Source organism: Salmo salar, unplaced genomic scaffold (genome assembly GCF_905237065.1).
Source record: "Salmo salar unplaced genomic scaffold, Ssal_v3.1, whole genome shotgun sequence".
Classification (NCBI taxonomy): domain Eukaryota; kingdom Metazoa; phylum Chordata; class Actinopteri; order Salmoniformes; family Salmonidae; genus Salmo; species Salmo salar.
In genome coordinates, this window is record NW_025547958.1 from 472,352 (window position 1) to 533,299 (window position 60,948).

Here is a 60,948-nt window from a genome sequence, read left to right on the forward strand (position 1 = left end):
ACAACAGGTTAAAACCTCTCTGGGATCGTTCGGGACGCTAGCGTCCCACCTCGCCAACAGCCAGTGAAATTGCAGGGCGCCAAATTCAAACAACAGAAATCTCATAATTAAAATTCCTCAAACATACAAGAATTATACACCATTTTAAAGATAAACTTCTTGTTAATCCAGCCACAGTGTCCGATTTCAAAAAGGCTTTATGGCGAAAGCACACCATGCGATTATGTTCGGTCAGCGCCTAGTCACAGAAAACCATAAAGCCATTTTCCAACCAAGGAGAGGTGTCACAAAAGTCAGAAATAGTGTTAAAATGAATCACTTACCTTTGATGATCTTCATCTGATGGCACTTCCAGGTCTCCATGTTAGACAATAAATGTTTTTTTTGTTCGATAAAGTTCATCTTCATGTCCAAATACCTATTTTTTGTTCGCTCGTTTAGTCCAGTAATCCAAATGCACAAAGCACGGGCACAAAGTCCAGACGAAAAGTCAAAAAAAGTTCCATTAAAGTTCGTAGAAACATGTCAAACAATGTTTCTAATCATTCTTTAGGATGTTTTTATCATAAATTTTCAATAATATTCCAATTCCGTTGTCATTAGAAAGGAAAGAGAACGGCCGTCGCGGTCACGGCCACGTGCGAGACTAAACTAAAGGCTTTCAGCCTGACCACTTGTTGAAACAGCTCTTATCCTCTCCTTTCATAATAGAAGCCTGAAACAACTTCTAAAGACTGTTAACATCTACTGGAAGCCTTAGGAAGTGCAATCTGACCCCATAGACACAGGATATTGGATAGGCAATCACTTAAAAAAAACTACAAACCTCAGATTTCCCACTTCCTGGTTGGATTTTTCTCCGTTTTTTGCCTGCCATATGAGTTCTGTTATACTCACAGACATTTTTTTAACAGTTTTGGAAACTTTAGAGTGTTTTCTATCCAAATCTACTTTATTATTGCATATTAATTATATGCATATTCTAGCTTCTGGTCCTGAGTAACAGGCAGTTTACTCTGGGCATGCTTTTCATCCAAACTTCCCAAACGTCCCAATGCTGCTCCCTATCCCAATGAAGTTAAGCCCTCCCGACCAATTCCCACATTCTTTGCGTTGGGAATATTGTCTCAATGTCCAACCTTTTGATGTTGCAGTACTGCAAAATCTCTCTCTGTTGTAATGAAGGGATTTTTAACTTCATTTTCTGCAGAGTGGGAGAGAGAGTTCCTGCAAGGTATTTACGACCGTCATAAAACTGGCCAACTTCACCCCTCTTCCCCTCTGCAGGAGAGAGAGGGCGCTGTAGAGCTGACACACTGTAACCTGATCCTTCGGTCTGACACGCTCGGGGTGGCCGTAACTTCTCAAGAGAGAGCTTATCCTGCTGATTATGTGAAAGTTCAGCTGAAACTGTTTGGGGTTGTCCTGTAACATTACTGTTCCTGACTTATACAGATTGACATTGGTTGACTCAGAGTCCTTGTTGTCTAATATCCTGACTTTCCACCCATCGCTAACACCCCCTCTTAACAGAGGGCTAGTGTGTTAATATAGCATTGCGCCATGCCAGGGGATGGTCTGCGTGGAAGATTAACTTGCCTATGTTCCCATTTTTATAATAGTCAGAAAAAAGTGTTTTGATTTACATAAGGAACTTGTTCTTGTACTCTTATCTTCTCATTATTTACATCCATTACTGTATTGTAATGATCTCTGCACAGAGGGAGGGAGCTTCAAAGGCCTCTGCATTTGGGTGGATATTTTTGGGCTCAAGGGCCTTGACACCTCTCACTTCACACCTTTTCTATATCTATTTATCTATCTATCTATCTCTGTCTTTCTCTCTCTTTCTCTCTATTTCTCTCTCTCTCTCTGTATCTATCTATCTAGGTTATATTGTGGAGGGTAGTATCCTGCCTGTCTGTCTGTCTGTCTGTCTGTCTGTCTGTCTGTCTGTCTGTCTGTCTGTCTGTCTGTCTGTCTGTCTGTCTGTCTGTCTGTCTGTCTGTCTGTCTGTCTGTCTGTCTGTCTGTCTGTCTGTCTGTCTGTCTGTCTGTCTGTCTGTCTGTCTGTCTGTCTGTCTCTCTCTCTCTTTTCTCCCTCTCTCTCTCTGTCTCTCTGTCTCTCTCTCTCTCTCTTCTCTCTCTGTCTCTCTCTCTCTCTCTTCTCTCTCTGTCTCTCTTCTCTCTCGAACCACTTCTCTGTCACCCCCCTCATTCTGTCACACACATCTTTCACACCTCTCAGTCCTACTCAGCAGAGAGGAAGTATAGACGGGTAGAGAGGAGAGGTGGGTGGGGGGATGGACAGGCTACAAGTCACTAGAGTTTAGATACAGTTAGTGATCGACACGTTGAGATGGAACGCACCTGTCTTCTACTCTGTGAGTTTAATATTATCTAAATGGTTTAAAATGTATATGGTTTAATATCTATATAGTTTATATATATGTACATTTTAGTCATTTAGCAGACGCTCTTATCCAGAGCGACTTACATTAGTGAATGCATTTATTTTTTTTTTTCCTGTACTGGTCCCCCGTGGGAAGCGAACCCACAACCCTGGCATTGAAAACACCAAGCTCTACCAACTGAGCCACACGGGACCATTGTATTGTGTAATAGCTATATACAGTAGTTAAAAATTTGTATGGTTTAAAAATATATAGTTTAATATCGATATGGTTTAATATCTGTATAGTTTAATACCTATATAGTTTAATATCTATATGGTTTAAAATCTATACAGTTTAATATCTATATGGTTTAATATATGCATGGTTTAACATTTTTGTTGTTTAATATCTATATAGTTTAATATCTATATAGTTTAATATATGTATGGTTTAATATCTATATGGTTTAATATATATGTTGTTTAATATCTATATGATTTAATATCTATATAGTTTAATATATATGTTGTTTAATATCTATATAGTTTAATATCTATATAGTTTAATATCTCCTCTAAAAAGGGGGTTCTACTATACATATAGAATTGTTTTAGATTAAGCTATTTAATTTTTTCATTTTGTATTTCAGGACCCCTGTCTTTTAAAAAATATCTTTATATTTCATTAAAAAAATATTTCATAAAGTATTTAATTTGGCCTGTACTACTACTACTACTACTACTACTACACCTGTGCATTGAATAACACATTCAGAAATGGCAAAAAAGATGGATGGATCATGAGGAATACGATTTTGAAGAGTTTCTCCTATATCTACGAGATATTAGAAAGTTCAGGAAATATATATTTTAGTTTTTTGGACACATATTTAACCCCTTATTTGTTTTGGCACAAAACTACCTCCATACTTCCATTCATTTGTATGGGTTACCATGGGTTACCTTCAGACGAGTGCCGTCACACTTGTGGGGTTCGTAGAGCACCGTCGTGTTTCTGAGTCTCCCCTTTCCATAGTGGGGTCATATTAGTTTGTAGCTGAGTCTCCTCTTTCCATAGCGGGGTCATATTAGTTTGTAGCTGAGTCTCCTCTTTCCATAGTGGGGTCATATTAGTTTGTAGCTGAGAGTCTCCTCTTTCCATAGTGGGGTCATATTAGTTTGTAGCTGAGTCTCCTCTTTCCATAGTGGGGTCATATTAGTTTGTATCTGAGAGTCTCCTCTTTCCATAGTGGGGTCATATTAGTTTGTATCTGAGAGTCTCCCCTTTCCATAGCGGGGTCATATTAGTTTGTAGCTGAGTCTCCTCTTTCCATAGTGGGGTCATATTAGTTTGTAGCTGAGAGTCTCCCCTTTCCATAGTGGGGTCATATTAGTTTGTATCTGAGAGTCTCCTCTTTCCATAGTGGGGTCATATTAGTTTGTAGCTGAGAGTCTCCTCTTTCCATAGTGGGGTCATATTAGTTTGTAGCTGAGTCTCCTCTTTCCATAGTGGGGTCATATTAGTTTGTAGCTGAGTCTCCTCTTTCCATAGTGGGGTCATATTAGTTTGTAGCTGAGTCTCCTCTTTCCATAGTGGGGTCATATTAGTTTGTAGCTGAGAGTCTCCTCTTTCCATAGTGGGGTCATATTAGTTTGTAGCTGAGTCTCCTCTTTCCATAGTGGGGTCATATTAGTTTGTAGCTGAGAGTCTCCCCTTTCCATAGTGGGGTCATATTAGTTTGTAGCTGAGAGTCTCCCCTTTCCATAGTGGGGTCATATTAGTTTGTAGCTGAGAGTCTCCTCTTTCCATAGTGGGGTCTATTAGTTTGTAGCCCAAACGGTTCAACAGAAGTTGGCACATCAGCTGTACTGACTTCAGATGAGTCCTTGAGACTTGTGGGGGTCGTGGAGTCTCCCCTTTCCGTAGAGCAAAAGGCACTTTCCACCGCAGATGCAGAACGCCAACATAGACATGCTGTGGATTGAGACGGAGTGATAGTTCTCTCTGTGTGTTTCAGTGCTGTTGAGTACACTGGTATACTCTACCCTCGGACAAAGTGGAGGTGAGTACATTTCTCTATATTCATCACCTGTTCTATAATAGTAACATTTCTCTTTATTTCTTAATTAATTAATTATAGCTACGAAATTGAGGACATTGTAATTAATATGATGAATGAACTAACAGTTATTCGCTCTAGATAAGAGTGTCTGCTAAATAACTAAAATGTCAAATGTATAAATATGTGTCTGTGTTGTGTGTTTCCGTGGCTTGTGGTTTGGCAGGCCGGATGGTTTACTGCTTTGGCTTTCTGCAGTCTCTAGCTCTGTATGCCATTACTGGCTGGCTGGATGGTTTACTGTGACCCTGCAGTCTCTAGCTCTGTATGCCACTACTGGCTGGCTGGATGGTTTTCTGTGACCCTGCAGTCTCTAGCTCTGTATGCCATTACTGGATGGCTGGATGGTTTACTGTGACCCTGCAGTCTCTAGCTCTGTATGCCACTACTGGATGGCTGGATGGTTTACTGTGACCCTGCAGTCTCTAGCTCTGTATCCCACTACTGGCTGGATGGTTTTCTGTGACCCTGCAGTCTCTATCTCTGTATCCCACTACTGGCTGGATGGTTTACTGTGACCCTGCAGTCTCTAGCTCTGTATCCCACTACTGGCTGGATGGTTTACTGTGACCCTGCAGTCTCTAGCTCTGTATCCCACTACTGGCTGGATGGATGGTTTACTGTGACCCTGCAGTCTCTATCTCTGTATCCCACTACTGGCTGGATGGTTTACTGTGACCCTGCAGTCTCTATCTCTGTATCCCACTACTGGCTGGATGGTTTACTGTGACCCTGCAGTCTCTATCTCTGTATCCCACTGCTGGCTGGCCGGATGGTTTTCTGTGACCCTGCAGTCTCTATCTCTGTATCCCACTACTGGCTGGATGGTTTACTGTGATCCTGCAGTCTCTAGCTCTGTATCCCACTACTGGCTGGCTGGATGGTTTACTGTGACCCTGCAGTCTCTAGCTCTGTATCCCACTACTGGCTGGATGGTTTACTGTGACCCTGCAGTCTCTAGCTCTGTATCCCACTACTGGCTGGATGGTTTACTGTGACCCTGCAGTCTCTATCTCTGTATCCCACTACTGGCTGGATGGTTTACTGTGACCCTGCAGTCTCTATCTCTGTATCCCACTGCTGGCTGGCCGGATGGTTTTCTGTGACCCTGCAGTCTCTATCTCTGTATCCCACTACTGGCTGGATGGTTTTCTGTGACCCTGCAGTCTCTATCTCTGTATCCCACTGCTGGCTGGCTGGATGGTTTTCTGTGACCCTGCAGTCTCTATCTCTGTATCCCACTACTGGCTGGATGGTTTTCTGTGACCCTGCAGTCTCTAGCTCTGTATCCCACTACTGGCTGGTAGGATGGTTTAGGAGCGGCGGCTCTTTAACTTTAACTTTCTTTGCTTTGGTTCCGTCCAGCCCCTTTCCCCCAAAATTACCGTGTGAAGGAATAAATTCCCTGTAAACGGTGCTAATCTCTGCCTCTGTCATCCTTACCCACACCTACAATGCCATACCCCTTTAACTCCACCGGAAGTTGAGATGTAGCCGGGTGTTGCGTTCCCTCTTCCAAGAGGCGTGCGTAACAGTATTACAGGATGCAAATTTTGGTTTGAAAAAGCTAGCCTTTGCTTTTCTAACTGACTGTGTATATTGGTTCCTAACTTCCATGAAAAGTTGCATATCGCGGGGTCTATTCGATGCTAATGCAGTACGCCACAGGATGTTTTTGTTGTGGTCAAGGGCAGTCAAGTCGAGTGAACCAAGGGCTATATCTGTTCTTAGTTCTACATTTTGTGAATGGGTAATGCTTATTTAAGATGGTGAGGTGATGGTGATTGCTGAAATCCTGGTTGAAGACAGCAGAGGTGTATTTAGAGGGCAAGTTGGTAAGGATGATATCTATGAGGGTGCCCATGTTTACGGATTTAGGGTTGTACCTGGTAGGTTCCTTGACCTAGTGGCATCATCAGTTAATTTACTGTATTCATCAGTTATATTACTGTATTCATCACTACTGTTCTATTTTCACCCAGTGGCATCATCAGTTATATTACTGTATTTATCACTGCTGCTCTATTTTCACCCATTGACATCATCAGTTATATTACTGTATTCATCAGTTATATCACTGTATTCATCAGTTATATTACTGTATTCATCAGTTATTTTACTGTATTCATCAGTTATATTAATGTATTCATCAGTTATATTACTGTATTCATCAGTTATATTACTGTATTCATCAGTTATATTACTGTACTCATCACTGCTGCTCTATTTTCACCCAGTGGCATCATCAGTTATATTACTGTATTCATCAGTTATATTACTGTGTTCATCAGTTATATTACTGTATTCATCAGTTATATTACTGTATTCATCACTACTGTTCTATTTTCACCCAGTGGCATTATCAGTTATATTACCTTATTCATAGACACCATGTAACAGACACAAGCTAGTTGGTTCTCTTTAATGTCACCTTCCTGAGGTCTAGTCAACTGCTTCTGATTGATTGATTAATTGATTGTTTTGATTGACTGATTTATTGATTGATGAAGATTTGAATTGGCTACACAAAGCTTTAGCTCAGCTGGCTAACACAGTATTTTGCTGTGCAGGAGACCTGGGCTTGAACCCAGTGTCTCATATTGAATCTGGTGTAGACTGGTAGAACATATCAAAGGCATACGCATTTGGTTGGCTACCTGCAGATTAGCTAACTAACTCAGATGTGATACAGACTCTCGAATATAGTATAGCTGTCAGACTGACCCTCTCTATTGTCGTGTCTTTAGCTTATCATTAAAAGTGAAGACTGTTATTTTATCAAATCAATTCTCTGTAATTATAATTACATGATTAAACTAATCATGTAAATGTAATTAACTAGGAAGTTGGGGTGCCACGGAAAATCTTCAGATTACAAAGTTATAATTTTTCAAATATAACTTTTGGATATTTTAATATCTGATCAAATAGTCTTCTATTAATGAATTATTCTTTACCTCACGTCAGTCTCATTTCAAACGTCGTAGAATTGTTGGTTATCTGCACGAACCCAGCCTAAACTATGAAACATCCATACACCAATTGGCTTAATCATTTATTTACTAACTAACTAAATTATCACAGAAATGCACCAACAAACAAACAGTAGATATTGGTTACTAACAATGATAGGGAAGATCCCCTAGTGGGCTAAACCGATATGACGGCTTGGTATACAAAGAAAAGGGAGCGGGAAAGACAAAATGGCTTCACTACACACAGTGGATAATTATATTCATTGAAATGCTAATCCTTTGCACTTGAACGCTCACTCATTCGGGAATAATTACGATCAATATATTGACGCCCATATGTTGTTGTCTTCTCTGTTGAAATCACCGGTCCGTCTGCTGGAGAGTCAGTTCATCAGAGTCTCTGGTTACTTCCCCAGAAGTCACAATGACTTTCATGATGGTGGCTTTATCAGCAGCTCCTGATAATATCTGTTATAATGGATACGTCAGGCATCCATTGTTCTTAAAATAGGTCATTGGTCATGAATCTGCAGGTAGCTAACCAACCAGGTTCAATGTTAGCTAGCTAACATTAGGCCATAGCTAGCCCAGTAAATGGCTCTGAGATATCTTATTAATAAGATCATACACGTAATGTTAGCTAGCGAGCCAGCCAGCTAATGTTAGCTAGTTAACAGTACACATTATTAACTTGAAATGAAACCATTTTCTGTAAAAATTTGAAACGTGAAATATGTGAAAATGTAGCTAGCAAGACTATCTTACATACATCATTCATGTCGGATGCCATGGTTGCCCTTAGTTTGAAGATGTAATCCAGACAGGTGTTTTCTCCATCTCCTTAACTATCATTTCACTGATTTCAAAACTCAGTCCTTCAGAAAGTGGAGAGAAACACTTGTCCAGTTTTACTACACAATAATTTTTTTTATAAAGTCACGTTGGACAGGATTACATACTGACCAGCTCAAATAGACAAAGCGTGCTATATGGCAGACCAATCCCTCAGCATGTCAAGCCCACTCATTATCTCAGCCAATCATTGATAGCAAGAAAGTTGCTCCCTTTTTTATGTGGCTTAACCAACTAGGCTTGTAATTTACAATTTTTTCATATTTACAGATGGCAAGTTTGTTATTATGTCACATGAAAGTTTTCAAGTTCCAAAAAATAGTTATTTAGATTTTTTTTAAAGTTTATGTTCAAACGGCTCTCCAGTGAAGTAGTGACCCGCGACATACGTCTAGTTTCCTGAAACGGGTCACAAATAGTTAAGTACAAAATGGAAAATAAATATCATGAACATGGGTTGTATATATATATAATGGTGTTTATTCTTCACTGGTTTCCTTGTGGCAACAGGTCACAAATCTTGCTGCTGTGATTATGTTATTTCACCCAATAGATATGGGAGTTGATCAAAATGTGATTTGTTTTCGAATTCTTTGTGGATCTGTGTAATCTGAGGGAAATATGTGTCTCGAATATGGTCATACATTTGGCAGGAGGTTAGGAAGTGCAGCTCAGTTTCCATCTCATTTTGTGCCTATGGCGGCCTCTCTCAATAGGAAGGCTATGCTCACTGAGTCTGTACATAGTCAAAGCTTTCCTTCATTTGGGGTCAGTCACAGTGGTCAGGTATTCTGCCACTGTGTACTATCTGTTTAGTCCCAGATAGCATTCCAATGTTATTCTTTCCAGTGTGTCAAAATAGTTATCTTTTTGCTTTCATAATTTAGTTGGGTCAAAATGTGTTGCTGGCCTGGGGCTCTGTGGGGTCTGTTTGTGTTTGTGAACAGAGCTCAGGCCTGAAGAAACATTCTGCTCTGCATGTTTTTGCAGAAATCTACATGCATGGTCTCAATTGGGTGTTTGTCCCATTTTGTAAAATTCTTGGTTGGTGAGAGGATCCCAGACCTCACAACCATAGAGGGCTTCGATAAATCTTCTTAAGGCTAGCGGGACCGAAGTCGACAACATCCAGTGAAATTGGAGGGCACGCAATTCAAATAAATAATCGTAATATTAAACTTTCATGAAAATACAAGTGTCTTTAATCATTCAAAAGCTTAAAATCTTGTTAATCGAACTGCGTTGTCCGATTTACAATAGGCTTTACAGCAAAAGCATAGCATGCAATTTTCTGAGGACAGTGCCCCACATCAACATATTTCTCAACCAGCACAGGCGTCACAAAATCACAAATAGCGATAAAATAAATCACTTACTTTTGAAGATCTTCCTCTGTTTGCAATCCCAAGGGTCCCAGCTAGTTTTGTTAGATTAAATCCTTCTTTATATCCCAAAAAGTCTGTTTAGTTGGTTCAATCAATTTCAGTAATCCACTCGTTCAACATGCAGACATTGGAATCCAAAAAAGCTACTTGTAAACTTCGTCCAAACAAGTCAAACGACGTTTCTATTTAATCCTCAGGTACTCTAAAATGTAAATAAACTATAATATTTCATACGGAAAGTAGTATGTTCAATAGGAAAGGAAAAATAGTAAGCGAGCCAAAAGACTGATATTCTTCCTTGACTCTCCTCACCAAAACTCCAAATACTTCTTTGTTTTTCAAGAAACAAGCCTGAAACCTTGAATTAAGACTGTTAATTAACATCTAGTGCCATAGGAATTGCAATCTGGGAGCCGTATTTACATATAGCCAATAGGTTTACATTGGAAGAGCCTGGGACCTCAAGAAAAAATGGTTGGATTTTCTTTGGATTTTCACCTGCCATATTAATTCTGTTATACTTACAGATATTATTTAAACCGTTTTAGAAACTTCAAAGTGTAGTCCAAACCATTTATATGCATATCTTAGCTTCTGGGCCTGAGTAACAGGTAGTTTACTTTGGGCACATCAGTCAAGTGGAAATTCTGAAAAAAGGACCCTAGCCTGAAGAAGTTCGATAAATGATTGAAGTATTTTGAGCCAGATCCTAATTGGGATGTCAAGTTGTATGTTTTTTGACGGCATAGAAGCCCCTTCTTGCCTTGTCTCTCAGTTCATTCACAGCTTTGCGGAAGTTACTTGTGGTGTTGATGTTTAGGCCGAGGTTTTTTGTGTGCTCTAGGGCAACAGTTTCATGATAGAATTTGTATTTGTTGTCTTGGCTACTGGACATTTCTTGGAACGGCATTATTTTTGTCTTACTGAGATTCACTGTCAGGACACAAATCTGTGCAAATCTGTGCAAATCTGTGCAAAAGATCTAGGTGCTGCTGTAGGTCCAGAACAGGGGACAGAAGCACCAGATAATCTGCAAACAGAAGACATTTTATTTCCCAGTCCAGTAGGGTGCTGCAGACTGTTCTAGTGGCCTCAACAATTAATTTATATTTATATGTTGAAGAGGGTGGGGCTCAAGCTGCATCCCTGTCACACCCCCCAGGCCTGAAGAAACAAATCGTGTATTTATTGCCAATTTAAACTGCTCACTTGTTGTTTGTGTACATTGATTTTATAATGTCATACGCTTTCACCCCAACACCACTTTCCATCAATATGTGAGTCAAAAGCTTAGAAAAAGTAGAACCATACAGGGTTTTTCGGTTTTTCCCCGTAGGGGAAACCTTTTTGGTGCTGGGTAGAAACCTTTATGTAGCCTTGAACCCTCTTTGAAGGATTCTACCAAGAACCATTTTATCTTTGGAGGGTGGTTCCTAGAACCCTTTATGAAGGGTGCTACAGAGAACCCTTTATCTTTGGAGGGTTCTTCTTAGAACCTTCTATGAACAGTTCCACAAGCCTTATTAGCCAAATAGGCTGATTGGCTCAAACAAAGCTGGTTGAGAGAATGCCAAGAGTCTGCAAAGCTGTCATCAAGGCAAAGGGTGGCTATTTGAAGAATCCCTAATATAAAATCTATTTTGATTTAACACTTTTTGGGTTATTACATGATTCCATATATCTTATTTCATAGTTTTGATGTCTTCACTATTATTCTACAATATAGAAAATAATTGAAATAAAGAAAAACCCTTGAATGAGTAGGTGTATCCAAACCTTTGACTGGTACTGTATGTGTATATATCCTAGATATAGGACAGACACTTCAAAACCTTATGTATTTTTTGACTGTGTTTTTTTTCTCCATTTATGAATGTGTTATTCAATGTGTTTCTATGGGCTAAAGTAGCAAAGGCCAAATTCAATATTTTATCCCCAAAAATGTTGATATATATTTTGATACCTAAAGGGGTCTTAGAATACAAAATCAAATTGCTAAATTATCCATGGTATGACCATCTTAAAACAATTCCATTCCCCCCCTTAAGGACCCTTGGTCGAACACTATCCCTCCTCAAAGAACCCTTTTGGAACCCTTTTTTCTAAGAGTGTAGATTATGATTTTGATGTGACCTGATAAGGGTGACAGTGGGCTGACTGTGAATGTTCTGAGAGACTCTGGGTTGAGGTCAGTGATAAAGTTGTCTACAGTACTACTACCAAGGGATGAGCTGTAGGTGCACCTACCATAAGAGTCCCCTTGAAGCCTACCATTGACTGTACAGACCCAGCGTGCGACAGGAGTTGTGACCCGTTTTTGTTGGTTATGTTGTCGTAGTTGTGCCTAGGGGGGCATATGGGGGAGGGGAATGCTGTCACCTCCAGGTAGGTGTTTGTCCCCCTGTGTGCTGAGGGTGTCAGGTTCTTGTCCAGTTCTGGGGTTTAGGTCGCCACAGACTAGTACATGTCCCTGGGCCTGGAAATGGTCGATCTCCCCCTCTAGGATGGAGAAGCTATCATTATTAAAGAAAAGGTAATATGGAAAGGTCAGGAGGTGTAGGAGGTAAAGCCTTCAACAAACACAATTGTACATCTAAGTGCTGGTGATAGCATTATAAGTTCAGGGGTGTGTCAGAAATATTTGGGGATTCTAGTGGGGGGATATAGCACACACACGGATGTTTTTTCTCTGTTGAGGTCATTACTTTTTGAATTTCTGGCCAAATGTAAAATGTTCCTGTTTTGATAAATTTTTGAGATTGAGTTAAGTCTGATCTACAGCAAATTAGCATACCACCTGAGTCCTTCCCTGTTTCACACCTGGTAGTTTGGTGGATGGGACTACCAGCTCTCTCTAACCTACAGTAGAGGGCAACCAGTGGGTCCATCTCCTCTATACCTTATTCTTGTAGAATAATAATGTCTGCATTACTGATTTATGTGGTGAAGTCTGGGTTCTATTTAAAAGGCAGAGGACCTCAGACCTTGTATTTTCCAGGATGAGGGGGGACATAGGCAGTGGTGTAAAGTACTTAAGTAGTTTGTTTTGGGGGTATCTGTACTTTACTTTACTATTTATAATTATAACTTTTTTTATTTTTTATAACTTTTACTTTTACTTCACTAAATTCCTAAAGAAAATATTGTACTTTTTACTCCATACTTTTTCCCTCACAACCAGAAGTACTTGTTACATTTTGAATGCTTAGCTGGACAGGAAATGGTCAAATTCAAGCACTTATCAAGAAGACACATGGTCATCCCTACTGCCTCTGGTCTGGTGGACTCACTAAATAAAATGTATCTTTTGTAAATTATGTCTGAGTGTTGGAGTTCCTACTGCCCCTGGCTATCCATACATTTAAAAACAAGACAATAGTGCTGTCTGGTTTGCTTAATATAAGGAATTTTTAATTATTTCAACTTTTACTTTTAATACTTAAGTATATTTTAGCAATTACATTTACTTTTGATACTTAAGTATACAGTCGTGGACAAAAGTTTTGAGAATGACACAAATATTAATTTCCACAAAGTTTGCTGCTTCAGTGTCTTTAGATATTTTTGTCAGATGTTACTATGGAATCCTGAAGTATAATTACAAGCATTTCATAAAGTGTCAACGGCTTTTTCTTGACAATTACATGAAGTTGATGCAATGAGTCAATATTTGCAATGTTGACCCTTCTTTTTCAAGACCTCTGCAATCTGCCCTGGCATGCTGTCAATTAACTTCTGGGCCACATCCTGACTGATGGCAGCCCATTCTTGCATAATCAATGCTTGGAGTTTGTCAGAATTTGTGGGTTTTTGTTCGTCCACCCTCTTGAGGGTGGACCACAAGTTCTCAATGGGATTAGGGTCTGGGCGCCCTGAAGCCTTCTTCACAACAATTGAACCGCTCTCCTTGAAGTTCTTGATGATCTGATAAATGGTTGATTTAGGTGCAATCTTACTGGCAGCAGTATCCTTGCCTGTGAAGCCCTTTTTGTGCAAAGCAATGAGGACGGCACGTGTTTCCTTGCAGGTAACCATGGTTGACAGAGGAAGAACAATGATTCCAAGCACCACCCTCCTTTTGAAGCTTCCAGTCTGTTATTCGAACTCAATCAGCATGACAGAGTGATCTCCAACCTTGTCCTCGTCAACACTCACACCCGTGTTAACGAGAGAATCACTGACGTTGTCATGTCCTGACCCTGGTAAGGGGTCATTTTTCCTTAATAGAGTGGTCAGGGCATGACAGGTGGTTGTTTTGGGTGGTTTTGGGTTTTCTGTTTCTATGTGGGTTTTTCTAGATTTCTATTTCTATGTTTTGTTTTCTATGTTTTGGCCGGGTATGGTTTCCAATTAGAGGCAGGGTGTCTATCCTTGTCTCTGATTGGAAGCCATACTTAGGCAGCCTGTTTTTCATGTGTGGGTGTGGGTAGTTGTTTTCCGTTTTGTATAGTGTCCTGACGGAACTGTTTGGCTGTCATTTAGTTGTTTTTTTGATTAAGTGTTTCATTAATAAATTAATATGAGCTGCGCCTTGGTCCCCTTTATACGACCCCTGTGACACTCAGCTTCCCTCAGCCCATCCCACCTATCTCTGCTGGCCACCCACTTCGGATTTCTACCCACCATATATCTTTTAACTATACTGTGATGTTTAACATACAATTTCAATCTATCTAATTGAATAGAATCTACAAATTGGGAGTTGAAGATAAATACTTTTACTAAGAGTATTAGTATATTAGTAATTGACTGACCCGGTCTCTCCAGATCTCCTAACAGTACTATTTCTAGGGTCAATTTTAGATCAATGCTATGCATTTTCAGCCATTCTGAACCTGAGAGCAGAAACAGGCTACCTTTTTAAACATTTATTTCACCTTTATTTAACCAGGTAGGCCAGTTGAGAACAGGTTCTCATTTACAACTGCGACCTGGCCAAGATAAAGCAAAGCAGTGAGAGAAAAACAACAACCCAGAGTTACACATGGGATAAACAAACAGTCAAAAACACAATAGAAAAATCTGTATACAGTGTGTGCAAATGAAGTAAGGTATTACCTGAGGGCAATACCAAGATAAATGGTATATTGATTCCGTATCCTCACAACAAAATCTGCAGAGCTTCGATGATTGAATGCCCCAAATATTCAACATTTCGTTGGTGGCAAGAATTCTATATAATAATTTTTGCTGAAAATCACAGTCTTGAGTCTTGCGTCATTTTATATATCAACTCATACACCCTGTACCATGGAATCGGTACATCAAAAATCTCTTCCGAACTATTTTGCAATCTGTATGGCACAGCTGTCAACATCCTGGTCCTCAAATGATACTTTCCTATTTAGGCTGTTTTTATTCCTCCGCCAGTTTTGATCCTTTATATTGGGCAGACAGACCAGTTCCCTACCTCCTCCCGCTGCCACCCGCCTCCTCCATTTTTGGGGTAATGCTGTAATCTATTGGTTGTAATTGAACAGACATTCCCGTACAATTCTGATAACTCCATGAAGGACATAACTCCAACATTCCAATTTACAATATCATTTAAAAACAAAATACCCTTTTCAAAAATCATTCCCATAAATAAAGGTATTCTACCAACCAGCACATTTGAGTTCAGCCATAATATATGTTGTAATATTTGTTTATCTTTTCAGGGGCATGAAATTGAAAATGTAGCTCTCCAATGCTTGTTTGAAAAAGAAAGATAAATTTTTCCAAGTATCATTTTCAATTAATCAAAAATGAGACATGGCAATCTGCACAAAGGCAAAAAGGCAGTTAAGCTTTTAGAGAGAGGTTTAGTGCTTTTATATTTAATAATCTCAACCCACTCAATTCATATTCATTATATAGATAGGCACGCTTTATCGTGTCTGGTTTAGCATCCCAGATGAAGTGAATCATTTTTTGCTCATATGATTTGAAAAACAAATCATCAGCAGTAGGCAGCGCCATAAATAAGTGAGTAAACTGAGATATGACTAAAGAGTTAATCAGGGCAAAGTAAGTGAGTAAACTGAGACATGACTAAAGAGTCAATCAGGGCAATTGTTCCATGAATAGACATTTACCTCTCTCTTGCAGGATCTTGTCTATTTTTACAAGTTTTCTATTGAAATTCATTGTGGAGAGGATGAGACGGAAAAGAGAACATCTGCTTAAAATATTTAGCTTCCTCTTTTGAAGTATAATTAGGAGAATCAGAGATGACTCCATCTTCAGAAATTAGTTTCAGGAAGGCTTTGGTGCATTTTTCTCCATTTTCCATTCAGTTTGCTTTATTTTTGTAATATATTACATTAGATTACTCTTGAATAAGTTCCTCCAGTTCTTTAGGTTTTTCCTCTAAATTATTTTGTATTTTTTTGTATTTTGTATCTCTGTAGTATCGTTTTTATTGCTATTGTGACGTTGTATTAGTTAATGTGACGACTGTTGCTCATCGAATGATTAAAGGTTTCTAATTGCGTGATTAAATGAATCAAGCAATTATTAACTCATTAACCTGGAGCACCATGGGAAAAATAGTTTTATTGAGTTTCCATTTCCCAATTTAACTTAAAGAATATCAGAATATCGATTTTACAACAGTCGCTAATTAATCAATTTCCTCTAGTCTCATTTCTGAACGTGGCATAATCCAGGAATCTGCACGGACCCGGGTCCCACCAATGAGTTCGTACCACACCAATCTTAGTTGATTATTTATTTACTAGAAAGCTAAAATGATGATAAAAGATACACATACACAAAACACAGTCTAGGCTATTGATTAGGACTTAGTATAACGGGCCAACACACTATGGCGCGTGTTACCCAAAATGGGGATTTAAAAGAGAGAGAAAAAGAGAAAGTACACGAGAGAAATATACATTTGGGTGCATTTGTCAGCTATGCTTATTTTAACCCCTAGCCTTGCCCCGAACTGCCGCTCTTATGGGTCAGAATATAATGATGTAATTACGTGTTGGAGGTCTCAGATGGGAAGCTCCGTCCTCACGATGTCAGTGTCCTTTTGGCTTAGTTGTCTGATTCCTCGCCCTTGCTCTGGAAGGGGTCTTCTGAGGACAGACAGCTCTGTAGCTCAGAGCTCACAGCGTAGAATGAAACAGTGTAGATACCACGATTCAATGGAGAGTGGAGGTTAGGTGGTCCGGCTTGAATTCACCCGCTTAGACACAGCTACTCATCGTAGCATGGGTAGAAAAAAGATTTCTTTGTCTTCAACCTTGTGTTGCATTTTGGGTTCGTTGACTTTTTAGACCTTGGCTGCAGCTCGGGTCACTTAGTCTAATATGTTCATTCTTAACTCACATGTCTTATACCCTCGGGTCAGAAGTGGGCGTAACCACCTTTAGGGCAATTCTCTGGGCGTACGAAGTTAAGAGGCCGGAGGTCTAGATTTTACTCAAATCCAATTTTAGACAATTAACTTCACATTTCATCTTTACCAAAACATTCTCTTTGATTTGGACATTTTCCACACAACGTACAATGTATAAACATCAAGCATATACTGGGAAAACTCTTACGTTATTACGAAAACATTGTAACTTTATCTATTAACCTTTAATAACAAAACAAAAGTGACATACATTTTCATATTCCATCTATCGTCATGACCACCATTGTGGCTGATGGAAACCATTGTTCCTTTGATGAAAGAGAGAAAGAGACGACTAGCTTGATTAAGTTCATGTACATCTCACTAGGTCAGGGTTTTTTAGAGTCCAAACATCCACTATTTCTAATGTGTCCATAATATTTGTGATTTCCTTAAGGGCACGGTGATGATAGTTTGTAGAGTGATTTCCTTTACAGTCCATTGAGGTACTTAACACTGTTATAGTCTCCCACCACAATGATTTGATTATTTCTTGCCTGTAAGTTCAATAAATTGGTATAAATATTTTTGAAGAAGAACGGATCATCCTGATATGGACCATATAGATTAATGAGCCAAGTCTCTTTTTCATATTCAAAAGGATCCACCTTCCTTGTGAATCCTTCCTGACTATTTGCACATTCAGATCGACATTTTTGTTAATTAATATCATCACAACTTTTGAGTTCCTTCGTCCATGACAGAAAATTATTTCACTACCCCATTCCTTTTTCCACGCAAACTTCATCTAAGGGTGTAGAACGAGTTTCCTGTAAACAACTTCATCTAAGGATGTAGAACGATTTTCCTGTAAACAACTTCATCTAGGGATGTAGAACGAGTTTCCTGTAAAAAGTATATGTTATATTCCTTTTCTTTAGTCATGTAAAAACTGATCTTCTTTTCTTATAATCAGATAAAACGTTCCAATTATATCTGGCTATACTTACTTATTTCACTCTTACTATAACTAGATATATATTCTCAGTCTAAATGTACCGTAATTAGAGCTTGTAAAGTTCCTGCCATGGTATTATGACTGTCAAAAATAGAGATTTTAAATGTCTGATGTTTAGAATTCAAGAAACAGGTTCTAGCAGTATTTGTTTTATTCCCTTGGCTGTTTGCCTGTGAGCCAATGAAACAGATGATAGAACATTCAGTATATTATATGTGTGTAGTAGATCTTAGTAGGTTGAGGTGTGTGATATTGGATGTGATTTAGTGACAGTGACTATGATGTTTGAGTGTCTATGAGTGTAACATGAAGTGAGTATAGCCTTCATATTCAGGATGATAACTGTAATCCATATCATATCACCATCATAGATGCATCATAATTACATTAAACATAATTTTCATAGAAAAACACATTCCATCATTTCCATAGTAATTGCCGTTTCACATGATTATGAAAGAGACCTGGTCTTACTATAGAGACGGCTTCACTGCAGAGCTTCACTACATTCCAAGATGGCGTAGCAGTCAGACGTCTTTGTCTTGTCTCATCCCATGTATATATCTTTTTATATCTTTTTCTTCGCATTCTTTTTAATAGTTTTCCTAAACCTCAACTTCAAAATACTCTCCTGCAACCCGCCTCACCCAATGTGGTGTGGATCTGTTTTTTTCTAAAGTATTTCTCTTTACCTCCGAACTGGAATCCCGCAACTGAAGCTAGCTAGCTAACTAGCTACCAGCTACAACGCGTTTCAAACCAGAGCATACCGGACCTATTTTTCTCTCCATATCCCCGGATTCCTACCGCAAACTCCGAACCCTTTCATCTCGATCATGGCAGCTAGCTAACCGCAACCCGGGTTGACTACTCCTGGCTAACGTTTCCATCCCGGAGTAAGCACCAACTAGCCTGGGGCTAGCCCATGCTAGACCCATCTCCCAGCTAGGGTTCCTGGGCTACTCCTGAAGGCCACTCCTCGGCTATATCCGGATATCTACTGCCAGTATGGGGCACGGAACCCACCGATCCTTCACGACTGGAATACCGACACAATCTGCCCGAGGATCCCAACAGACCCCTCAGGCGCGACGTCCCCTGAAGGCCCATTCTGCTAACCGTGGCCTGCTAGCTATCTATAGCATATTGGACTGTTAGCTGATCCACCGGCCAGTTTCTTGGACCACGATACCCATTTTGCCAATTGGACTTGGACCCCACTGCTACTTGGAAACCTACTAATTCCACGACCGGTCTATCGACGTCACCGCACGAGGAGGCAAAAACAGACTTTTCCCCCATCGCGACGTCCCTCTAAGTCCCTTATGCTAGCCCCGGCCTGTTAACTGCTAGCTAGCTAGCCCCGGCCTGCTAACTGCTAGCTAGCTAGCCCCGGCCTGCTAACTGTCTGAATCGCCGTGTCCCCAGCCAGCCCAACCACAGAACGCCACGGGATGTTTTTGTGCTGGCCAAGGGCAGATAGGTCTGGAGTGAACCAAGGGCTATATCTATTCCTGGTTCTACATTTTTTTAATGGGGCATGCTTATTTAAGATGGTGAGGAAGGCACTTTTGAAGAACAACCAGGCATCCTCTACTGTCGGGATGAGGTCAATGCCATTCCCGGATACCCCTGCCAGGTCGATTAGAAAGGCCTGCTCGCAGAAGTGTTTTAGTGAGCGTTTGACAGTGATGAGGGGTGGTCGTTTGATCGCAGACCCATTACAGATGCAGGCAATGAGGAAGTGATCGCTGAGATCTTGGTTGAAAACTGCAGAGGTGTATTTGGAGGGCGAGTTAGTTAGGATGATATCAATGAGGGTGCCCGTGTTTACAGATTTGGGGTTATATCTGGTAGGTTCATTGATAAGTTGTGTGAGATTGAGGGCGTCAAGCTTAGATTGTAGGATGGCCGGGGTGTTAAGCATGTCCCAGTTTAGGTCACCTAGCAGCACGAGCTCAGATGATAGATGGGGGGCAATCAATTCACATATGGTGTCGAGGGCACAGCTGGGGGCAGAGGGTGGTCTATAGCAAGCGGCAACGGTGAGAGACTTGTTTCTGGAAAGGTGAATTTTTAGAAGTAGAAGCTCAAATTGTTTGGGTACAGACTTGGATAGTAATATAGAACTCTGCATGCTATCTTTGCAGTAGATTGCAACACCGCCCCCTTGGCAGTTCTATCTTGTCGGAAAAAGTTATCATTAGGGATGGAAATTTCAAGGTTTTTGGTGGTCTTCCCAAGCCAGGATTCAGACACGGCTAGGACATCCGGATTGGTGGAGTGTGCTGGGGCAGTGAATAAAACAAACTTAGGGAGTAGGCTTCTAATGTTAACATGCATGAAACCAAGGCTTTTACGGTTGCAGAAGTCAACAAATGAGAGAGCCTGGGGGATGGGAGTGGAGCTAGACACTGCAGGGCCTGGATTAACCTCTTCATCACCAGAGGAGGAATAGGATAAGGGTACGGCTAAAGGCTAACAGAACTGGACGTCTAGTACGTTCAGAACAGAGAGTAAAAGGAGCAGATTTCTGGGCACGGTAGAATATATTCAAGGCATGATGTACAGACAAAGGTAAGGTAGGATGTGAGTACATTGGGGGTAAACCTGTGCATATAGTGATAATGAAAGAGATATTGTCTCTAGAAATAGCATTTAAACCAGGTGATGTCACTGTGTGTGTGGGAGGTGGAACTAAATTGTTAGCCGAGGCGTGTTGAGCAGTGCTAGAGGCTCTACAGTGAAATTCATCTTCTGCACATCTACCATTCCAGTGTTTAATTGCTAATTATTTTGCCACCATGGCCTATTTATTGCCTTACCCCTCTTATCCTACCTCATTTGCACATGCTGTATATCGATTTTTCTACTGTATTTTTGATTGTATGTTTGTTTATTCCATGTGTAACCCTGTGTTGTTGTTTGTGTCGAACTGCTTTGCTTTATCTTGGCCAGGTCGCAGTTGCAAATGAGAACTTGTTCTCAACTGGCCTACCTGTTTAAATAAAGGTGAAATAAATACATAAATTACTATGGAGACGGCTTCACTACAGAGCTTCACTACATTACTATGGAGACGGCTTCACAACATTACAATGGAGACTGCTTCACTACAGAGCTTCACTACATTACTATGGAGACGGCTTCACTACAGAGCTTCACTACATTACTATGGAGACGGCTTCACTACAGAGCTTCACTACATTACTATGGAGACGGCTTCACAACATTACAATGGAGACTGCTTCACTACAGAGCTTCACTACATTACTATGGAGACGGCTTCACTACAGAGCTTCACTACATTACTATGGAGACGGCTTCACTACAGAGCTTCACTACATTACTATGGAGACGGCTTCACTACAGAGCTTCACTACATTACTATGGAGACGGCTTCACTACAGAGTTTCACTACATTACTATGGAGACGGCTTCACAACATTACAATGGAGACTGCTTCACTACAGAGCTTCACTACATTACTATGGAGACGGCTTCACTACAGAGCTTCACTACATTACTATGGAGACGGCTTCACTACAGAGCTTCACTTCATTACTATAAAGACAGCTTCACTAGAGTACAAATGTTTCCCGTACAATATGTTATTTTTCCCCAATGTCCCTGTTCTGATATCTTCCCAGTGCTTGTTGTAAACATAGATAAACATGTAGAAGAAAACATGGAAAAGATAGACAAACAAAAAACAATACATTTTAGAAAAGTTCTCGACAACAGAGAGAGGGGAGAGGGAGAGAGAGAGAGAGATCAAGTGTGTATGTGTATGTATGTCCGTATGTGTAGCGAGCATGTAATTGTGTGTGTGTGTTCTCATATCAACTTCATAGTGTTCAGATATATTTACAGTCCCCATTATTTATTCCGTAACCTGATGTCCCGTAGAATTTAGTACAGCCATGGTGTTATGGAACTGTCTCAGAAGAGCTGTCCATCTATAAAGAGTTTGTCCACAATGAGAAAGGTACGCTTACCTCTCTCCCTCTGTTGTCTCTACAGGATACAGTCTCTTACCTCTCTCCCTGTGTTGTCTCTGTACAGGATACAGTCTCTTGCCTCTCTCCCTTTGTTGTCTCTGTACAGGAAACAGTCTCGTACTTCTCTCCCTCTGTTGTCTCTGTACAGGAAACAGTCTCGTACCTCTCTCCCTCTGTTGTCTCTGTACAGGAAACAGTCTCTTACCTCTCTGTTGTCTCTGAACAGGATACAGTCTCTTACCCCTCTGTTGTCTCTGTACAGGATACAGTCTCTTACCTCTCTGTTGTCTCTGTACAGGAAACAGTCTCTTACCTCTCTGTTGTCTCTGTACAGGAAACAGTCTCTTACCTCTCTGTTGTCTCTGAACAGGATACAGTCTCTTACCTCTCTGTTGTCTCGGTACAGGATACAGTCTCTTACCCCTCTTTTGTCCTTGAACAGGATACTGTCTCTTACCCCTCTGTTGTCTCTGTACAGGATACAGTCTCTTACCTCTCTCCCTCTGTTGTCTCTGTACAGGATACAGTCTCTTACCTCTCTCCCTCTGTTGTCTCTGTACAGGATACAGTCTCTTACCCCTCTGTTGTCTCTGTACAGGATACAGTCTCTTACCTCTCTCCCTCTGTTGTCTCTGTACAGGATACAGTCTCTTACCCCTCTGTTGTCTCTGTACAGGATACAGTCTCTTACCCCTCTGTTGTCTCTGAACAGGATACAGTCTCTTACCTCTCTGTTGTCTCGGTACAGGATACAGTCTCTTACCCCTCTTTTGTCCTTGAACAGGATACTGTCTCTTACCCCTCTGTTGTCTCTGTACAGGATACAGTCTCTTACCTCTCTCCCTCTGTTGTCTCTGTACAGGATACAGTCTCTTACCTCTCTCCCTCTGTTGTCTCTGTACAGGATACAGTCTCTTACCCCTCTGTTGTCTCTGTACAGGATACAGTCTCTTACCTCTCTCCCTCTGTTGTCTCTGTACAGGATACAGTCTCTTACCCCTCTGTTGTCTCTGTACAGGATACAGTCTCTGTTCCAGACTATAAAGGTTGACACTGGCTGACTCAGAGTCCTCGTTGTCTAATATCCTGAGTTTCCACCCATCGCTAACACCCCACCTCTAGGGGCGGCAGGTAGCCTAGTGGTTAAAGCGTTGGTCCAGTAACCAAAAGGCTGCTAGATCAAATCGCGAGCTGACAAGGTAAAAATCTCTTGTTCTGCCCTGAACAAGGCAGTTAACCCACTGTTCCTAGGCCGTCATTGTAAATAAGAATGTGTTCTTAACTGACTTGCCTGGTTACATAAAGGTTAAATAAAAAAAAATTAAAAAATAAAAAAACTTGACAGAGGGGTAGTGTGTTAATATAGCACTCTTAGAAAAAAGGTGTTGGCAAGAACCTAAAATGGTTATTTTGCTGTCCCCATATGAGAACCTTGTGAAGAACCATTTTTGGTTCCAGGCAGAAACTCTTTGGTTCTAGGTAGAACCCTTTTGGGAACCATGTAGAACCCTCTGTGGAAAGGATTCTATGTGGAACCAAAAACGGTTCTCCCTAAAACCAAAAAGGGTTCTCCATAGCGCAATGTTAAGAGTATAGCACTGTGCCATGCCAGGGGATGGGCTGTGTGAAAGATTAAGTTGCTTACATTCCCATTTTTGTAGCAGTCAATCAATCAATCAATCAATCAATCAAATGTATTTATGAAGCCCTTTTACATCAGCTGATGTCACAAAGTGCTATACAGAAATCCAGCCTAAAACCCCCAACAGCAAGCAATGCAGATGTAGAAGCACAGTGGTTAGGAAAAGCTCCCTAAAAAGGCAGGAAACTAGGAAGAAACCTAGAGAGTAACCTAGCTCTGAGGGGTGGCCAGTCCTCTTCTGGCTGTGCCGGGTGAAGATTACAACAGTACATGGCCAAGATGTTCAAACGTTCATAGATGACCAGCAGGGTTAAATAATAATAATCACAGAAAAACGTGTCTCTGGATTGTCCAAGGAAGTTATTTTTGTACTCTTGGCAGTAAGAATCCTTGGCAGTAAGAATTCTTAGTAGTAGAATCCTTGGTAGTAGAATCCTTGGTAGTAGAATCCTTGGTAGTAGAATCCTTGTTAGTAAGAATTCTTGGTAGTAGAATCCTTGGTAGTAGAATCCTTGGTAGTAGAATCCTTGTTAGTAAGAATTCTTGGTAGTAGAATCCTTGGTAGTAGAATCCTTGGTAGTAGAATTCTTGGTAGTAGAATCCTTGTTAGTAAGAATTCTTGGTAGTAGAATCCTTGGTAGTAGAATCCTTGTTAGTAAGAATTCTTGGTAGTAGAATCCTTGGTAGTAGAATCCTTGGTAGTAGAATTATTGGTAGTAGAATCCTTGGCAGTAAGAATCCTTGGTAGTAGAATCCTTGGTAGTAGAATCCTTGGTAGTAGAAACCTTGGCAGTAAGAATCCTTGGTAGTAGAATCCTTGGTAGTTAGAATCCTTGGTAGTAGAATCCTTGGTAGTTAGAATCCTTGGTAGTAGAATCCTTGGTAGTAGAATCCTTGGTAGTTAGAATCCTTGGTAGTAGAATCCTTGGTAGTAGAATCCTTGGTAGTAGAATCCTTGGCAGTAAGAATCCTTGGTAGTAGAATCCTTGGTAGTTAGAATCCTTGGTAGTAGAATCCTTGTTAGTAGAATCCTTGGTAGTAGAATCCTTGGCAGTAAGAATCATTGGTAGTAGAATCCTTGGTAGTAGAATCCTTGGTAGTAGAATCCTTGGTAGTAGAATCCTTGGCAGTAAGAATCCTTGGTAGTAGAATCCTTGGTAGTAGAATCCTTGGTAGTAGAATCATTGGTAGTAGAATCCTTGGCAGTAAGAATCCTTGGTAGTAGAATCCTTGGCAGTAAGAAACCTTAGCAGTAGAGTCATTGGTAGTAGAATCCTTGGTAGTAGAATCCTTGGTAGAAATAATCCTTGGTAGTGGAATTCTTGGTAGTAAGAATCCTTAGTTGTAGAATCCATGGTAGTAGAATCCTTGGTAGTAAGAATCCTTGGTAGTAAGAATCCTTAGTTGTAGAATCCTTGGTAGTGGAATCCTTAGTTGTAGAATCCATGGTAGTAAGAATCCTTAGTTGTTGATTCATTGGTAGTAAGAATCCTTAGTTGTAGAATCCTTGGTAGTAGAATCCTTGGTAGTTAGAATTCTTGGTAGTAGAATCCTTGGCAGTAAGAATTCTTGGTAGTAGAATCCTTGGTAGTAGAATCCTTGGTAGTTAGAATCCTTGGTAGTAGAATCCTTGGCAGAAAGAATCCTTGGTAGTAGAATCCTTGGTAGTAGAATCCTTGGTAGTTAGAATCCTTGGTAGTAGAATCCTTGGCAGTAAGAATCCTTGGTAGTAGAATCCTTGGTAGTAGAATCCTTGGTAGTTAGAATCCTTGGTAGTAGAATCCTTGGCAGTAAGAATCCTTGGTAGTAAGAATCCTTGGTAGTAAGAATCCTTGGTAGTAAGAATCCTTGGCAGTAGAATCCTTAGCAGTAGAATCGTTGTTAGTAGAATCCTTGGTAGTAGAATCCTTGGTAGTAGAATCCTTGGTAGTAGAATCCTTGGTAGTAGAATCCTTGGCAGTAAGAATCCTTGGTAGTAGAATCCTTGGTAGTTAGAATCCTTGGTAGTTAGAATCCTTGGTAGTAGAATCCTTGGTAGTAGAATCCTTGGTAGTAGAATCCTTGGTAGTTAGAATCCTTGGTAGTTAGAATCCTTGGTAGTAGAATCCTTGGTAGTAGAATCCTTTGGTAGTAGAATCCTTGGCAGTAAGAATCCTTGGTAGTAGAATCCTTGGTAGTTAGAATCCTTGGTAGTAGAATCCTTGTTAGTAGAATCCTTGGTAGTAGAATCCTTGGCAGTAAGAATCCTTGGTAGTAGAATCCTTGGTAGTAGAATCCTTGGTAGTAGAATCCTTGGTATTAGAATCCTTGGCAGTAAGAATCCTTGATAGTAGAATCCTTGGTAGTAGAATCCTTGGTAGTAGAATCCTTGGTAGTAGAATCCTTGGTATTATAATCCTTGGTAGTAGAATCCTTGGTAGTAGAATCCTTGGTAGTAGAATCCTTGGTAGTAGAATCCTTGGTAGTAGAATCCTTGGCAGTAAGAATCCTTGGTAGTAGAATCCTTGGCAGTAAGAAACCTTAGCAGTAGAGTCATTGGTAGTAGAATCCTTGGTAGTAGAATCCTTGGTAGAAATAATCCTTGGTAGTGGAATTCTTGGTAGTAAGAATCCTTAGTTGTAGAATCCATGGTAGTAGAATCCTTGGTAGTAAGAATCCTTGGTAGTAAGAATCCTTAGTTGTAGAATCCTTGGTAGTGGAATCCTTAGTTGTAGAATCCATGGTAGTAAGAATCCTTAGTTGTAGATTCATTGGTAGTAAGAATCCTTAGTTGTAGAATCCTTGGTAGTAGAATCCTTGGTAGTTAGAATTCTTGGTAGTTGAATCCTTGGCAGTAAGAATCCTTGGTAGTAGAATCCTTGGTAGTAGAATCCTTGGCAGTAAGAATCCTTGGTAGTAGAATCCTTGGTAGTAGAATCCTTGGTAGTTAGAATCCTTGGTAGTAGAATCCTTGGCAGTAAGAATCCTTGGTAGTAGAATCCTTGGTAGTAGAATCCTTGGTAGTTAGAATCCTTGGTAGTAGAATCCTTGGCAGTAAGAATCCTTGGTAGTAAGAATCCTTGGTAGTAAGAATCCTTGGTAGTAAGAATCCTTGGTAGTAGAATCCTTGGTAGTTAGAATCCTTGGTAGTAGAATCCTTGGTAGTAGAATCCTTGGTAGTAGAATCCATGGTAGTAAGAATCCTTAGTTGTAGATTCATTGGTAGTAAGAATCCTTAGTTGTAGAATCCTTGGCAGTAGAATCCATGGTAGTAGAATCCTTGGCAGTAAGAATCCTTGGTAGTAGAATCCTTGGTAGTAGAATCCTTGGCAGTAAGAATCCTTGGTAGTAGCATCCTTGGTAGTAGAATCCTTGGTAGTAGAATCCTTGGTAGTAGAATCCTTGGCAGTAAGAGTCCTTGGCAGTAAGAATCCTTGGTAGTAGAATCCTTGGTAGTAGAATCCTTGGCAGTAAGAATCCTTGGTAGTAGAATCCTTGGTAGTAAAATCCTTGGCAGTATAATCCTTGGCAGTAGAATCCTTGGTAGTAGAATCCTTGGTAGTAGAATCCTTGGCAGTAGAATCCATGGTAGTAGAATCCTTGGTAGTAGAATCCTTGGCTGTAAGAATCCTTGGTAGTAGAATCCTTGGTAGTAGAATCCTTGGTAGTAGAATCCTTGGTAGTAGAATCCTTGGTAGTTAGAATCCTTTGTAGTAGAATCCTTTGTAGTAGAATCCTTGGTAGTAGAATCCTTGGTAGTAGAATCCTTGATAGTAGAATCCTTGGCAGAAAGAATTCTTGGTAGTAGAATCCTTGGTAGTAGAATCCTTGGTAGTAGAATCCTTGGCAGTAAGAATCCTTGGTAGTAGAATCCTTGGTAGTTAGAATCCTTGGTAGTAGAATCCTTGGTAGTTAGAATCCTTGGTAGTAGAATCCTTGGCAGTAAGAATCCTTGGTAGTAGAATCCTTGGTAGTAGAATCCTTGGTAGTAGAATCCTTGGTATTATAATCCTTGGTAGTAGAATCCTTGGTAGTAGAATCCTTGGTAGTAGAATCCTTGGTAGTAGAATCATTGGTAGTAGAATCCTTGGCAGTAAGAATCCTTGGTAGTAGAATCCTTGGCAGTAAGAAACCTTAGCAGTACAGTCATTGGTTGTAGAATCCTTGGTAGTAAGAATCCTTGGTAGTAGAATCCTTGGCAGTAAGAATCCTTGGTAGTAGAATCCTTGGCAGTAAGAAACCTTAGCAGTAGAGTCATTGGTAGTAGAATCCTTGGTAGTAGAATCCTTGGTAGAAATAATCCTTGGTAGTGGAATTCTTGGTAGTAAGAATCCTTAGTTGTAGAATCCATGGTAGTAGAATCCTTGGTAGTAAGAATCCTTGGTAGTAAGAATCCTTAGTTGTAGAATCCTTGGTAGTGGAATCCTTAGTTGTAGAATCCATGGTAGTAAGAATCCTTAGTTGTAGATTCATTGGTAGTAAGAATCCTTAGTTGTAGAATCCTTGGTAGTAGAATCCTTGGTAGTAGAATCCTTGGTAGTTAGAATCCATGGTAGTAGAATCCTTGGTAGTAGAATCCTTGGTAGTAGAATCCTTGGTAGTAGAATCCTTGGTAGTAGAATCCTTGGCAGTAAGAATCCTTGGTAGTAGAATCCTTGGTAGTAGAATCCTTGGTAGTTAGAATCCTTGGTAGTAGAATCCTTGGCAGTAAGAATCCTTGGTAGTAGAATCCTTGGTAGTAGAATCCTTGGTAGTAGAATCCTTGGTAGTTAGAATCCTTGGTAGTAGAGTCCTTGGCAGTAAGAATCCTTGGTAGTAAGAATCCTTGGTAGTAGAATCCTTGGTAGTAGAATCCTTGGCAGTAAGAATCCTTGGTAGTAGAATCCTTGGTAGTTAGAATCCTTGGTAGTAGAATCCTTGGTAGTAGAATCCTTGGTAGTAGAATCCTTGGCAGTAAGAATCCTTGGTAGTAGAATCCTTGGTAGTAGAATCCTTGGTAGTAGAATCCTTGGTATTATAATCCTTGGTAGTAGAATCCTTGGTAGTAGAATCCTTGGTAGTAGAATCATTGGTAGTAGAATCCTTGGCAGTAAGAATCCTTGGTAGTAGAATCCTTGGCAGTAAGAAACCTTAGCAGTACAGTCATTGGTTGTAGAATCCTTGGTAGTAAGAATCCTTGGTAGTAGAATCCTTGGCAGTAAGAATCCTTGGTAGTAGAATCCTTGGCAGTAAGAAACCTTAGCAGTAGAGTCATTGGTAGTAGAATCCTTGGTAGTAGAATCCTTGGTAGAAATAATCCTTGGTAGTGGAATTCTTGGTAGTAGAATCCTTGGTAGTTAGAATCCTTGGTAGTAGAATCCTTGGCAGTAAGAATCCATGGTAGTAGAATCCTTGGTAGTAAGAATCCTTGGCAGTAAGAATCCTTAGTTGTAGAATCCTTGGTAGTGGAATCCTTAGTTGTAGAATCCATGGTAGTAAGAATCCTTAGTTGTAGATTCATTGGTAGTAAGAATCCTTAGTTGTAGAATCCTTGGTAGTAGAATCCTTGGTAGTAGAATCCTTGGTAGTTAGAATCCATGGTAGTAGAATCCTTGGTAGTAGAATCCTTGGTAGTAGAATCCTTGGTAGTAGAATCCTTGGTAGTAGAATCCTTGGCAGTAAGAATCCTTGGTAGTAGAATCCTTGGTAGTAGAATCCTTGGTAGTTAGAATCCTTGGTAGTAGAATCCTTGGCAGTAAGAATCCTTGGTAGTAGAATCCTTGGTAGTAGAATCCTTGGTAGTAGAATCCTTGGTAGTTAGAATCCTTGGTAGTAGAGTACTTGGCAGTAAGAATCCTTGGTAGTAAGAATCCTTGGTAGTAAGAATCCTTGGTAGTAAGAATCCTTGGTAGTAGAATCCTTGGTAGTTAGAATCCTTGGTAGTAGAATCCTTGGTAGTAGAATCCTTGGTAGTTAGAATCCTTGGTAGTAGAATCCTTGGTAGTGGAATTCTTGGTAGTAAGAATCCTTAGTTGTAGAATCCATGGTAGTAGAATCCTTGGTAGTAAGAATCCTTGGTAGTAAGAATCCTTAGTTGTAGAATCCTTGGTAGTGGAATCCTTAGTTGTAGAATCCATGGTAGTAAGAATCCTTAGTTGTAGATTCATTGGTAGTAAGAATCCTTAGTTGTAGAATCCTTGGTAGTAGAATCCTTGGTAGTAGAATCCTTGGTAGTTAGAATCCATGGTAGTAGAATCCTTGGTAGTAGAATCCTTGGTAGTAGAATCCTTGGTAGTAGAATCCTTGGTAGTAGAATCCTTGGTAGTAGAATCCTTGGTATTATAATCCTTGGTAGTAGAATCCTTGGTAGTAGAATCCTTGGTAGTAGAATCCTTGGTAGTAGAATCATTGGTAGTAGAATCCTTGGCAGTAAGAATCCTTGGTAGTAGAATCCTTGGCAGTAAGAAACCTTAGCAGTACAGTCATTGGTTGTAGAATCCTTGGTAGTAAGAATCCTTGGTAGTAGAATCCTTGGCAGTAAGAATCCTTGGTAGTAGAATCCTTGGCAGTAAGAAACCTTAGCAGTAGAGTCATTGGTAGTAGAATCCTTGGTAGTAGAATCCTTGGTAGTAGAATCCTTGGTAGAAATAATCCTTGGTAGTGGAATTCTTGGTAGTAAGAATCCTTAGTTGTAGAATCCATGGTAGTAGAATCCTTGGTAGTAAGAATCCTTGGTAGTAAGAATCCTTAGTTGTAGAATCCTTGGTAGTGGAATCCTTAGTTGTAGAATCCATGGTAGTAAGAATCCTTAGTTGTAGATATATTGGTAGTAAGAATCCTTAGTTGTAGAATCCTTGGTAGTAGAATCCTTGGTAGTAGAATCCTTGGTAGTTAGAATCCATGGTAGTAGAATCCTTGGTAGTAGAATCCTTGGTAGTAGAATCCTTGGTAGTAGAATCCTTGGTAGTAGAATCCTTGGCAGTAAGAATCCTTGGTAGTAGAATCCTTGGTAGTAGAATCCTTGGTAGTTAGAATCCTTGGTAGTAGAATCCTTGGCAGTAAGAATCCTTGGTAGTAGAATCCTTGGTAGTAGAATCCTTGGTAGTAGAATCCTTGGTAGTTAGAATCCTTGGTAGTAGAGTCCTTGGCAGTAAGAATCCTTGGTAGTAAGAATCCTTGGTAGTAAGAATCCTTGGTAGTAAGAATCCTTGGTAGTAGAATCCTTGGTAGTTAGAATCCTTGGTAGTAGAATCCTTGGTAGTAGAATCCTTGGTAGTTAGAATCCTTGGTAGTAGAATCCTTGGTAGTAGAATCCTTGGTAGTGGAATTCTTGGTAGTAAGAATCCTTAGTTGTAGAATCCATGGTAGTAGAATCCTTGGTAGTAAGAATCCTTGGTAGTAAGAATCCTTAGTTGTAGAATCCTTGGTAGTGGAATCCTTAGTTGTAGAATCCATGGTAGTAAGAATCCTTAGTTGTAGATTCATTGGTAGTAAGAATCCTTAGTTGTAGAATCCTTGGTAGTAGAATCCTTGGTAGTAGAATCCTTGGTAGTAGAATCCTTGGTAGTAGAATCCTTGGTAGTTAGAATCCATGGTAGTAGAATCCTTGGTAGTAGAATCCTTGGTAGTAGAATCCTTGGTAGTAGAATCCTTGGTAGTAGAATCCTTGGCAGTAAGAATCCTTGGTAGTAGAATCCTTGGTAGTAGAATCCTTGGTAGTTAGAATCCTTGGTAGTAGAATCCTTGGCAGTAAGAATCCTTGGTAGTAGAATCCTTGGTAGTAGAATCCTTGGTAGTAGAATCCTTGGTAGTTAGAATCCTTGGTAGTAGAGTCCTTGGCAGTAAGAATCCTTGGTAGTAAGAATCCTTGGCAGTAAGAATCCTTGGTAGTAAGAATCCTTGGTAGTAAGAATCCTTGGTAGTAAGAATCCTTGGTAGTAGAATCCTTGGTAGTTAGAATCCTTGGTAGTAGAATCCTTGGTAGTAGAATCCTTGGTAGTTAGACTCCTTGGTAGTAGAATCCTTGGTAGTAGAATCCTTGGTAGTAGAATCCTTGGTAGTAAGAATCCTTGGTAGTAGAATCCTTGGTAGTAGAATCCTTGGTAGTAGAATCCTTGGTAGTAAGAATCCTTGGTAGTAAGAATCCTTGGTAGTAGAATCCTTGGTAGTTAGAATCCTTGGTAGTTAGAATCCTTGGTAGTAGAATCCTTGGTAGTAGAATCCTTGGTAGTAGAATCCTTGGTAGTAAGAATCCTTGGTAGTAGAATCCTTGGTAGTAAGAATCCTTGGTAGTAGAATCCTTGGTAGTAAGAATCCTTGGTAGTAGAATCCTTGGTAGTAGAATCCTTGGTAATAGAATCCTTGGTAGTAGAATCCTTGGTAGTAGGACTCCTTCCAGAATAATTTGTCCAAAATCTGGTTGTACTTTTGGACTTTTGATTTGGAGTGAAGCTTATGTTGTGGAGTGTGGTTTACTGCATATGTCTTTGTCAAACAATCTAGGTTAATCTAACTCTAAATGCAGAAAGAGTCAGGAGCTTATATTCTCATGACCTTCTCTCTCTCTCTCTCTCTCTTCAGATATCTCTCTTCCAGCCTCTCTGAGTGTCAGTCCTGACAGATCTCAGTTCTTTGAATATGAGTCTGTTTCGCTGAGCTGTGAGGTTCAAGGGAACTCTACTGGATGGAGAGTGGTGAGGAACTCAGAGAGAGGAATCCTTTCAGAGTGTAATACTGACTGGGGAAAACAACAAGGGTCTTCATGCAATGTGTCACTAATACCATCAGACAGTGGAGTGTACTGGTGTGTGTCTGGGTCTGGAGAACACAGCAATGCTGTCAACATCACAGTACCTGGTATGTCCACAAACACCATCTACTAACATTATAGTGTTTAGTGGATCAGCTGGTTTCAGATAGCTGATGTTATGTTTATATATGATGTTTATATATTATATACAGCTGGTGCTGTGATCCTGGATAGACCTGTTTATATATGATGTTTATTTATTATATACAGCTGGAGCTGTGATCCTGGAGAGACCTGTTTATATATGATGTGTGTATATTATATACAGCTGGTGCTGTGATCCTGGAGAGACCTGTTTATATATCATATACAGCTGGAGCTGTGATCCTGTAGAGACCTGTTTATATATGATGTTTATTTATTATATACAGCTGGAGCTGTGATCCTGGAGAGACCTGTTTAAATATGATGTTTATATATTATATACAGCTGGTGCTGTGATCCTGGAGAGACCTGTTTATATATGATGTTTATATATTATATACAGCTGGAGCTGTGATCCTGGAGAGACCTGTTTATATATGATGTTTATATATTATATACAGCTGGTGCTATGATCCTGGAGAGCCCTGCCCTTCCTGTGACTGAGGGAGATTCTTTGACTCTGCGCTGCAGATATCCGGGAACTCCCTCTAACCTCACAGCTGATTTCTACAAAGATGGATCCCTCATCAGGACTGAGACTACAGGAGAGATGACCATCCCTGCAGTATCCAAGTCAGATGAAGGACTCTACAAGTGTACCAACTCTGAAGGAGAATCACCAGAGAGCTGGATGACTGTGACAGGTGAGAATATGAGAAGCCTTGACATTCAGATTATCTGGTTCTTCTTTACACTGTTAAAACCTGCATTATAAACTGGGGGTTCCAGCCCTGAATGCTGATTGGCTGGAAGTAGTGTAATATCAGACCGTATACACAGGTTATTACAAAACATGTATTTTTACTGCTTTAATTATGTTGGTAACCTGATTATAATAGCAGTAAGGCACCTCAGGGGGTTTGTGGTATCTGGCCAATATATCACGGTGTCATGACGTTGGCCTCTTTGAGTACAGGGAGGACAGTTGACCCCCTCCCCCCTTGCACCATCCCCCAACCTACCTTCCCCCACCCAGTCCCTGTGTGAAGGAGTGGTAAAATTCCAGAGAAGAATCTCTGGCCACATGGCCCATAGAGAGACACAGGAAATTCTTCCAACTCACAGAATTGGGGAACCAAGCGACATTTGTGTTCTGGAGAAGGTATGGAAGATTGGTGAAGAATCCAGCTACGAACTGGTCCGCTTGGTACAATTTTGTGATACTCAGAAGAGACAATATAGCCATAATACCATAAAACTGTTTATATAATAGCCTCAGCGATGAGACTTGCATCATAATGGTTGTATAACATGTATTAATAAGGATAAAGCTATTTGTAATACATTGAGATGCTATGTACTGATGTTAATGTGATAGAATTGTATTTCTGTACCAAGCTTAACTCAGTCATCGGCACGCCCCCAGGGACACAGACAGGACTAGGCGTCATGTGACAAGCCTGTTCTATGTTCACTATAAAACCATACCCTGATTTACTTTCTAACAGACCAGGCCTCCACTCCATTGCGAGTTGGCCAATAGGTTTGACCATCCAATCCATCTACTGAAAGTGAACCATACGACGTGGTTAACCTGTTTGGGCTAGGGGGCAGTATTGAGAATTTTGGAAAAAATATGTGCCCATTTTTAACTGCCTCCTACACCAACTCAGAAGCTAGAATATGCATATTATTGTTCAGGTTTGGATAGAAAACACCCTGAAGTTTCTAAAACTGTTTGAATGGTGTCTGTGAGTATAACAGAACTCCTATGGCAGGCAAAAACCTGACAAGGTTTCATGCAGGAAGTGGCCTGTCTGACAAGGAGTCGTGCGTCTTGCATCTGTTTATTGAAAAGTAAGGATCTTAGCTGTAACGTGACAATTCCCAGGGCTCCAATAGGCTCTCAGGACGAGGGAAAATCATGAAGGTTGTCGAGGCAGCCTCAGGCTGAAACAGATTATCATCTTATTCAAGTGTCCCATTAGGTGACAATGGAGTGAGGCGCGTGCGCGATTAGCCCCCGTGGAGTATTTTAATTCGGCTGTTTAGTTTATTGCAGATTCCCGGTCGGAATATTATCGCTTTCTACGAGATAAATGGCATAAAAATTGGTTTTAAACAGCGGTTGACATGCTTCGAAGTACGGTAATGGAATATTTAGAATTTTATTGTCACGAATTGCGCCATGCGCGCGACACTTCTTTACTATTTCGGATAGTGTCTGGAACGCATACGAACAAAATGCCGCTATTCGGATATAACGATGGATTATTTTGGACCAAACCAACATTTGTTATTGAAGTAGCAGTCCTGGGTGTGCATTCTGACGAAGACAACAAAAGGTAATCAAACTTTTATAATAGTAAATATGATTATGGTGAGTGCTAAACTTGCCGGGTGTCTAAATAGCGAGCCCGTGATGCCTGGGCTATGTACTTAGAATATTGCAAAATGTGCTTTCACCAAAAAGCTATTTTGAAATCGGACATATCGAGTGCATAGAGGAGGTCTGTATCTATAATTCTTAAAATAATTGTTATGCTTTTTGTGAACGTTTATCGTGAGTAATTTAGTAAAATGTTAGCGAATTCCCCGGAAGTTTGCGGGGGGTATGCTCGTTCTGAACGTCACATGCTAATGTAAAAAGCTGGTTTTTGATATAAATATGAACTTGATTGAACAAAACATGCATGTATTGTATAACATAATGTCCTAGGGTTGTCATCTGATGAAGATCATCAAAGGTGAGTGCTGCATTTAGCTGTCTTCTGGGTTTTGGTGACATTATATTCTGGCTTGAAAAATGGGTGTCTGATTATTTCTGGCTTGGTACTCTGCTGACATAATCTAATGTTTTGCTTTCGTTGTAAAGCCTTTTTGAAATCGGACAGTGTGGTTAGATTAACGAGAGTCTTGTCTTTAAATAGCTGTAAAATAGTCATATGTTTGAGAAATTGAAGTAATAGGATTTTTAAGGTTTTGAAAATCGCGCCACAGGCTGCAAGTGGCTGTTACGTAGGTGGGACGAATTCGTCCCGCCTAGCCCAGAGAGGTTAACTTTTAGACTATTGATACCGACAGAATAAGAACAAGTCTTTGATATTAATTAATTGTCTGCAGCTAGAAATTATATCATTGAACGCGAAGACCGACGAAACATCCATTCTATAACGACATTAATGAATGTCGCTTTGAAAGATCCATTCTAACCGAGAGAGAGAGAGAGAGAGAACGCGGACAAAACTCTCCAACAGAACGACGCTCCAACAAGGATCCCGACGACACACTGAGCGTAAATATATATTGATTGCAATTGTTCCCGAATGAGTGAGCGTTCATGTGCAAAGGATTAGCATGTCAATTGTTAATATTAATGAACTCTGTGTGCCTCCTCAGCTGATCATTTTATGACCCATTGTTTAACAAGACACCAGCCAGGCCTGTTAGCCCACTAGGGCACATTACTCTACCAATTCTTTGTGACGATAATTACTGTTTGTATACTTTCTGTGAATTACTTAGTTTAGTAAATAAATGATTTTAAGACAATTGATGTATGGATGATTCGTAGTAAAGACTGGGTTCGTGCAGATAAAACATTTTACGACGTTTGGAATGAGACTGGACGTGAGGTAAAATACACCATTTAAACCAGAAGATAATCGGCCTATACTATAATAGAATATAATATATAATGTTATAATATAGGAAAGTTATATTAGGAAAATTATAACTTTGTAATCTGAATATTTTCCTTGGTGCCCCAATCTCCTAGTTAATTACAATTAAACGATTAATCAGTTTGATCGCGTGATAATAATTACAGGGAGTTAATTGATAAACATGTCTTCAGTTTAATGGTACCCCAAAGACACGACAACGGCTAAAGGCAGCATCCAGGCACTCTGTGTTGCATCGTGCTTAAGAAAAGCCCGTACCTGTGGTATATTGGTCATATACCACACCCCCTCGTGCCATATCGCTATTATAAACTGGGTGGTTCCGGCCCTGAATGCTGATTGGCTGGAAGCCATGGTATACTACGGGTATGACAAAACATGTATTTTTATGCTGAAAGATTCAGGAACTCATCTGCTCATGACTTTCTCTCTCTCTCTCTTTCTTTCTCATCTCTGTCGCTCTGTCTGTCTATCTCTCTTTATCAATCCACTTCTCTCTCTTTCTCTCTCTCTCTCTTTCTTTCTCATCTCTGTCGCTCTGTCTGTCTATCTCTCTTTATCAATCCACTTCTCTCTCTTTCAATCTCTCTCTCTTTTTATCTCTCCCTCTCTTTCTATCTCTCTCTCTCTTCTTTTCTCTCTCTCTTTCTCTCTCTACCAATCTCTCTCTCTCTATCCCCCCCTCTCTCTCTCTCTCTCTCTCTCTCTCTCTCTCTCTCTCTCGCTACCTCACCCTCAATCTCTCTCTCCCGCTCTCTCTCTCTCAGATCTCTCTCTCTCAGATCTCTCTCTTCCAGCCTCTCTGAGTGTCAGTCCTGACAGATCTCAGTTCTTTGAATATGAGTCTGTCTCTCTGAGCTGTGAGGTTCAGGGGAACTCTACTGGATGGAGAGTGGTGAGGAACTCAGAGAGAGGAATCCTTTCAGAGTGTAATACTGACTGGGGAAAACAACAAGGGTCTTCATGCAATGTGTCACTAATACCATCAGACAGTGGAGTGTACTGGTGTGTGTCTGGGTCTGGAGAACACAGCAATGCTGTCAACATCACAGTACATGGTATGTCCACAAACACCATCTACTAACATTATAGTGTTTAGTGGTTCATCTGGTTTCAGATAGCTGATGTTATGTTTATATATGATGTTTATATATTATATACAGCTGGTGCTGTGATCCTGGAGAGACCTGTTTATATATGATGTTTATATATTATATACAGCTGGTGCTGTGATCCTGGAGAGACCTGTTTATATATGATGTTTATATATTATATACAGCTGGTGCTGTGATCCTGGAGAGACCTGTTTATATATGATGTTTATATATTATATACAGCTGGAGCTGTGATCCTGGAGAGACCTGTTTATATATTATATACAGCTGGAGCTGTGATCCTGGAGAGACCTGTTTATATATGATGTTTATATATTATATACAGCTGGAGCTGTGATCCTGGAGAGACCTGTTTATATATGATGTTTATATATTATATACAGCTGGTGCTGTGATCCTGGAGAGCCCTGCCCTTCCTGTGACTGAGGGAGATTCTGTGACTCTGCGCTGCAGATATCAGGGAACTCCCTCTGACCTCACAACTGATTTCTACAAAGATGGATCCCTCATCAGGGCTGAGACTACAGGAGAGATGACCATCCCTGCAGTATCCAAGTCAGATGAAGGACTCTACAAGTGTACCAACTCTGAAGGAGAATCACCAGAGAGCTGGATGACTGTGACAGGTGAGAATATGAGAAACCTTGACATTCAGATTATTTGGTCCTTCTTTACACTGTTAAGTGGTGCTAAAACCTGCATTACAAACTGGGAAGTTCCAACCCTGAATGCTGATTGGCTGGAAGCAGTAGTATATTAGACAGTAATCATTTATCTAATGACTTTCTCTCTCCCTTTGGCCGGGGTAGGCCATCATTTACTGACTTGCCTAGTTAATAAAAATAAATATATCTCGCTCTCTCACTCTCTCTCTCTCTCCATTTCAATTAAATTCAAAGGTCTTTATTGTCATGGGAAACATATGTTAACCTGTTAGGGCTAGGGGGCAGCATTTGCACGTCTGGATAAAAAAAATGTACCCCATTTAATCTGGTTACTAATCCTACCCAGTAACTAGAATATGCATATGCTTATTATATATGGATAGAAAACACTCTAAAGTTTCTAAAACTGTTTGAATGGTGTCTGTGAGTATAACAGAACTCATTTGGCAGGCAAAACCCTGAGACATTTTCTGACAGGAAGTGGATACCTGATGTGTTGTATTACCTTTAAACCTATCCCATTGAAAAACACAGGGGCTGAGGAATATTTTGGCACTTCCTATTGCTTCCACTAGATGTCACCAGCCTTTACAAAGTGTTTTGAGTCTTCTGGAGGGAGATCTGACCGAACAAGAGCCATGGAACGATGATGGCCCATTAGACACCTGGCGCGCGAGTTCATGTTGGGTACCCTCGTTCCAATACGTTATAAAAGAGTATGCATTCGTCCACCTTGAATATTATTCATGTTCTGGTTAAAAAGGCCCTAATGATTTATGCTATACAACGTTTGACATGTTTGAACGAACGTAAATATATTTTTTCCCCTCGTTCATGACGGAAGTCCGGCTGGCTTAGATCATGTGCTAACAAGACGGAGATTTTTGGACATAAATGATGAGCTTTTTTGAACAAAACTACATTCGTTATGGACCTGTGATACCTGGAAGTGACATCTGATGAAGAGAATCAAAGGTAATGGATTATTTACATAGTATTTTCGATTTTAGATCTCCCCAACATGACGTCTAGTCTGTATCGCAACGCGTATTTTTCTGGGCGCAGTGCTCAGATTATTGCAAAGTGTGATTTCCCAGTAAGGTTATTTTTAAATCTGGCAAGTTGATTGCGTTCAAGAGATGTAAATCTATAATTCTTTAAATGACAATATAATATTTTACCAATGTTTTCTAATTTTAATTATTTAATTTGTGACGCTGACTTGACTGCCGGTTATTGGAGGGAAACGATTTCCTCAACATCAATGCCATAGTAAAACGCTGTTTTTGGATATAAATATGAACTTGATAGAACTAAAAATGCATGCATTGTCTAACATAATGTCCTAGGAGTGTCATCTGATGGAGATTGTAAAAGGTTAGTGCATCATTTTAGCTGGTTTTATGGTTTTGGTTACCCTGTCTTCGAATTGACAAAACATTACACACAACTCTTGTAAATGTACTGTCCTAACATACTCTAAATTTATGCTTTCGCCGTAAAACCTTTTTGAAATCGTAAAACGTGGTTAGATTAAGGAGATGTTTATCTTTCAAAGGGTGTAAAATAGTTGTGTGTTTGAAAAATTTGAATTTTGACATTTATTTGGATTCAAATTTGCCGCTCTTGAAATGCACCTGCTGTTGATGGAGTGCACCACGGGTGGCACGCTAGCGTCCCACCTAGCCCATAGAGGTTAACATTGCCAAAGCAAGTGAAATAGATAATAAACTAAATGAAATAAACAATAAAATGTAAACAGTAAACATTAAACTCACACAAGTTCCAAAAGAATAAATATATTTCAAATGTCATATGTATATATACAGTCTTGTAACGAAGTACAAATAGTTAAAGTACAAAATAAAAAATAATAAACATAAATATGTGTTGTATTTAGAATGTTTTTTTTTTTTTACTTCGCCCATTTCTTGCAGATGTGATGGCACACTGTGGTGTTCACCCAATAGATATGGGAGTTTATCAAAATTGGGTTTGTTTTCAAATTCGTTGTCGATTTGTGTAATCTTAGAGAAGTATGTGTCTCTAATATGGTCATATATTTGGCAGGAGGTTAGGAAGTGCAGCTCAGTTTCCATCTCATTTTGTTGGCAGTGTGAAGTCTGTACATAGTCAAAGGCACCAGCATCCTCCTCCTGAATCCTCCTCACGATGGCTGCAGAAGTTGGGGTCCTTGGGATATGTTGCCTCCTCTGGATTTGAGGTCTTACCAATGCGATGTCCAAGATGTTGAATATCACAAGTGGCCAGCATAGGGTTCTTCTTCTGCAGCTGTAGCCAGTCACCAGCTTGTCTAAATGTTCCACCCTTCCTTTTGAGGCATTGTAATCCATTGTGATTTCTGCTTTTCGATGTTCCTGGCCACAGATTTTCCCATCCCTATGCAGCGTACTCATGAGTACCACATTTTTTGCCTTTCTTTGGCACGTAGGACACTAGAGACGTATCAGCCGTGAACACAAACTTAGAGGAATTGCTAGACCTGTTCTGTGTATTCAACAGCTGAGGTGGGAGCTCTGGCTTGTTTTTTCCTACTGTTCCTACCATCGTCAGCTTCTTCTTGATGAGCTCCTGTCCCAGCTTGTGCGAAGTAAAAAAAATATGGCATGTGATGCCACAGAGTCTCTGTGTCACAAATTCTGTTGTCTCATGCGCCGAATACAACATGTAGACCTTACAGTGAAATGCTTACTGACAAGCCCTTAACCAACAATGCTGTTTTAAGTAGTCTGGTAGCCATTTGACTAGATGTTCAGGAGTCTCATGGGTTGGGGGTAGAAGATGTTAAGAAGCCTCTTGGACCAAGACTTGGCATTCCTGTACCGCTTGCCGTGCGCTCGGTTACCGCTTGCCATGTGGTAGCAGAGAGAACAGTCTATGACTAGGGTGGCTGGAGTCTTTGACAATTTTTAGGGCCTTCCTCTAACACCACCTGGTATAGAAGTCCTGGATGGCACTAAGCTTGGCCCCGGTGATGTACTGGGTGGTATGCATTACCCTCTGCAGTGCCTTGTGGTCAGAGGCTGAGCAGTTGCCATACCAGGCAATGATGCAACCCATTGATGGTGCAGCTGTAAAACCTTTTGAGGATCTGAGGACCCATGCCCTTTTCAGTCTCCTGAGGGGAATAGGTTTTGTCGTGCCCTCTTCACGACTGTCTTGGTGTGCTTGGACCATGTTAGTTTGTTGGTGATGTGGACACCAACGAACTTGAAGCTCTCAACCTGCTCCACTACAGCCCAGTCGATGAGAATGGGGGCGTGCCTGGTCCTCCTTTTCCTGTAGTACACAATCATCTCCTTTGTCTTGATCACGTTGAGGGAGAGGTTGTTGTCCTTGCACCACATGGTCAGGCCTACCACTGTTATGTATTTGGCAAACTTAATGATGGTGTTGGAGTCGTGCCTGGCCGTGCAGCTATGTATGATAAGGGAGTACAGGAGGGGACTGAGCACGCACCCCTGAGGGGCCCCTGTGTTGAGGATCAGTGTGGCGGATGTGTTATTACCTACCCTTACCACTTGGGGGCGGCCCGTCAGGAAGTCCAGGATCCAGTTGCAGAGGGAGGTGTTTAGACCCATGGTCCTTAGCTTAGTGATGAGCTTTGAGGACACTATGGTGTTGAAAACTGAGCTGTAGTCAATGAATGGCATTCTCACATAGGTGTTCCTTTTGTCCAGGTGGGAAAGGGCAGTGTTGAGTGCAATAGAGATTGCATCATCTGTGGATCTGTTGGTGCTGTTTGCAAATTGGAGTGGGTGTAGGGTTTCTGGGATAATGGTGTTGATGTGAGCCATTACCAACCTTTCAAAGCATTTTACGGCTACAGACGTGAGTGCTACGGGTCAGTAGTCATTTAGGTAGGTTACCTTAGTGTTCTTGGGCACAGGGACTATGGTGGTCTGCTTGAAACATGTTGGTAGTACAGACTCAGACAGGGAGAGTTGAAAATGTCAGTGAAGACACTTGCCAGTTGGTCAGCGCATGCTCGCAGTACACATCCTGGTAATCCGTCTTGCCCAGCAACCTTGTGTATGTTGACCTTTTTAAAGGTCTTACTCACATCGGCTGCGGAGAGCGTGATCACACAGTCGTCCGGAACAGCTGATGCTCTCATGCATGTTTCAGTGTTACTTGCCTCGAAGCGAGCATAGAAGTTATTTCGCTCGTCTGGTAGGCTCGTGTCACTGGGCAGCTCTCGGCTGTGCTTCCCTTTGTAGTCTGTAATATTTTGCAAGCCCTGCCACATCCAACGAGCGTCAGAGTACGATTCAATCTTATTCCTGTATTGACACTTTGCCTGTTTGATGGTTCGTCGGAGGGCATAGTGGAATTTCTTATAAGCTTCCGGGTTAGAGTCCCGCTCCTTGAAAGACCCTTTAGCTCAGTCCGAATGTTGCCTGTGTGTGGAGTAAAGGTGGTCTTTTTCCCACTTGTCCCACACTGACCTAATTGTAGCTAGCTTGTCTCTCTGCAGCCGAGCTGGTCTGGTGTCTCGGTTATGTCTCTCTGCAAAAATGATTTGTAAGGCCCTCTGAGCAGAGATAATTTTTGCCGTACTGAATGATTGTGGTAAAGCTATTTATTTGTTGTGTCCCTCCCCAAATTTGCACCTGGCAGTGTGCAGTGTGGAAGCGTGGGAAAATAAGAACGTTTTTTACAATGTATCGAAATAATGTACTGTAATAACATTGTGCACATTGTGTAGTTTCACACATTACAAAGGGTAAAGAGTGGGAGAAAAGTGGGAGACAGGCAGGAACACAGACAGCAAACCTTTTTGTTTAATTTTACTTGTTTTCACTTACACTTGTCAACACTTTTATTACATTCTGAACCTGAACACCACATATGTAATATAAATGTGTAGGGGGGTCCAGTGGACCTGAACACCACATATGTAATATTAATGTGTAGGGGGTGCACAGATTAAATTCATTTCATTGAATGTGTTATTTTAAGTCTTCACAGAAAATGAGCCAAGGGCAATGAGTGTGAGGTTGAAAAAAGAATTCCTTGTATAATTTTTATTTAACACAAGGGTTAAGTTCGGGTCAGTCACAGTGGTCAAATATTTTGTATTTATATATATATATATATATATTTCTGTGTACTCTCTGTTTAGGGCAAAATAGCATTCTAATTTGCTCTGTTTTTTTTGTTTGTTATTTCCAGTGTGATTTGGTCTAATTTTGTTGCTGTCTGGGGTCTGTTTGTTTTCTCCAGGTTCATCTCTCTGTAGGTGATGGCTTTGTTATGGAAGGTTTGGGAATCGCTTCCTTTTAGGTGGTTGTAGAATTTAACGGCTCTTTTCTGGATTTTGATAATTGCCGGGTATCGGTCTAATTCTGCTCTGCGTGCATTATTTGGTGTTTTACGTTGTACACGGAGGATATTTTTGCAGAATTCTGCATGCAGAGTCTCATTTTGGTGTTTGTCCCATTTTGTGAATTGTTGGTTGGTGAGCGGACCCCAGACCTCACAACCATAAAGGGCAATGGGTTCTATAGTATTTTTTGCTAGATCCTAATTGGTATGTCAAATTTGATGTTCCTTTTGATGGCATAGAAGGCCCTTCTCGCTTTGTCTCTCAGATCGTTCACAGCTTTGTGGAAGTCACCTTTGGCGCTGATGTTTAGGCCGAGGTATGTATAGTTTTTTTGTGTGCTCTAGGGCAATGGTTCCCTAACTTGTATAGTCCCATACCCCTTTAAACATTCAACCTCCAGCTGCATTCCCCCTCTAGCACCAGGATCAAATGTTTTTTTTTGCCATCATTTTAAGCCTGCCACACACACACACTATATGATACATTTTTTAAACATAAGAATGAGTGGGAGTTTTTGTCACAACCTGGCTTGTGGGAAGTGACAAAGAGCTCTTATAGGACCAGGGCACAAATAATAATAATCAAAAATGTTGCTCTTTATTTAGCCATCTTACATATAAAACTTTATTTGTTCATCAAAAATTTTGAATAACTCACCACAGGTCACAGTTGTAAATGAGAACTTGTTCTCAACTAGCCTACCTGGTTAAATAAAGGTGAAATAATAAATAAAATAAAATAAATAAAATAAAAAGGTTCATGAGAAGGAAAAAACATTACCCAGATTGGGCAGTCGTGTGAGAAACCCGAAACCCGTCCTCATGCAAGCGGTCAGACAAGTGAAAATTATGGTCAGTAATGAAAACTTTAAGCTCGTCTCTCAATTAAAAAAAACGTGTCAATACTTTGCCCCTTGATAACCAGCGCACTTCTGTATGTTGTAAAAGCGTTACAAGGTCGCTGCCCATATCATTGCATAGTGCAGAAAATACACGAGAGTTCAGGGCAGCGGCGTAGCCACGGGTAGGCCTGGGTCTTGGCCTACCCAGTTTGATCTCAGACCTACCCCCCAAAAAATCTACAAATTATTAAATGTAAATTTTATTCAATTTTTTAAAGAAACACATGTGAGATTTATAACAAAGAAATAGTCCGCTACAATCAAGTTGGCTTCCGACTATGGTTAAAAAAAATTAAAAATCATACCTCAACTACCTGGCAACGTCACGTGGCTAAGGTAGTGTTCACCTTTGTAGAGCATAAGCTAGCAAGCTCTACCACGCTAGCTTACTCAAATTGACTCACGAGCTAAGGTAATTTAGTAGTTCTAGCAAAACCAAATGTCGCTGTCATGGACGTCGTAAGGATAGGACCAAGGCGCAGCGGGTAAAGTGCTCATCTTCTTATTTTATTAAAGAAAACACTTAATCAAAATAAACAAACGACAAAAACAGTCCAGTAAGGTGCACACACTATACTAGAAATAACCACCCACAAAAAACAAGTGAAAACAAACCCCACTAAATATGGCCTCCAATTAGAGACAACAACAACCAGCTGTCTCTAATTGGAGGTCATTGCCAAAACCCAACATAGAAATAGAAAACTAGATATACACATAGAAATAGAAAATATAGAACATGAACCAAAAACACCGAACCACACAAAACAAACACCCCCTGCCACGCCCTGACCAAACTACAATAACAAATAACCCCTTTTACTGGTCAGGACATGACAGTACCCCCCCCCCACCAAAGGTGCAGACCCCGAATGCACCTCAAAAACAAAAACCCCACAAAAATAACCCCAAACTTAAAGGGAGGGAAGGGAGGATTGGCAACGCCAACAACGGACCCTGTGCTACACCCCCCCTCCTCCCAATCCTCCCACTACGGAGGTGGCTCTGGCTCTGGGCGTAGCTCCCGTTCCGTAGACTCTAGGCTGGGGAGCGTCGCTGGACCCTCCTGGCTGAGGAGCGTTGCTGGAGACTCCGGGCTGAGGAGCGTCGCTGGAGACTCCGGGCTGAGGAGCGTCTCTGTCGGTTCCGGACTGTAGGCCGTCTCTGTCGGTTCCGGACTGTAGGCCGTCTCTGTCGGTTTCGGACTGTAGGCCGTCGCCTGAAGCACTGGACGGGGAACTGTCGCCGGAAGCTCTGGACGGGGAACTGTCGCCGGAAGCTCTGGACGGGGAACTGTCGACGGAAGCTCTGGACGAGGAACTGTCACCGGAAGCTCTGGACTGGGACTGCGTACTGGAGGCCTGATGCATGGGGCTGGCTTAGGAGGTGCCAGAACAGTAACCCGCATCAGAGGGCTAGTGCGAGGAGCAGGAACAGGACGTACTGGGCTGGGCAGGTGCACTGGAGGCCTGATGCGTGGGGCTGGCTTTGGAGGCGCCAGAACAGTAACACGCACCACAGGGCTAGTGCGAGGAGCAGGAACAGGACATACCGGACTAGGCAGACGTACTGGAGGCCTGATGCGTGGGGCTGGCTTTGGAGGCGCCAGACTAGTAACACGCACCACAGGGCTAGTGCAGAGAGCAGGACCAGGACGTACTGGACTGGGCTGACGCACTGGAGGAAGAGTACGAGGAGTAGGAACAGGATACACTGGGCCATGAACCTTCACCGGCGGTCTGATGCTTGCAACTTGCATCACCGGTCCTGGCTCAATGCTGGCTCTAGCATGACACCTGTGAGGAGCTTTCACCAACCGCACCAGGCTGTAGCTGCGCACTGGCAACAATGTGTTTAGATAAAGGAGAGTCTTGTCTTTAAAATGGTGTAAAATAGTCATATGTTTGAAAAATGGACGTTTTTGGATTATTGAGGAGTTTGTAATTCGCGCCACGACCTATCATTGGATATTGGCAAGGCGTTCCGCTAGCGGCAGATCTTTAATCTAACCACATTGTCCGATTTCAAAAATGCTTTACAGCGAAAGCAAAACATTAGATTATGTTAGGAGAGTACATAGACACAAATAATCACACAGCCATTTTCCAAGCAAGCATATATGTCACAAAAACCCAAAACACAGCTAAATGAAGCACTAGCCTTTGATGATCTTCATCAGATGACACTCCTAGGACATTATGTTATACAATACATGCATGTTTTGTTCAATCAAGTTCATATTTATATCCAAAAACAGCTTTTTACATTGGCATGTGATGTTCAGAACATGCATTCCCACCCAAAACTTCCGGTGAATTTACTAAATTACTAATTAAAAACGTTGACAAAATAAATAACAATTATTTAAAGAATTATAGATGCAGAACTCCTTTATGCAATCGCTATGTCAGATTTTAAAATAGCTTTTCGGCGAAAGCACGTTTCGCAATATTCTGAGCAATATTCACTAACCAAACTCAAATTTACTATGAGAAAAATTGGATTACCTTTGCTGTTCTTCGTCAGAATGCACTCCCAAGACTTCTACTTCAGCAACCAATGTTGTTTTGGTTCCAAATAATCCATAGTTATATCCAAATAGCTCCGTTTTGTTCGTGCGTACAAGACACTATCCGAAGGGTGACGCGTTTCGTGACAAAAAAATTCAAAATATTCCATTACCGTACTTCGAAGCATGTCAAACGCTGTTTAAAATACATTTTTATGCGATTTTTCTCGTAAAATAGCGATAATATTCCAACCGGGAGACGTTGTATCCGTTCAAACACTGAAAGAAGAAAATGGAGTCATCACATGCACGCGTGCACCAGTGTCATTGTTCTCAGAAGTACCACTCACCAAAACCCCTACTGTTTTTTGCCCAGAGACTGCAGAGTTATCATTCCACGTTCTGGCGCCTTCCTAGAGCCAATGAAAGCCTTAGAAAATGTCACGTTACAGCAGAGATCCTGTATTTTCGATAAAGAGGCTACAGAAGGCCAAGAAATGGTCAGACAGGGCACTTCCCATATAGAATCTTCTCAGGTTTTTGCCTGCCATATGAGTTCTGTTATACTCACAGACACCATTCAAACAGTTTTAGAAACTTTAGGGTGTTTTCTATCCAAATCTACTAATTATATGTATATTCTAGTTTCTGAGCAGGAGTAATAAACAGATTGAATCAGGTACGTTTTTTATCCGGCCGTGAAAATACTGCCCCCTATCCCAAACAGGTTAAGTTGCTTTTGTTCCCCTCTTTGTAGCAGTCAGCAAAAATGTTCTGAGGATTGTCCTTGAGGAGCTTCTTTTGTACTGTTTCCGTACAGTGTTATTTGGGTGGGGGTGGGGGGGGCTGTGAAACTCTGCTGCCATTATTGGGCTCAAGAGTTGTCACTCATCTCACTTCACACCTCAGTGCTAATTGAAGTTGCAGCCAGGTCTGTTCTGTCATACATGAAGGAACTCTCGTGCGCCAGCTGTGTGGTTAGTGAGAAAGCACATATTGCCAATGTACGCTCCCTTACTAGACGTCCGACTATGTCCGAAAAATCCGCTGGACGGCGTCGGCCGCTCACAGGGGCCGGATCTTCCAGGAAGTCATCGAACGGAGTCTCTCGGACCTTCCGTTTCCGTTTAATAAAATGTTCAAAATTTTTGTCATTTCTTTGCAGTCCCGGATTATTCCACGGGAGGGCGTAACGGAATCATATTGCAAATGTAACATATATCACCAATCACAACGCGGCTTTTTTTCCTAAACGGTAAAGAATTCGGAGACGAAACTCGGTCAGGGTTTGGCATAATGGGCAGTTGGCCACGAACAGGATGGAGTCGAGGCCTCGACGCTTTTCGAGTTAAGGCTATTTTTCTGGGATTGAAAGTCAAACAGGAAAATAGAGTGCTGATTTGACCACTTCACATCAAACGACATGATCCTACGGTGTCAGGAGAAAAGGAACCATGCATTTACCAATGTTCATTTCAGAGAAATTGTACAATGACACATTGGTGATATTCAACAATAGGAGGGTTTTTTTTCAAAAAAGTTACATATCCAGTTGCAGCGTGTTCAGATGAGTCCGTTAAGGCGGGTTTCGGAGCTCTGCGAGATTTCTGTGATTTTCTGTGATTTTCTGAAACAACACACACTTGTTCAACCCTCTGTAAATAAGTCAGTTCTTAACATAAAGACTTAAAACTCAATATTCTATAAGAGCCTAACGTTCAGCTTCCTGTGTCAACCAGAAGTGCCTTAAAATGGTGTCATAGGGGCTGTTTTGAAGGGTTAAAAAGGTCAGATCTTTCCACAACTTCATATGTGTGACTAGGCAACCCTCATGAACTGTAAATCAGTCATTTAACCTATCAGATGTCAAAGAAAAGCTCTCTCACACACACACACACAGCAAGGACGGAGTGACACAGTGTGGTGCTTAAAGACACAAAGCGCCTGCAATGGCATTACCATTATCTCTAGGCTGAGACGAGTTCAACGAGATGCCCAGCTTGACCGTAGCTCGTTCGGTCTGAGCGCAGCGACCCTGAGAAAACTAGGCCCAAAATGATGCCTGCACCAATATGTCAAGTGCTTTTGGGTGACAGTGAGAGAACCGTTAGAGTTAGAAGCACAATTCAACCTCGGGAGCGTTCCTGAGGTCCTCCCGATCTGTGCAAGCCTAACCTTGACCCTGTGGCATTAACCCTTCACAGTGAAAAGAAGGTGTTTAGATCAAAAAGTGTGCAATGACTTCTCTCCCCATAGGAATACATTGACTATTCTGCTAAATTCAACCTGAAGTCTATGTGGGTTATGAATGCCTTATGAACCTGTCTTCTATAACAATCCATCAGGCTACTGTGAGGTCTACCTGTGTCGATTCTAAGGTTCCTGGAGCAACCGGAAGTTGTTAAAATCACCCTAGAGCTATTGTCATATAACCTGCACATAGTGAAAATCACGCAACTCAACCATCTGTCATTCAGTCAATTCTTAACCTCTATGGGCTAGGTGGGACGCTAGCGTCCCACCCGTGGTGCACTCCATCAACAGCAGGTGCATTTCAAGAGCGGCAAATTTGAATCCAAATAAATGTCAAAATTCAAATTTTTCAAACATACAACTATTTTACACCCTTTGAAAGATAAACATCTCCTTAATCTAACCACGTTTTACGATTTCAAAAAGGTTTTACGGCGAAAGCATAAATTTAGAGTATGTTAGGACGTACATTTACAAGAGTTGTGTGTAATGTTTTGTCAATTCAAAGACAGGGTCACCAAAACCATAAAACCAGCTAAAATGATGCACTAACCTTTTACAATCTCCATCAGATGACACTCCTAGGACATTATGTTAGACAATGCATGCATTTTTAGTTCTATCAAGTTCATATTTATATCCAAAAACAGCGTTTTACTATGGCATTGATGTTGAGGAAATCGTTTCCCTCCAATAACCGGCAGTCAATTCAACACCACAAATTAAATAATTAAAATTAGAAAACATTGGTAAAATATTATATTGTCATTTAAAGAATTATAGATTTACATCTCTTGAACGCAATCAACTTGCCAGATTTAAAAATAACCTTACTGGGAAATCACACTTTGCAAAAATCTGAGCACTGCGCCCAGAAAAATACTGCTATGCGATACAGACTAGACGTCATGTTGGGGAGATCTAAAATCGAAAATACTATGTAAATAATCCATTACCTTTGATTCTCTTCATCAGATGTCACTTCCAGGTATCACAGGTCCATAACGAATGTAGTTTTGTTCAAAAAAGCTCATCATTTATGTCCAAAAATCTCCGTCTTGTTAGCACATGATCTAAGCCAGCCGGACTTCTCGTCATGAACGAGGGGAAAAAATATATTTACGTTCGTTCAAACATGTCAAACGTTGTATAGCATAAATCATTAGGGCCTTTTTAACCAGAACATGAATAATATTCAAGGTGGACGAATGCATACTCTTTTATAACGTATTGGAACGAGGGTACCCAACATGAACTTCGCGCCAGGTGTCTAATGGGCCATCATCGTTCCATGGCTCTTGTTCGGTCAGATCTCCCTCCAGAAGACTCAAAACACTTTGTAAAGGCTGGTGACATCTAGTGGAAGCAATAGGAAGTGCCAAAATATTCCTCAGCCCCTGTGTTTTTCAATGGGATAGGTTTAAAGGTAATACAACACATCAGGTATCCACTTCCTGTCAGAAAATGTCTCAGGGTTTTGCCTGCCAAATGAGTTCTGTTATACTCACAGACACCATTCAAACAGTTTTAGAATATTTAGGGTGTTTTCTATCCATATATAATAAGTATATGCATATTCTAGTTACTGGGTAGGAGTGGTAACCAGATTAAATCGGGTATGTTTTTTTATCCAGCCGTGTCAATACTGCCCCCTAGCCCTAACAGGTTTTAAGGTAGAGACTTCATATTCAGGATTCTGTTTATGGGTACCCCAAAGACAACGTGTGTGGAGCGAGAGCTTCCTGTGACAACCAGAAGTGGTTAAAAACAGCCTAGAGCTATTGTCATATAACCTGCACATAGTGAAAATCACGCAACTCAACCATCTGTCATTCAGTCAATTCTTAAGGTAGAGACTTCATATTCAGGATTCCTTATATGCCTACCCTAAAGACAACGTGTGTCTATTCTTTTTGCAACAAAAAAAACACACACACAATTTGGCCATAGGGACATAGTGTGGGGCTTAGAGGCTTATACCGCCTTTAATAGTTACTTTCGTTCAAACGATTCAAGAACCGTCAGACCTAGAGCTCCGAAATTTTAGAAACCTGTTCTAGAGCTCAAGTCGATAGTGCACGGTGATTTACTTTCATACATGTATAATTGACAAAAAAGAATTGGACATTTCATTTGCACATTTCTAATGGCATTTGGCAAAAAAAAGTATAGTATTCTGTAATAGCTCATGAACTCTCTCTCTCTCTCTCTTTTCTCTCTCTCTCTTTTCTCTCTTCTCTCTCTTCAGATCTCTCTCTTCCAGCCTCTCTGAGTGTCAGTCCTGACAGATATCAGTTCTTTGAATATGAGTCTGTCTCTCTGAGCTGTGAGGTTCAGGGGAACTCTGCTGGATGGAGAGTGGTGAGGAACACATCGAGAGGAATCCTTTCAGAGTGTCATACTGACTGGGGAAAACAACAAGGGTCTTCATGCATTGTATCACTAAAACCATCAGACAGTGGAGTGTACTGGTGTGAGTCTGGGTCTGGAGAACACAGCAATGCTGTCAACATCACAGTACATGGTATGTCCACAAACACCATCTACTAACATTATAGTGTTTAGTGGTTCATCTGGTTTCATATAGCTGATGTTATGTTTATATATGATGTTTATATATTATATACAGCTGGTGCTGTGATCCTGGAGAGACCTGTTTATATATGATGTTTATATATTATATACAGCTGGAGCTGTGATCCTGGAGAGACCTGTTTATATATGATGTGTGTATATTATATACAGCTGGTGCTGTGATCCTGGAGAGACCTGTTTATATATGATGTTTATATATTATATACAGCTGGTGCTGTGATCCTGGAGAGACCTGTTTATATATGATGTGTGTATATTATATACAGCTGGAGCTGTGATCCTGGAGAGACCTGTTTATATATTATATACAGCTGGAGCTGTGATCCTGGAGAGACCTGTTTATATATGATGTGTGTATATTATATACAGCTGGAGCTGTGATCCTGGAGAGACCTGTTTATATATTATATACAGCTGGTGCTGTGATCCTGGAGAGACCTGTTTATATATGATGTTTATATATTATATACAGCTGGAGCTGTGATCCTGGAGAGACCTGCCCTTCTGATTTTCTGGTCCTTCTTTAGACTGTTAAGAGGTGCTAAAACCTACATTATAAACTGGAGGGTTCCAGCCCTGAATGCTGATTGGCTGGAACCCGTGGTATATCAGACCGTATAATACGGGTATGACAAAACATTTATTTTTACTGCTCTATTTATGTTGGTAACCAGTTTATAATAGCAATAAGGCACCTCCGGGGTTTGTGGTATATGGCCAATATACCACGGCTAAGGGCTGGGTCCAGGCACTCGGTATTGCGTCTAAGAACAGCCCTTAGCCGTGGTATACCAGCCATATACCACACCTCCTCTGGCCTTAATGCTTCAATATGCCGTGGTATACCAGCCATATACCACACCTCCTCTGGCCTTAATGCTTCAATATGCCGTGGTATACCAGCCATATACCACACCTCCTCTGGCCTTAATGCTTCAATATGCCGTGGTATACCAGCCATATACCACACCTGCTCTGGCCTTAATGCTTCAATATGTACTGATGTGGTAGTAACATGTCTGACACTGTAACCATGAAAATATACTGAACATTTACATAATGAACAGAAGAACATGAAACAGAATCTCCAGTGTTGTCCATGTCTCTCTCCAGCACCATCTCCAGTGTTGTCCATGTCTCCCTCCAGCACCATCTCCAGTGTTGTCCATGTCTCTGCCCAGCACCATCTCCAGTGTTGTCCATGTCTCCCTCCAGCACCATCTCCAGTGTTGTCCATGTCTCCCTCCAGCACCATCTCCAGTGTTGTCCATGTCTCCCTCCAGCACCATCTCCAGTGTTGTCCATGTCTCTCTCCAGCACCATCTCCAGTGTTGTCCATGTCTCCCTCCAGCACCATCTCCAGTGTTGTCCATGTCTCCCTCCAGCACCATCTCCAGTGTTGTCCATGTCTCTCTCCAGCACCATCTCCAAGTGTTGTCCATGTCTCCCTCCAGCACCATCTCCAGTGTTGTCCATGTCTCTCTCCAGCACCATCTCCAGTGTTGTCCATGTCTCCCTCCAGCACCATCTCCAGTGTTGTCCATGTCTCCCTCCAGCACCATCTCCAGTGTTGTCCATGTCTCTCTCCAGCACCATCTCCAGTGTTGTCCATGTCTCTGCCCAGCACCATCTCCAGTGTTGTCCATGTCTCCCTCCAGCACCATCTCCAGTGTTGTCCATGTCTCTGCCCAGCACCATCTCCAGTGTTGTCCATGTCTCCCTCCAGCACCATCTCCAGTGTTGTCCATGTCTCCCTCCAGCACCATCTCCAGTGTTGTCCATGTCTCCCTCCAGCACCATCTCCAGTGTTGTCCATGTCTCCCTCCAGCACCATCTCCAGTGTTGTCCATGTCTCTCTCCAGCACCATCTCCAGTGTTGTCCATGTCTCCCTCCAGCACCATCTCCAGTGTTGTCCATGTCTCCCTCCAGCACCATCTCCAGTGTTGTCCATGTCTCTCTCCAGCACCATCTCCAGTGTTGTCCATGTCTCTGCCCAGCACCATCTCCAGTGTTGTCCATGTCTCCCTCCAGCACCATCTCCAGTGTTGTCCATGTCTCCCTCCAGCACCATCTCCAGTGTTGTCCATGTCTCCCTCCAGCACCATCTCCAGTGTTGTCCATGTCTCTCTCCAGCACCATCTCCAGTGTTGTCCATGTCTCCCTCCAGCACCATCTCCAGTGTTGTCCATGTCTCTACCCAGCACCATCTCCAGTGTTGTCCATGTCTCTCTCCAGCACCATCTCCAGTGTTGTCCATGTCTCTACCCAGCACCATCTCCAGTGTTGTCCATGTCTCCCTCCAGCACCATCTCCAGTGTTGTCCATGTCTCCCTCCAGCACCATCTCCAGTGTTGTCCATGTCTCCCTCCAGCACCATCTCCAGTGTTGTCCATGTCTCCCTCCAGCACCATCTCCAGTGTTGTCCATGTCTCTACCCAGCACCATCTCCAGTGTTGTCCATGTCTCTACCCAGCACCATCTCCAGTGTTGTCCATGTCTCTTCCCATCACCATCTCCAGTGTTGTCCATGTCTCTACCCAGCACCATCTCCAGTGTTGTCCATGTTTCTACCCAGCACCATCTCCAGTGTTGTCCATGTCTCCCTCCAGCACCATCTCCAGTGTTGTCCATGTCTCTACCCAGCACCATCTCCAGTGTTGTTCATGTCTCCAGTGTTGTCCATGTCTCTACCCAGCACCATCTCCAGTGTTGTCCATGTCTCCAGTGTTGTCCATGTCTCTACCCAGAACCATCTCCAGTGTTGTCCATGTCTCCAGTGTTGCCCATGTCTCTACCCAGCACCATCTCTAGTGTTGTTTTAAATTGTTTTCTTTCTCCAACTGCTGTTCCAGCTCCCATTCCATCTCCAGCAGTCCCAGTGTTGTCCATGTCTCTACCCAGGCTGCTGTGTAGTCTACTGGTGGGGTCTCCCTACCTGCTGGTGACCATCATACTGCTGGTGAAATACTGCAGGAGCAGGGCTCAAGGTGAGAACTTGAGTTTATACAGGATCACCTCATCCCTCCACTAATATTGGCACCCTTGTTAAATATGAGCAAAACGGTGCAACATTTTTATTTCGCTGTTAATCATCTTGGTCTTTAATTAAAAATATTCACAAAAATCCAAAATACACTGCTCAAAAAAATAAAGGGAACACTAAAATAACACATCCTAGATCTGAATTAATGAAATAATCTTATTAAATACTTTTTTCTTTACATAGTTGAATATGCTGACAACAAAATCACACAAAAATAATCAATGGAAATCCAATTTATCAACCCATGGAGGTCTGGATTTGGAGTCACACTCAAAATGAAAGTGGAAAACCACACTACAGGCTGATCCAACTTTGATGTAATGTCCCTAACCTCTATGGGCTACTCAACAGCCAGTTGAATCCTGTGGCGCGTTATTCAAATACAAAACAATACAACATGTCATTGACCAGGACCTGGAACACTGCGGGAGCGTTGGAGTCCAAACGGCAGGACCAGGTACTCATAGTGTCCACTAGCTGTGTTGAAGGCTGTCTTCCACTCGTCTCCTTCGCGTATCCGAACTAGGCGTTCCAAAGGTCCAACTTGGAAAAGATGGTTGGAGAGGATTGAAACCCTAGGAGAGGAGTGGTAAAGGGTAATGATTCTTAACCTCTTGGGGCTAGGTGGGACGCTAGCGTGCCACCCGTGGTGCACTCCATCAACAGCAGGTGCATTTCAAGAGCGGCAAATTTGAATCCAAATAAATGTCAAAATTCAAATTTTTCAAAAATACAACTATGTTACACCATTTGAAAGATAAACATCTCCTTAATCTAACCACGTTTTACGATTTCAAAAAGGTTTTACGGCGAAAGCATAAATTTAGAGTATGTTAGGACAGTACATTTACAAGAGTTGTGTGTAATGTTTTGTCAAGTCAAAGACAGGGTCACCAAAACCATAAAACCAGCTAAAATGATACACTAACCTTTTACAATCTCCATCAGATGACACTCCTAGGACATTATGTTAGACAATGCATGCATTTTTAGTTCTATCAAGTTGATATTTATATCCAAAAACAGCGTTTTACTATGGCATTGATGTTGAGGAAATCGTTTCCCTCCAATAACCGGCAGTCAAGTCAGCGTCACAAATTAAATAATTAAAATTAGAAAACATTGGTAAAATATTATATTGTCATTTAAAGAATTATAGATTTACATCTTTTGAACGCAATCAACTTGCCAGATTTAAAAATAACCTTACTGGGAAATCACACTTTGCAATAATCTGAGCACTGTGCCCAGAAAAATACGCGTTGCGATACAGACTAGACGTCATGTTGGGGAGATCTAAAATCGAAAATACTATGTAAATAATCCATTACCTTTGATTCTCTTCATCAGATGTCACTTCCAGGTATCACAGGTCCATAACGAATGTAGTTTTGTTCAAAAAAGCTCATCATTTATGTCCAAAAATCTCCGTCTCGTTAGCACATGATGTAAGCCAGCCGGACTTCTCGTCATGAACGAGGGGAAAAAATATATTTCCGTTCGTTCAAACATGTCAAACGTTGTATAGCATAAATCATTAGGGCCTTTTTAACCAGAACATGAATAATATTCAAGGTGGACGAATGCATAGTCTTTTATAACGTATTGGAACGAGGGTACCCAACATGAAGTAGCGCGCCAGGTGTCTAATGGGACATCACCGTTCCATGGCTCTTGTTCGGTCAGATCTCCCTCCAGAAGACTCAAAACACTTTGTAAAGGCTGGTGACATCTAGTGGAAGCAATAGGAAGTGCCAAAAATATTCCTAAACCCCTGTGTTTTTCAATGGGATAGGTTTAAAGTCAATACAACACATCAGGTATCCACTTCCTGTCAGAAAATGTCTCAGGGTTTTGCCTGCCAAATGAGTTCTGTTATACTCACAGACACCATTCAAACAGTTTTGGAAACTTTAGAGTGTTTTCTATCCATATATAATAAGTATATGCATATTCTAGTTACTGGGTAGGATTAGTAACCAGATTAAATCGGGTACATTTTTTTTATCCAGACGTGCAAATGCTGCCCCCTAGACCCAACAGGTTAAATGTTATTGAGGTCCCGATAGTCTATACATGGACGCAGGTCTTGTCCTTCTTTTCCACAAAGAAGAAGCCTGTGCCGGCAGGGAAGGCAGAAGGACGAATGCTCCCAGCAGCCAGAGAGTCCTCAATGTACTTCTCCTTGGTCTCAGGGCCAGACAGGGAATATAGCCACCCACTATGCAGTGTGGTGCCCGGGAGGAGGTCAAAAGCACAATCGTAGGGATGATGCAGAGGAAGGGAGGTGGTGCCTAGCTGAAAACCTCCAGGAGGTCCTGGTACTCCGCGGGAGAAAAACAAGGCTTTATCAGAGCAGGACGTTCCGGGGCAGGCTGCTCCGCCTTAATGTAATGTGAGTGGCAGAAAGGAATGAATGGGAATGGGCTCCAGCCCAGAATAGAACCGGTGGTCCAGTCTATAACAGGGTTATGCCTCTGGAGCCATCACAATCCCAAAACAGGAACATGGGGAGATTCAATGTGAAGAAGCTGTATGGATTGCTCGACACTCGCAGGTTAACTTGTTATGGATAGGGGCAGTATTTTCACGGCCGGATAAAAAACGTACCCGATGTAATCTGAGTATTACTCCTGCCCAGAAACTAGAATATGCATATAATTATTAGCTTTGGATAGAAAACACTCCAAAGTTTCTAAAACTGTTTGAATGGTGTCTGTGAGTATAACAGAACTCATTTGGCAGGCCAAAACCTGAGAAGATTCCAAACAGGAAGCGCCCTCTCTGACCATTTCTTGGCCTTCTTGATCATCTCTATCCAAAACAGGGGATCTCTGCTGTAACGTGACATGTTCTAACGCTCCCATTGGCTCTCAGAAGGCGCCAGAACGTTGAATGATGTCTTTGCAGGCCATGGCTGAAAAACAGTAGCGCATTTGGATAGTGGTCGATCTGAGAACAATGAGACTGGCGGCGCGTGCACGAGAAGAGTCCATTTTACTTTCTCTGTCTTTGAAGGAAAACAACGACTCCCGGACGGAATATTATCGCTTTTTTTGCAAGAAAAATCGCATAAAAATTGATTTTAAACAGCGTTTGACATGCTTCGAATTACGGTAATGGAATATTTTGAATTTTTTTGTCACGAAACGCGCCGGGCGCGTCACCCTTCATTACCCTTCGGATAGTGTCTTGAACGCACAACAAAACGCCGCTATTTGGATATAACTATGGATTATTTTGAACCAAACCAACATTTGTTATTGAAGTAGAAGTCCTGGGAGTGCATTCTGACGAAGAACAGCAAAGGTAATCCAATTTTTGTTATAGTAAAAAAAAATATGGATAAGTATAAGAGATAAAAGTAACAAGTAATTAAAGAGCAGCGGTAAAGAATAACAATATATAGATGGGGTACAGAGTCAATGTGCGGGGGCACCGGTTAGTTGAGGTAATATGTACATGTTGGTAGAGTTAATTAAAGTGACTATGCATAGATGACAACAGAGAGTGGCAGTGGTGTGGAGAGGGAGGGGGCAATACAAATAGTCTGGGTAGCCATTTGACTAGATGTTCAGGAGCCTTATGGCTTGGGGCTGTACTGCTGGTTAGGGGCTCGTAAGTAAGAATTTCACTGTAAGATTCAAGCCATAATACTCCTGAACAGCTAATCAAAGGGCTACCCAGACCCCTCTTTTACACTGCTGCTACTCTGTTTGTCGATGCATAGTCACTTTAACTCTACCTACATGTACATAATACCTCAATTACCTTGACTAACCGGTGCCCCCACACATTGACTCCGTACCGGTACCCCCTGTATATAGCCTCGCTATTATTATTATTGTTATTGATAACTGTAGCTCTGACTGAGTCAATTTTAAAGTGTTTATAACTGTAGCTCTGACTGAGTCATGTTTAAAGTGTTGATAACTGTATCTCTGATTGAACCATGTTGTAAAGTGTTGATAACTGTATCTCTGATTGAACCATGTTGTAAAGTGTTGATAACTGTATCTCTGATTGAACCATGTTGTAAAGTGTTGATAACTGTATCTCTGATTGAACCATGTTGTAAAGTGTTGATAACTGTATCTCTGATTGAACCATGTTTAAAGTGTTGATAACTGTATCTCTGATTGAACCATGTTGTAAAGTGTTGATAACTGTATCTTTGATTGAACCATGTTGTAAAGTGTTGATAACTGTATCTCTGATTGAACCATGTTGTAAAGTGTTGATAACTGTATCTCTGATTGAACCATGTTGTAAAGTGTTGATAACTGTAGCTCTGATTGAACCATGTTGTAAAGTGTTGATAACTGTCTGTTTAGGGGGAACCAGGAAGACCCACCAAGACCAATTAGGTGAGTTCTACTTCACAACACAACAGCTGCAAGGGCACAATATGGTATTCTGAACACAGTGTGTACAATATTATGTTACCTCTTAGTAGTAGTAGTAGAAAGTAGGATGGATTAGAGTCAATTAGGGTCAACAAAGGCAAATGACAGAGGGAGTATATTTACAGTGATAGAGTTGGGATTGGAACCATGTGTGTGTAATGATGACGAGACAAGTCCGGAGTTGATGAGTGAAGGGCGTTTGCCAGCAGCAGGTTCGGCAGCAGCTAAAAGGCAGGCGACGGAGGGGAGGGGGAGGGGGAGGGGGAGCCAAAGAGAAGGCTGGTGTGACACAACTAACACAATAATGTAACTGATATGAATTCATGCATTTTAGGAGTAAATATCCCAGGTATTCATAAGGAGAAAATAACCCGGGTATTGATAAAGAGTAAATAGCCCTGGTATCCTTAACTAACTTTAAGCATCATCTGTCAGAGCAGCTTGCCTGTATCTGCACCTGTACACAGCCCATCTGTACACAGACCATCTGTAAATAGCCCGTCTGTAAATAGCCCACCCAACTACCTCATCCCCATATTATAATTTTTTTGCACCCCAATATCTCTTCTTGCACATCTCACTCCAGTGTTAATACTAAATTGTAATTATTTTGCATCTGTGGCCTATTTATTGCCTTACCTCCCTACTCTTCTACATTTGCACACACTGTACATAGATTTTTCTATTGTGTTATTGACTGTACGTTTGTTAATCCCATGTGTATCTCTGTTGTTTTTGTCACACTGCTTTGCTTTATCTTGGCCAGGTCGCAGTTGTAAATGAGAACTTGTTCTCAACAGGCCTACCTGGTTAAATAAGGTGAAATAAATACAAATCCTGGGTATTGATAAGGAGTAATTAGCCCAGGTATTGATATTGGAGAGCTGGACATGAGCACGAACCTCATTGGAAATAATTTGATAGGATTCTTAGCACAGTATTGACTAGTAAATCATCTGATATGATTTCCATTTCTAAGTGGTTCTGTATTGGATAAGTAAATACATGGCCACACTGATGAACTACTTCTGTGTTGAACAGGTGATCATGTTGAAGAAGAGTGAGGCTGAGATCACCTGATCACCATAACAACCATCAGAATGGAACTCATGGAATTCTAATATAGAACTGTGAGTCACAATGCTGTATGTTGTTACATTGTAGCTCCACCTGCTGGAACAATAGTGGCATTTGATCAAATGTGATCTATTAACTGATACATGTATTATTCTGATTGGAATGTGTTTTAATATAATGTGTGTTGTATTATTCATTCAGCAGCTGTCCTTTAACATCAGTCATATACTGGTCATATACTGTATAGCATTATGGTTGATACATTGTAAATGCCTTCACTTTTCATGTCTATACAGATCAACTGATAGGTGTTGTGGTTCAGGCATTATTGTTACAGGTTCAGTATAATGTTACATGTTACAGAGATAGAAAACATACAGGAGAGGAGAATTCAATTACTATCATTATTTACTTTATTTTCCCATTTTGGTCTCTATAGTTGTTCATCATTATTTGATTTAAACATGAAACTAATGTAGTCCTTTTGTTTTATTCTGGTTTTGTGCAAAACCATAATTTTACTGTTAATCTTCCTGGTAAGATATTGCTTTTGTCTTTGTAGCATATAGAATGAAATAAATGATTTTCCTCAATCATGTAGCCTGTTTTTAATCTGTTCTGAATGACATCACAACCACTCTGTTTTTCATTTCATTCACTTCCCTTCATGTATCTTCTAAATGCTCCATTCCAGGTTTCCCCTACAGCCCCCAGGGCCTTGAGTATCTTCTAAATACTCCATTCCAGGTTTCCCCTACAGCCCCCAGGGCCTTGAGTATCTT

General features: G+C 41.1%; 1 protein-coding gene across 1 annotated transcript; it reads left to right on the forward strand.

Moving 5' to 3' along the window:
• The first annotated feature begins 32,259 nt into the window (after positions 1–32,259).
• Positions 32,260–60,692, forward strand: LOC123732519 (Fc receptor-like protein 5). Its single transcript, XM_045711742.1, has 8 exons — positions 32,260–32,531; positions 33,030–33,272; positions 37,034–37,309; positions 37,750–37,992; positions 51,293–51,568; positions 54,493–54,627; positions 59,018–59,050; positions 60,131–60,692. Exons 2-8 carry the CDS (start codon positions 33,038–33,040, stop codon positions 60,151–60,153), a joined length of 1,221 nt encoding a protein of 406 aa, XP_045567698.1. The 5' UTR covers positions 32,260–32,531; positions 33,030–33,037; the 3' UTR covers positions 60,154–60,692.
• The last annotated feature ends 256 nt before the right edge of the window (positions 60,693–60,948 follow it).

Excerpts from the sequence above, each read along its gene's own strand:
- LOC123732519 (XM_045711742.1), top strand. The coding sequence starts at position 33,038 with ATGATCCTGGAGAGCCCTGCCCTTCCTGTGACTGAGGGAGATTCTTTG. Across the intron at positions 37,993-51,292 it reads GAGCTGGATGACTGTGACAG|ATCTCTCTCTTCCAGCCTCT; the intron begins GTGAGAATATGA and ends CTCTCTCTTCAG. Across the intron at positions 51,569-54,492 it reads TGTCAACATCACAGTACATG|CTCCCATTCCATCTCCAGCA; the intron begins GTATGTCCACAA and ends CTGCTGTTCCAG.